Here is a 72089-nt window from a genome sequence, read left to right on the forward strand (position 1 = left end):
CCGTTTTCAAAATTTGAATTTCAAAATTTAAATTTAAGTTGAGATCAAGTCCTTTTCCTTTTTTTTCTTTTCTTTTTCTAATTGTTTCAACTTTACTTTTAATATATTTTTTGTAAATTGTAATTTTGTATCTATATTTTAAATTCAAGTGTATAGTTGTATACTTGTATTGTTGTATTTTGTAACTTGTAAGTTGTAGCTTGTAATTGTATTGTAGAAATTTACATTCAAAGTTTCAAATCAATAAAATTGTAATTCTTTATCGTTATCAATTTCTCTTTGGATCGTACTATAGAATTTAGAAGTAATAACTATAAGATTTAAAAAAAAAAAAAAAACAAACCGGAACCGAACCGGAACCAGCCCGGATGAACCGGCGGTTATTAACCGGAACCGGAACCACCGTGACCGCCGGTTAAACCGGAACCGGAACCGTCATAACCGAGCCGGTTACGGTTCAAGCATGTCATGAACCGGAACCGGCAGTGCAAACTAATTTCCCTTAATGGAGTACTAGGAATTGATCATTTCCCTTTTAACGTGTAATCTCACTGCAACAAAAATATTGGATAAAAATACTTTTTGAATGCTAGTAAGGATATTAATTTATTTTGGTATTATATTTATAAAATGTCCTTATTATTAGTATACCGATTAAAAAGAGGATACAAATAAAAGTGTCCTAATTAAGATAATTTTCCTACAACTTAGAGATGCTTTCTTTTATTATTTTTAAAAATTTTCAAATGTTAATAATCGCGTCTCAATTTTGTGTCCTTAAAAGATACTCCGTCCGTCCCACCATAAGTGATCAACTTTTCATTTTGAATTATTCTAACGGATCAATTTCTTTTTTAGCCAAAACAAAACTTCAACCCTCCCTTACTTTATTCTCTCTTTCTTATTTTATTTTCTCTTTATCATTCTTACTTTTTCCTCTCTTATAACTCTACTCTCTTCACTATAACTCAGTACATCATTTCCTTAAATCTCGTGTCCAAAAGAAAAATCAATCACTTGTAGGGAACAGAGGAAGTAAGTTTTTTTTATTGTCCATCCGTCTTATAAAACAGTCTCATTTTTATTTTCTATTTGTCTCACTAAAGATATCACATTTCCATTATTAAAAAAAGTTCAATTTCACATTAATATAATAATTATATTTTCTCTTTCTATTTAACACACAAAACAAAACCTCTTAAAATCTCATCCCACAAGTGTAACATCTTTTATGAGACAATGAGAGTAATATTTTACTAATCTTATACTTTCTCCATTCCACCACAACTAATTGATATTCATTTTATGGTTGTCTCACTAATAACGATCAAATTTATTTTTGGCAAAAGCAACTTATTTATTATTTTTTATTTTATTCTCTTTTTTAATTTATTTTTTTTCTTGATTATATTTCCTTCTATTTTATTTTTTTCCATTTATTATAATAAATATATAATTTTTTATTTTTGATATGTAAAAAAAATTCATCTGAATAGAAAAAACCTTAAAATTTATGTATCATTTAAAATTTCTATTTATATAAAACAGAAATAATATCCTATAAAAAAAAAAGCCCAATGGGGAGAATGGGCTTATATCCGATAATAGTGCGTGGAGTGTCTATGTGGGGAATCTTCACTATGATTTATTTATTCAATTATATTTCCAATGCTTACGCCCAAATCCACTGCATCTAATTCACAACAAATAATATATTAAACAAAATAGATAGATTCCCCTTCACCTTCACCCATTTCAACTCATGTGTTTTTCCCCAAAATCCCAATTCTCCTTCAATTTCTGATCAGACATGGTTTCGCCTGAGAACACCAATTGGCTCTACGATTACGGATTCGAGGATATCACTGCCCCACAAGGAAATTTCGCCGCTCCCAATTCCGGATTCTCTTGGCCCCTTCAAACCCTCACTGCCTCCACAAATGCCAGGTGCTGCTGTTTTACTCTTTTTTTCGGCCTTTGTAGCCTTTGTTATTCTTCTAATTCATATAATTTCGGCTCTTTTCGAGGTTTCTGATGTCTTCTGAAATTAGCTTCGGTGCTTTGTGGTTATCTGATTTTTTGGGATTAGGTGTTATATTCGTGTTTTCAGATCAAAGTTTTGTTTTTATTGGTGATTTTTTGTTTCATTTTCTGCTTTTTTGCGTGGCTCCTGTAATCTGTTGGGATAAGGTATATTTCTAATTTCGTTTCTTCCTTGCTTCTCTTATTTCTTTCATTGATAGTTAACTTACTTAAACTTGTTTAGAAGATATTAGAGCCTAGATCACTGAACCTTTACGACTATGAAATATGAATCGTCATCTTATGTCAACTGTGAAATGTCCTAAATTTGATTTTGTGACAGTAAATATGTGTTCCAATATGTTGGTATCTTTGCACATCACCTTCTCTAAAATCTGATAGGTGTTTATTGATGCCTTTATATGTCTTCGCACAATCAACAGCAGTCGTAGATAATTCTCATTTGCCTTTGCGATTACAATATCAAAGCCCATTATTTGAGGCTGTTATCAATTTTGTAAATTTTCAGAATGGATTTTCTTGTCACCCTTGAAAAAGTCTTCCCGTTCACCGCACATGGGGAAATCACAACATGGAGCCCACTGTAATAGTTTTCACAATCACAGATTCACAACCATCTTCTACTAATTGGCAATTGCATACACCAATGTTTCTGTCTGTTCTTTCTTGAGGGGATTAGCAGAGTCTTCTTGAAATATTTTGGGTGCTGGAGGGTTTAGAAACAGGGGGAAAAAAAAGAATGGGTTGAAATCTAAGGTTGGTGCATTGTCTCTTCCACGTTCTAGGCACTTTGTCCATTCAGTTTTATGGTTCTCTATTCGAAGAGTTGTCCAACTGATGAACAAATAATTTGAGTCAGTTAATTGGAAAAACTGTTTGTTGAATGGGAAATGTATAGGGGGCGTATTATCTTTAAGAGGCTTTAGTGGTACTCATCATTCATTCACTTTTTGGGGTAACTCTAGCTACTGTGCAGCTGTGCCAAAACTACAATTTTTTGTGCTTCCCAAATCATGGATTTACATACACTTGTTTGTTTATTTCAATAGAATTTTTGTTTTGTTATTGATAATGGTTAGAATAGATGATTTACTTTGCATTTTTTGCTAATGCATTTGGTTTTTTCCAGTTGAAGTGAATATAAGTTATTTTACTAGTCTACTTGAACAGTTAAACATCAACTGTTCTCTATACTCGTATTGGAGTATTGTCCATCAAGCCATAAATTAAGTTGGCTCAATTGGCGTAGGAATCAATGTATAAATAACTTCAACATGGTTTGTATTCATGATATGTGAATACAATAAGTTGGGTGTTTTTGTTTCTCTTTCACTTGAAGACCAACTGCATCACTTGAGAATTATTTCCTGGTGTGTGTTTCCTATTTCTGTTTTATCTACTTCTAGTACTGCTGGTACGTTTCATTATAGAATTAAATTTAAGTCATTCGTTCAAATCCAGATATGCTGTGTCTACAAAATTTTGTAATATGTCAATGAATTGAGGTTCATAGTGTTCATTCCTGGTAATCTTATTTGTATGATGCCGTTTCATAGTATTTAATTGCTTACTTTTGTGTGAATTGTCTTTATTGAAGTTCTGATGATCTAATTCAAACATGGAATTGTGGTCCTTCTTGTGTTTCTGCAAATCAACAGCCAAAAATGAAAATTGAAATGATTGATATTTGATACAAAGTACTTACTAAAAGGATGATCTGTTTGGGGACTTGGGGTATGAGTTGGAAGACTTTTTGACAGAAGATGGTATATCGTAGACCTGTTTATTAATGTCAAGGAAATTATTTTATGTGATTGTGGAATGTGGATGTGTCTTACACTACTATAATCTGTTACTGATTTATTATGGGTTTTTTTTTTATGTATTCATAGTGTTGAAATTGATGGATCATTTGGAGAATCTGACTCGCTGAAGGAAACTGGGTCCAAAAAAAGGTATAAAGCTTTCCTTGATTTGTGAGATTGATTGGTCTGAAATTTGGCCAAGCTTGTGACTTTTGAATTTCACTACTGTCCTGTACTAACTACTAATGAACTATTCTGCCAAACTATAAATCAGCTAACATTTTATGTTTTTCACAGAGCTAGAACTGAGACATGTGCTGTATCAAGCTCCAAAGCATGCAGGGAGAAACAACGAAGAGACAGGCTAAATGACAAGTAATTCTTCCCTACACTTGTTAGCCATGCTGGTTTTCTATTTGGCTTGTTTCCTCCAGTAACTTTGGTTGCCTATTCTCTAGGTTCATGGAACTAGGTGCTCTTCTCGAGCCAGGGAGGCCTCCTAAGACCGATAAAGCTGCCATCTTGGTGGATGCTGTCCGAATGGTAACTCAGTTAAGAAGTGAAGCTCAGAAGCTGAAAGACTCGAATTCGAATCTACAGGAGAAGATCAAGGAGCTCAAAGTAAGACCACATGTTTTTGGGTATGATTATCCAAGGCAGCGGCTTATCATCTAACTCGTGATATACTATTCCGTGATGATTTCTGTAGACCGAGAAGAACGAGCTTCGTGATGAAAAGCAAAGGTTAAAGGTGGAGAAGGAGAAGCTGGAGCAGCAGCTTAAGACAATGAGTGCTCCCCAACCTGGCTTTTTGCCAGCTAACCCAAGCATCCCCGCTGCATTTGCGGCCCAAAGTCAAGCTGGTGGTAACAAGTTGGTGCCAATCATCAGCTACCCTGGTGTCGCCATGTGGCAGTTCATGCCACCAGCAGCCGTTGATACGTCTCAGGATCATGTGCTGCGCCCACCGGTTGCCTAAGAAGGCAATCTGTTGACATGCTTATCGCAGTTTCATTGTTAAATTGTTGGCCTGTGCTTGACTATTACCTTTTGTTGAACCTGTTTTAACTTGGATAATGTTGGATTAGAGATTGTGATTTGTCAAACTTTCTTATCATAGTGAAGTTTATTGCTTCTCCTGATGCTGTAAATCTGTATAGATTATTATGTCTGCGTAGTTAAAAAAACAAGTACTACCATCATTTAGATGTCGTATATCCAATTGACACATGACATGCTATATAATAGTACAAATTTATGTGTGTATGTATAAGTTTTCCTCTTTGTTGCTTGTTCTATTTTGGATGTGGCCTGTGTTTTATCAATCTTGAGATAAGTCGTGTTACGGATATTGGAAATGAGCCGAGCCAAGCCAAATACTGTTGAGCTTTCTTTTCGAGCCCGAGTTGAGCGCATCCGAGATCGAGCTTTGTATTCAATATTCTTGGTTCATTAAAAACTCGATTTAAGCTCGGCCAATTTGGATAATATTCGAGCTTGTCTCGTAAACGGCTCATTTGAATCTCTGAATGCATCAAGCTTGGGTTCGACTCAAAATCTTTTTTGAAGTGCGTTTTTACAAGTTACTTCCTCCACCCGCCATTAGGAGTCCCATTCATGGGTGACACGTGTTTTAAAAAATGTTAAGAAAAGTGGGTGGAAAAAAGTTAGTGGAATAGGGGTCTCACTTGTATATATTAGTTTTAAATGAAATGTGAGTGCAATGAGTTAGTGGAAGGTGGGATCCTATTACCATTTATTGTAAAAGTGAACCGGGACTCTTATTTGCGAAGACTAAAATGGAAAAATGAGACTCATTTTTGCGGACTAAGGGAGTACCTTGGAATAACTTAAAAAGGTAGGAACTAACGGAGGGATTACCACTTTTACTTTCTTCAAGTGCCAAAACAGCTTCCAAACTCCAAATCCATTTCCGAACCATCAAGAATTGAGAATTCCACCCTAAACTAAAACGTGCAACAAATAAGTAGTTCCTCTTCATGATCTTCATTCATCAAACGTCTCTCTCAGTGCCCCATACTAATCTCAAGCACACGTAGCGCAACAATTAAAAATGAGCCACTTTAGGCCTTGATTTCGGACAAGAGACATGATTTAGGATTTTTTAGAAAACAATACATATACATCATAAATGACGATAATTTATTTGGATAAATTTATAATTTTAATTATCAAAAAATCCTAAAGAATATCTTTTCTTGTTGAAACACTAACTTCTATCTATTTTTCTACTATATATTTTTCAAGAATCAGGCGCCACTGGACCCAATTTCAGACGCATAAAATGTTGATTGTTGCACTGGTACATAGAAAATGGGGTTTGCACCTTTTTATTTTCCAACATTTACAAAATCATATATTCAGTCAAAAAGTTCCATAAATTCCACTCAATCACAATTTTTTATTATCCTATCCTTCATCCCTTGAGAGGTGTATTTGTCCATTTATCTATTTGAGAAGGACACCAAATTTGTGATTTTTTGAATGTTGTGAATTTTTAAGCTCCAAAATTCTTTGTGGTTGTGACATCCCTAACCCGAAACATGCATCATTTTACATTATTACATATTATTTTATCACTTGCATAATGGATATATATTAAAAGAGTTTTATAGAGAATAATATTAATTTAATTAAGAGAAAGAAAATGTCGAAATATGGTAGAATATAGTATATAGTTTTGATTCTTTCAAAGTTTTTAAAAGTAAATACTATAATATATAATGTGTATAATACATATATAATGCTTAAAATATTAAATAGTTAATTTAAGTATGTGTATTAGGGGTGGCAAAATGGGTAGCGGGTAATGAGTAATTCCCATCTCAACCCGCTACCCGTCGGATATCGGGTACCCACTACCCGACGATAACGGTAAACGGGGCGGGATCGGGTACTGTGTTTTAGATTTTTGCGGGTAGCAGGTATACCCACTACCCGCACGGATATACCCGTTAGTCCCGCTAATACCGTTATTATTAATGTTAGCTATATTCCATCTTTTATTACTCTCTCCGTTCAATATTAATAGAGGTGTTTCAAATAGCTAAAGTGGAGAAAACAAAGTAAATAGTTAAATAATAATAACCATATACGCCGCATTTTGAAAAATTAAAAATAAATAGTTAGAACGGAAAAAAAAATAAAGAGAGATAATAATGTAGTGATAGTGGGAATGCTTCTATTAAGTATTTATATTATTATATTTTCAAAATGAGTGAAGAAAATGAAATGCTTCTATTAAGGCGGAATAGTGGGAATACTTTATATAATCTATGAGTTCTTTTAAAACATTTTTATATTCCAACGAACATACACTTGAAAACTCACCGGAACTAGCTATAGAGTGTCCCCTCATTTTTATTCTCAATCTATTCAACGTTTACCATCAATATTCATAAAGTAAATTAGGAAAATTGACGGTTATTATGGTTTTCAAATTTTTTAATAGGATTTCGGGACGGGTACGGGTACCCGCAATGTCGGGTATGGGATACCCGACACGGGTATCGGGTAATCCCGTTATGTTACGGGGCGGGTATTGGGACAACAAATTTGGCTAAAACTGGTATGGGTACCTGACTTGTCGGGTGTGGGTACCCGCGGGTAACCCGTTTCGCCACCCCTAATGTGTATAATGCGTGTATGTGCATGGTATTATTGTGCATGAAAATATATATAGGTACGTATATGTACTTGAACATAGTGATTATTAAATTAGTATAATATTATAAATAGATAAGTACCAATGAATTTAATGGTAGATAAAATAATTTTAAACAGAATAGTAAAGGAGGAAAATGTATATATAGCAATAATAAAGAAAAGGATACAGCTACGTATACAATTGGACGTATACTAATTGGGTGTATGCGTGTTGTATGCACGTATCACCCATGCAATAATATTATTATTTACTAGTATCCTATTATTCAAAAGTATACGACATATTTTTTCACCATTGTAGCCGACTTGGAGAATTTATTATTATATATAAAGGGGGAGTTAGGTGAAAAAAAAGGAGAGGGAGGTATCGAAAAAAACGATATAGTGATTTATTATAAATGGGTAGGAAAGGAGAAAAAAAAAAGATTGAAATTTGGTTTGTATGGTTCGGGAGCTATGAATCAGAAGTAGGAATCGATGGCTTACTTAAACCATTTATCGTGTGTATTTTTCACACTTTTAATTTTACATACTTTATGTGGTTAATGGCTATGTGTTGAGTTGAAGTGAATAATTGAATTATACGATGTTATATTGATATGATATGTGTTTAGTGGTGATGATGGAGATATATGCCTGGTGCAATAAATATACATTGCTATGTGTTGAGTTGAAGTGAATAATTGGATTATACGATATTATATTGATATGATACTCCCTCTGTCCCACAAAAGATGTCACACTTGTGGGACGGCACGAGATTTTAGAAAGTTTTGTTTTGTGTGTTAAATGAAGAGAGAAAATATAATATTTATATTCATGTGAGAGAGAACTTTTTCCAAAAATGGAAATGTGACATCTTTTGTGGGACAAACTAAAAAGGAAAGTGTGACATCTTTTGTGGACGGAGGGAGTATGTGTTTAGTGGTGATGATGGAGATATATGCCTGGTGCAATAAATATACATTGCTATGTGTTGAGTTGAAGTGAACAATTGAATTATACGATGTTATATTGATATGATATGTGTTTAGTGGTGATGATGGAGATATATGCCTGATGCAATAAATATATTAATAGTATATTATATTGGAATTATGTAGTGGAATATGATATGGATATGTGATTGGTGCAATAGATATGTTTTGCATATTGTATTGGAATTAACTGAATCATTTGATTAAAGAGGATCTGTGATAGTCATGACTTGGATCTGAAATCATAGTGAACATATTGGGACCTTCGGGTTAATCATAGTGGGACCTTCGGATCAAATCATATTGGGACCTACGGGTCAAATCACAGTGAGACCTACGGGTTAAATCATAGTGGGACCTTTGGGTCAAATCATATTGGCATATTGGAAATCCCGGACAGATACCAGACTTGAACTATCACAGAATAATAAACTGAACAAAGTGGCAGTGCATATGTGTACGAAATTATTTTTAATATTTATTGATAATTGTTACATATATAGGTTCAAGAATATGTTTGATTTTTGAGCTATGGAATTAAATGTAAGGTTTATATACACTGAGTTATGGCTCATATAAACCACTAATATTTTTTAGAAATAAGATATCAATGATGCGTGGGTTGATGTGAGTTACAGTTATTATAAGGGTCGGCGGTTGATGCATTTTGGCAACCTTCTCCTCCTCATCATTGTTGCATGTAGATAAATGTGTAGTGTATAGAGTGGTGAGATGATCTACAGTTTATAATGTTTTGAAATATGTACTTGATATATAGAGGTTTTTAAAACTACATAATATGTGCGCTTTATGTACTCGAAATGTGGTTATTTGTTTTAAATTCTGAATTTATTTATAGTAAGTACATACGTCAGATAGGGTTGGGGTGTGACAGTGGTATTATCAAATCTTTTTATATTTTTTCGAAACAAATTATTTAATTATATGTAATTTATTCAATACTATGTGACAATTAACTTGATCTTACCTATTTAATTAACTGTTAGTTTATTATATTCACACAAACTGAACTTCCAGGTGATATTATCATGTTTGTTTACTTATAAACTAAATAAGTGTGACTGGTAACCAAAAATGGCTACTGTCACCTCTTTGCCCGAAAATCCTCATGAAGAACACTCCAATTTACAGGATAAAACTGTTATGAAATGTGAAATATCTTTCTAAGATGCTCAGCTGTGGGAATGCTATGTCAAACCACTGAAGTGACTCAACGATGGCGGGTGCAACGAGGGATGATGCAACCACAGAGGTGGCCAGGATGTTGAGGACCGATTAATGAGTTGTCTACTGAGTGCAATGCAGCTGTTGATCCAATCTTCTCCTGTAAACCTTCCTTAGCTATGTGCTGAAGAATGAAGAAAAGCTTAAAGATGTGTAGCTATCGCTCACCTAATCTTTGCTTAGGAAACCACTTATTCGACAAATGCTGTTTGGAGGAAAATGACTGCACACTCAGAATTTCTCATGTATTAATCACTTAAGAGCATCCTCAACACGACTCACTCAGTGGCGCGCCAAGGGGCGACGACGCCTGTTGTAGGGGGAAATCTGCGTAAACTATTTCAGAACTATTAATAGTAATATATACTCCTTCCGTCCCATAAAAATAGTCATTTTGGTTCATCCCACAATAACATCTTTCTATGTTTGGCAAGTCTTTTCTCCATTATAAGATGGTCCATTCTCCACTAACAATATTTCATATTTTCATTCACTTTTTTTTTCTATCTCTCCTACTTTACCAATTTCAAATTAAAACTCGTGTCGTCCCCAGAGTCCCTGTTTTTTAGGGGTTTTTTAATAGACCAACAAAGCTTCATTTCAAAAGCTTTATTCACTGAGAGTAACTATCGTAGCCCCGAGCCCCGAGCCCCCTTCCTCTTTTGGTCGAATAACCTTGTCTCATGCAACTTTGCTCATTCAATTATGATCTTCCTTCTCTCCCCACACAAATCCTCAAATCCTTTACATATTCCCATCGGCAACTTTGTTGTGCGCATTGCTTAAAGAGGCATAGTGCTCAATGCTGACTGCACTAGGATAACTCTCACTGCTAATGACATATGAGTGCTATCTTCCTTATTATTTTCTCTAGAATATAAACATAAGTAACCTTGTTCACCATAGTTATTTTCTTTTATGTACATTTTTTTGCCTTAATTTAAAATTTTCGGATTAAAGTGAATAAAATTGAAACATAGAAACTATCAAATCGTCTCTATAGCCTCTCTTTTTCCTTGTCCATATATACCTCCACCAACAACCGGGCCCGCCTAATTTATAAAATTCATTGTTATAAACACTAATTTCCCTAATCTTCTACCACTTTCCTCCAAGATAAATTCACTCTCGAGCCTTAATCTCAAGACTACATGCACCAAACAATCCACAATCTATCTATACAACAAAGAATCGTAAGAAAATAAAATCAACATAAAATACAAGGAGAATAACAGTAAATTAATATCATTAATTATGCATTCATTCACTAATCACAAAGATTTGAGCGATGCCTTTAATTTGCAACACGTTACGGTCTTGATTAGACACATATTAAGTTTGTGGTTTAAGATCAAATCAAGCTTATGAATGAAATAGGGAAGATAGCAATACATTGCAGAAATGAAGTATATATACATATTGCAGCAGAACTATTATTAGGGTTATAATCTGATAAATTTCCTTTACATCGGTCAGAATGTAAAATGAACAAAAGGTGCACACTTCCACAATCAATCCAAAGCATCTAGTGTTCGCTTCACTCTCTATATCCATTTTTCCACAGAATAAAAGAATATCACCACACCTGAGGAGACACAACATTAAAAATTAATCGGACCAAGCCTAGTCTCCCCTGCGATACGCAATTAATAATCCCAACCTAAGATAGATCAACATGACGGGGGCAGGGAAAAAACAAATTCAAAAAAATGGACCACTAGCACAACAAGCACAAATCTTGTCAACATACCTGGTGCTGGGCTGACAAATTAATAATACGATTCGAAACGAAACTAGTCCAGAATCATGACTATCAAACAGATTGAGGACTCCTACTTACACACAATGCTTCCAACAAGATACTTCTTTTCAGGAATGTGGAGGAATTACCTTAGTCAAACTCATCACCTTCTTCAAACTGGTTCTTCATGTTCGAGCCATCTCTATTATTTACAGATCTAAGTTGGCCCTCCTGTGCAGTGTTTGCTCTAGTATATATAGTCTCCTCTTGCTCGGTGTTAGTTGTTGGGATATCATTGTTATTTACATAGCCCCTGCTAGTTTCAGTTAATGTCTGGAGACCATCTTGTCCATTTGCATCAAGACCATTATCCGGTTCATTCCCACCTACAATGCCACAGTTAGCCATGCCATCAAGAGAACCCATAAGGCGCCTGCTGTGAATCTTTCCATTCTCAGAGGAAGTAGGACCCTGAGGCTGAAAGTGACCATTAGTGATTGCACCGGTAGTAGAAATCCTGAATATGAAGAAAGGAAAACATTAATGTAGCTTTGTTTTTTTATTAAAAATCTCAAAAAATAGAAATTAAATGCAGAAGCAATGATTCTGGCTGCAAGAAATCAGGGTCTCACCACCGGATAGAACCCAAATAAGCAAGTCATATAAATTATTTAGACAACAATATGCAAGCCCAGATACAGTAAAATTATTTGGGCACACACATTTTTAGGTTTCTAACATTACCTCTCACGTTGAAATTTAGGATTTTGAAGATAATCAAAGATTGGAACCAAGTCTTTTGACCTAGCTTCAAGCATACGAACAGGGAATCTTTCAATTTCAATTTCTCCACCATGATCGCCTTCATTTAGGCCATCATTCTGCATCGACTGAAAGTAAATCTGCTAACACATATACAAAAAAACGATATTAGCACAACCCTCACCTAATTTGGAACTTAATGAGTAGTAACTCAAATTCACAATAACAATACCCTACCTCAGATCTGGTCCATACCAGGTTCTGCTTTTGATGCATTTGAAGTTCTGCTTCAGATATATACATATGGTGTTTTTCCTCAGAAATGATATTTTCATTTATTGTTAAACCAGAAACATCAGAAAATGTGCCATTTTCATGTCTCATTATTTCCGGATATACTTTACTGCTATCTGAATTTCCATTTTCACCATAAATATCAACATTATCTCCCCGTTCCTTCCGGTTTTGTTTTTGACAAATATTCCACTTTTGCATTGCCTCAACCATCAATCTTGCATCATAATCAATACTGGATTCAGAAGTGAGACTTGCTCCAGGCAAAGCCATCACACCATCAAGAGCAGGAGAACAATGCAGAACATATTGTATCACACTGCCAGATGGAGAGAAAACAAGCAGGTGATAATTTTTCATCAAGGAACTCTGATCCCCATGCATACCAGCACCTTTGCAGTTGTGGAAAACAGATGCAACTGCCCCAGATAGTGAGCTAGACCGCCCAGTTGCAACTGCAGCAGCACCGTTTACTGTATTTCTCCAACCATTACTTCCGTTTCTTATTCGGCTGACAGCATTAAGGTTAACTGGAGGACCAGATGCACAGACGCTCTGCTGAGTCAGCACTTGCAATCCTGAATTCGGTGATCCATGAACAGCAGGCTTTGTCATCAAGCTGGATCCCCTGTTTCTTGCACTGGAATGAGAATCAGAAGACTGAAAATTAACTAAACCCCCAGATACAGATATAGCAAAAAGATGACTCGTCCCTCTTAAGGAACTGATCATAATCCACTGGCTGTCATTGCTAAAACTTATGTCCTGTATAACCTGCATAAGCAATATGAAGGTATTAGATTTTGTACCCTAAAGAAATTAACAACATTCAAGAGGGATTCATCTTACAGCATTGGTTAGACCACGTTGCAGCCTGTAAAGATGGACATGAGAAGCAGCTCCAGATGAGTCGGGCATTATACGAAAGACATTAATGTTGTGACCCTGAACTGAGGCAGTCACTAAGAGAACACCACTTGGATCAAAGCACAATGACAAAATGGGGCTTTTATGTGCCTTGAACTGGGCAATTACATCTTTGCTGACAATATCTCTGACGACAACCTGTATAATTAGACAAGCTAAAACTGTAAAAGGTGCAAGCATTGCACATCACTGCAGAAAGATACACCTAAACCAGTTCTGATGCTTAAGTAGAAACTTTGTGCGAGTATATCAATACCAAAATACAAAACAACATGCAACAATTAAATAAGTATGCTCTGTGACAAAATGCACAATAATAATTTGTAACATTTACAGTAATTTAAAGGTTTTGCTCAAGAGATTCACACTATTAAATACTATAAACTTAATACAGCATACCATCCCAACATCGTGTGCATCAGGTGAATGTCCATTAGCAACACCATTGACCTTAAGACGACCGCTGCCTGATTGAAAATTGTTGGCTTCAGGATACAGATCAGAATAGTACCTTGACAGCTTCTTATACCCCATATCCCCTAAAGTAACAATACCAGCAGCAAGTTGTTTGCTTGACTCTCGCGCAAGATGTCCAACAAGACTTCCATTCAAAGAGTGAGAAGGTAAATTTGGTGAAGGACTGACATGTTGAGGACTCACACGTCGAGCAGTAGAAATTGCAACTTGACTCCCACTGTAAGCCATCCACCGGGGTCCCACAGCAAGGGGTCCAACACCTATATTTCCAAATCCACTAGGCACTGGATTTGTAAGGATTGTATATTCTCTCTCGAGTGAAGAAGCATTAAGACAATGTATCTGTAACAAAATCATATCAGGTTCAAAACAAAGACCAAGTATAATATGACTTGCAAATTAACATACAAAATCAATCAAGTTTTGGCCGAGTAGAACACACCTGATTTGATTGTAACACAGCAACAACTCGAGAACTGCATCGCACTAAGTGGACAACAGACCGAAATCTTAAGAGATGAACGTACGACCGAGATTTGAAGGAATAGAACCAGACTACTGTTGGCATACAAGTACCATTAACTGAACCATTGCTATGTTGGACCATCCCATTACTAAGGGCTGATCCCTCAGGAACATTAATATCACCGGAAAAGGATCCATCAGCACAGATCACCAGCAAGGGACGACTGTCAGCAAATTTGTCCGCAGGTTCATTTGATGCCAAAGGTTTTGGTAAAACTTGCATAAATGAAACAGGGCCATCATGCCTTGATACTATATTACGCACATTATCTGCAGCTTCAACATCCCAGACCTGAAACCCATAACTGAAGCCCAGCAACAGAACTTGACGTGAATTGCCTTTTTCAAGCTCTAGTTTGTCAAACCCAGCCCAGGAAACCTAAAATTGGAATTGGAAATATGAAAAATAGGTTAGTTTTATCAGAAAACAATTTCAACTCCAAGACCACTGACTAACTAATCAAATCAGAACGAGTTTGAAAAGGATGTTGTGAAGTACTAACATATATTAGCCTGGAAATCCTAGCTATCATCCTAAGTAATCATGGTGACAACTCAAAACAAGATTGGGTCATCTCCCAAAAAAGTAGTGTTACTACAAGAACGACCAAGATCGGCAGGAATAACAAACTTGACAGTGGCATCCTGTTTTATTTTACTACTAAAAATTTGAAACCTTGCGAATTTTGCTGAAGCAAACTAATGAATCTGCATAAATGCTGATTTGAACAACTATAATTTATATAGTAGTGGCTCAAGAGTATAAGATCAATAAGTTACCATGACAATTTCAATTAAAGTTATTACAACAGTCAGTATTTGATCGCAAGAAATTAACCTAATTCTAAAATAAATAAAAAATGCATTGAATAAGATTCCATAAAGGACAATACGAATATCAAACCCTTGAATAAGAAGTGTAATTTCCAAAAACAGATTAACGACAAAAATTAAATAAGGGTTGAAAAAAAATTAATGTCCAATTCAGACGACGACAAAAGTTCTACCGACCCAAACAGCCGCAAAAGCAAGTCAGTCATAAATTCTTGTCTACTCAGAGGAGAACAGCAGGTTTTGGATATGCAATGAACAAAAAAGGAATTAATATAAGCAATCACACACTGATTAACATTGAAAACACCAAACTAATCAACGAGGTAAGTTTGTCGTATCTCAAGCATATCCCACCTCTTTGGCCTATTGAAAGGAAAAACATACTGACCCACGGCATGTGACTGAGCGACTAAAGCTATTGCAGTTACAAAAGTAACATCTTGTAGAAAAACATGACATGAAAATGGAAAATCGAGTAAGATTGCTGCAAGTGGAACCAGGGTATAAAGGACAGAGCAGTTGGTGCTTTTCCTTTTTTCTTTCTAATTGAGGGGAGAGGCTGTTGTTAGAGCAAAACAATAGACATCAATATTTCTATCTAACCAGGGCCATTATATCTTCAGCAATATGTTCATGAGGTTTTGCATGTAGATACTGATATATGACACAGAAAGGGATATATTCACAATTTGGAAAAATACCAATGTACGCCCAAGACAATAATCAGGACCTTTCGTTAGCAACTACATACAGAAATCGAACTGCTCTCAATCAATGTATGTATTCATGCATGCATGCTTTAACAAGTTTTTACAACAGTAGGTACAGCAGTGGCTTCATGTATGTATCTTGACCCTAAATACCAATTGTTACAGAAGCAATTTCATCAACATTAACAAAAAGGAAGCAGGCTGCAACATGCTTGCCGAAGTTACAGCTCGTCTAAAAGTTGGCACAACAAACTTCACAATCCAAGAAGCAACAATAATCAGTAAGCATGCATTCAACTACATATACAATATTTTTTCCAACATGTAAAGCCTTTGAACAAACCAAAACTGTAGAAAAACAAAAAATTCCCCAAAAGCCACACCTGATCATGGCTGGTGTCACCATCCCTCTCCACAATCGCTGAAGCTGCAGATGCAGCAGACCTCACAGTGGAGGCAACGGTGGAGGCGCCAGATGAAACAATCTTAAGGTAGCTCGAAAAGGCCCTAAACGAATTTGGAAGTATCCCGTTATTAACTCTACCCCGCGGCACCACTGATCCACCATCACCACTTTTCTGGATATCATTCCTCATCCCCAAATGAAGCAACCAACGGAAACAACCCTAAAAAACCAATCCCCACAACGACACACTGCGCTTAACCCCCTCACCACGATCATAACCTCCAAAAAACTTGCCCCTTCTTATATTGATGAAAACAAATACTCCGGCTATGATCAAAGCCCACCACCAACAGGTGTCTGCATCTTCAGCTTACAACTCAAAATCCCACCCAATAATGATGCAAATCGAAACAAAAAAAAAACAGTTCGACTACACTTGCAACACCGTATGTTTGGCTTCTTCACAATAATCACAACCACCAGAAAAAGCACAAGTTGCCAAAAATAACAGATTCTGATCGTATAAAATTCAACTGCAGCACACAACAAAATCCCTTAAAAAACTCCTTTGTTGAGTGCGCTATTTTTTTTTCTTTTCCTGTATCTATCTACCTCTATCTATGATCACAAACCCGATAGAGCAAATACTAGATAAAAATGAAAGAATTTCTATGATCAACTAATCAATATATACAAATTAGCAAGGTTTTTACAACGAATTAAATCCTTAGGGTTTCGTTGAGTCTGATATTGATATTGAGATTGAGAGAAAATAAGATGTGAATCGCTGAGAAGTAGCAGTTGTAGAGAGAGAAAGTGAGAGAGATTGAAGGCATCGGATAATGAATAGGTGTGAAGAAATAAAAAGACGACTCTCTCTCTCTCTCTCTGGCTTACGTCTCTCTCTGGAATTTAATTCTATTTTGAATTTTTTTTTATTAGGAAATTTGAAGAGTTGAGCAGAAGACAACTCCGCCGCACGTCTTCTCCTCTTCTCTCCCCACCGCTGTCAAAACCTTCTCCCGGTGAAACTCTAATTTACGGGTCGTTCCACGGGAAATGCCGTGCACCGATGGCTTCGATTGCGACACGTGGAGATTGGGACACGTGGTGCATTTCTGAAGCGAGTGGTTTGGTTGGAGAGTGGAACGGATTAGCGGTTGCGAGTTGCGCCGAATTATAGGTGGAGTAGGGGATTGAAATTGTGGTGACGTCATGAATAATAAAAATGTACAAATAAAAAATGGGCATGGGAATCCGATGAGAATGTACGCAGCATTTTCCCTTCCGGGGCAAGCATCTCGTGTCGGGCGATACATCTCGCGAGATAATTATGTTTATATCGCACAAAAAATACTCCCTCTGTTGCTAGGTAACTGGGGGAATTATTTTGTACACTGATTTAAGAAATTGATTTATTAAATATTAAAGTGGAAAAGGAAAATTAAGAGATAAAATAAAATAAGAAAGACGAAGAGAGAATGAAATAAAAGACATAATAGAGTTTTATCACAAAAGAAATAATTCAACTAATTTAGAATAAATGAAAAGGAATACAACTCAATTATCTTAAAATAAGGGAAGTACTTTCTTCATTCACGGTTCAGTGGCATAAATTTTATTTGGCTCTGGTTTTGATGAAATGGAACAATAGTATCATCTCAAGTATATTTTTTTATATAATAGTATTTCTACATTATTTCTTCTTCTTTTTTCTCTTTATTTAAGTAAAAAAATATTATATAATATTTCGTGCTAAAAATCAAATATTTTATATTTAGTGGGCATGGAGGGAGTACATTAGTTTTAAACTCCTCCGTCGTATGTTAAATATAACATTTATTTTGCACGAGATTTAATAAATTAATACTTATAAGTTTAAAAAGGGAAACTACGCACAATACTTAATTGTTGGAGGGAGTATATGTTTCATGCGGAATTATCACAAGGCGTGCTATGTACATATTAGAATGTGATTTGTCAAATGTTTGGAGTAAATTTGAATATTTAGGTAAACTAGTTAGACTTTAATGACCGACATCTTATATTCATCATAACAAGACGTCAATAAGAATTTGGTTATTTTCAATGTGAAAATAGAGTGGAATGCTTTAAATGTAATATACTTAAATTCTGGTTATAAGATAGCGTGCATGATCTTCTCTAAGTTTTGTGAGAATATTTTCCTTTTCTATTTAATCATTTGGACGTTCTAACGTGTGCCAAACAATCAAATCGAAATGTGCTTCTCTTCCTTACATAAATGATTGTGGTGCCAAATGAAATAAAAGTAATTCAAGATTCTATTCGAATCCATATGCTCACGTCTTGTTGAATGCACCTGAAATTTGGAAAATACCAATGACTGAGCGAAGATTTTAATGTTAGGATTCAAGTTACTACTAATACTTGTAGTTATTTTTGTAGATGCAATTACAGCATGAGCAGTAAATAGCATCCGGCGTGAGAGAGAAATAATTATAAAACAAATGATTGACACGTTGTACTAATTTATAGTCCTCCATGTTAATATTTTATAGTCATAACTATTCAACTGCAGTAGGACACCTTATAGCCTGCCTTATCTTTTTGACAACTACCATTATTTTGTACCTCCTCATTTTCATTTAAGATGTCACATTTTTTTGCCAGCATGAAATTTTCGGAGTTATTAGCTAAAGAGTTTAATTAGAGAGAAAAAAAGTGGGTGTAAATAAAGAAGGAAAGAAAGATGAATATTTTATTAAGAGTGAGAAAAAGTGATTGAGTATATTAATTGGAGAGAGAAAGTTACCTAAAAAGGAAAACATGTCATCTTAAGCGGGGCGGAGGGAGTTAGGCCTGCTTATTCGGCCGGTTCCGGTTCTAACCGGACCGATTAACCAGTTTTAAATTTTCATAAATCCTAGAACCGAAACCGATCGGTTCCGGTTTGGAACCGACCGGTTAAGAACCGGTCGATTCTGGTTCCGAACCGGAACTGATGTGTAATTTTAATCGGAATTTATTTATAATTTTAAATAGTTCAATACTAAAAAAAATAATAATCCAACATCTAGAAATATAACAAATAATACCTAAAAATTCAAATAAATACACAAAAAATACAAACCAACAATACAATAATATTCATATATTGATAAGAGTGATGCCAAGTGTAATAGGTCGGACTAGTTTATGTTAGCAATTTTTTAACGCAAAAATAGGAGTTCAAACTTTAGCACTTTTTTTAAAATATGAGTTTTAAAATTGAATTTCATTTTCTCTTTGTTAGGAATTGGACGCCGATTTGATCACCGAAAAACAAGCTAAACGAAGAACGAACAATACACAAACGATTTTACGTGGTTCGGTATAAACCTACGTCCACGGGAAAGCTTTGGATCTCGATTGTATTACTCACATTACACTCTACAAAGATGAACTACCAAGATTCAAGATGAAGGCTACGATTACTACACACTCAAGATAGTAATCTCTCGGTTCTCACGATGAACTCTATTTCTTTCTCTCTTTGCGTGTGTAAACTCTCTCTGCATTCAACTGGAAGTTGAAGTCGCCTTTTATACTTCCTCAGCCGAATACCTTTATGTTGCAACTAACTCTCACAGCAACAATCACATGAGTTGTCGCACACGGTGAGCTACCATGCACCTTAGCATGTACCACATGTTGCATGGCCACCACAACTTACAATCTCCACCTTGGCCATGCGACACCAACAAACCAAGATCCTCCATTTCCTCCTCACAACTCCTGTAAGCTTTGCACCCTTGTTGATAGCCTAAGAAAATGCATCTATGTGCCCTTGGCTTGAATCCAGCTTTCCTTGTTTAATGTGAGCATATGCTCTAAAGAAAAGGCTTGAGCTTAGTATAGTCAGGGAGAGCTCCATTCCACCTTGCTTATGGGATATCATACTCTATTGCAGAGGAAGGGCTTCTGTTGATTAAATAGGAAGCTGTTGCAACTGCCTCTCCCCAGAACTTCTTATCAACTCCAGAGGCTAATAACATGCACCTCACCCTCTCCATAATAGTCATATTCATCCTCTCTGCAATGTCGTTCTGTTGAGGGTTTCTTGGAGTTGTCCTATGCCTCTGAATCCCCTTCAATTTGCAGAAGTTATCAAACTCAGATGATAGGTATTCCAACCCATTGTCTGTCCTAAGTTCAGTGTAGTACCCTTTTCTCTCTCAACCATTGTATGCCATTCTCTGAAGATCTTGAAGGCCTCAGATTTTTCCTTAAGTATTTGAACCCACAACTTCCTCGAATAGTCATCAATGATACTTATGAAATATTTACCTCCATTGAATGTGGCTGGTTGGGCTGGACTCCAAATATCACTGTGAGCATACTCCAATATTGATTTTGAAGTATGTCTTCCCTTTGGAAATGGATGCTTCTTACTCTTTCCCATTATGCACTGCTCACAATTTTTCAAGTCTGCAGAATCATCAGACTTAAAGACTCTTTGCTTCACCAGAACTTTCATACTTTTCTGACCCAAGTGCCCCAACCTTGAATGCTATAGCTCAAAATCACTGACTCTCCTTTCTACACTATGGCTACTCCTAGAAACAACCTATGTATCTAGGTAATAAAGAGTCTGCTTCCTTATAGCATTCATAACTACTGCATTTCCAAGATAGATTAGCATTTGATCATCTTGGCTCCTAAAACCATATCCCTTTAACTGTAAGACTCCCAATGAGACAAGATTCCTCTTAATTTCAGGAATGAACTAACATCAGCTAGCAAAACTATAGAACCAGATGCACTTCAGCTTAATAGAGCACATTCCTTTTATAGCACAACTCTGATTATTACCAAGAACTACTGATCAAGATGAGGGCTTAAATTCTTGAAACCATTCATGATGAGAACATATATGAAAACTGCATCCAGAATCTACTATCTAACTTTCACTAATAGATCCACCCAAAACATTGAGTATATGCATATTTTGTTCATCTTGCACTAGATCAGTTGTACCTGTGTTTCCCCTTCAGTGGCATTCTGCTTCCTTTTCCATGCGAAGCAATTCCTCTTGATGTGCCCTGGTTTCTTACAATAGTGGCAACTCCTTGTCTCATTCTTTTGGGCTTTATCGGCATCATGAGAGTCCTTGTTGAAGTTTCCTCTCTGCTTCCCCTTTCCCTTCCATTTCTTGACATTCAAAACTTCATCAGTTCTAGTAGTGAGAGTGTTACTTTATCTTTGAAAATCCTTGTTTTGAGGGTCGTTTGAACTTCAAGCAACGTGATGGATTTATCCCTTCCATACAACAGAGCATCCTTCAATTGCTCATAGGAAGAAGGCAAAGCGTTGAGCAGGACAATTGCCTCATCCTCCTCCTCTAACTTTACTTCAACATTCTCCAGATCGTCCACAAACTTTGCAAACTGATCAAGCTGCTCACTTAAAGGCTTATTCTCCACAAATCTGTAATTGTAGAGCTGCTGCTTCAAATACAATCGGTTGGCTAGGGATTTCACCATGTAGAGCTCTTCGAGTTTCTTCCACACCGCACACTCAGTCTTCTCATGTGCTACTTCTCTCAAGACTTTATCATCAAGACTCAAGAAAATGGCACTCCGCACCTTCCTTAGAATTTCTTGACGCTTCCCTGTAGCCTTATCATCGTCTTCTTTCGCCACAAGCGCCTAGTCTAAACCTTGATGGATCAACAAGGATTCCATCTTGATTCTCCAGAGGCCAGAGTCCAATTTTCCGTCGAACTTCTCGGCATCGTATCGTGCCATCGACATTCCCACAGACGGTGCCAAATTGTTAGGAATTGGGCGCCGATTTGATCACCGAAAAACAAGCTAAACGAAGAACGAACAACACACAAGCGATTTTACGTGGTTCGGTATAAACCTACGTCCACGGGAAAGCTTTGGATCTCGATTGTATTACTCACACTTGTTTACACTCTACAAAGATGAACTACCAAGATTCAAGATGAAGGCTACGATTACAACACACTCAAGATAGTAATCTCTCGGCTCTCACGATGAACTCTATTTCTTTCTCTCTTTGTGTGTGTAAACTCTCTCTGCATTCAACTGGAAGTTGAAGTCGCCTTTTATACTTCCTCAGCCGAATACCTTTCTGTTGTAACTAACTCTCACTGCAACGATCACATGAGTTGTCGCACACGGTGAGCTACCATGCACCTTAGCATGTACCACATGTTGCATGGCCACCACAACTTACACTCTTTATTTCGCTAAACAAATATTCAATGGAATTTTCAATATTAATTGATCTTGTTGTGACTTTTTGGTTTATATCTGAACAGTCAATAAATTATTCACAAACAAGTTAAAATCGTATGTTAAATGAATTGTTACATAAATTTGTTATAAAGTTAAATTTCTATCATATGAAATGATATTGTATTTGTAAAAGTTATTTTGGAAATTAAAAACAAACTTAAGATGTCTTACTCGTTGTAGTTAGTTCATAAAAAATGGATTGAGGAAATAATTGTAGATTCAAAGTATCACGGTTTAATCATTTTAAATACTTTAGAAAACAGAGCTCGCAAATCTAACACTGTTTAAATCTAAAACTCACTCAATGTTTTAAATTATTTTACTTTAATTCAAAATTAATTCAATTAAATTAGATTTATTAGTATATTAAATAAAAAAGTTGGAACCGGAACCAATTTTTCCGGTTCCGGTTCCTCAATTAACCGGCCGGTTTCGGTTCCGATTCCGATTAACTGAGAACCGTTTAAGTACCCCTAATACTTATTTTTAATTTTTTTTCGTATTTGAATATAATAAAATTGTAAAATATACATTAATTTAAGACTACAATTTGAAAAACTTCGTCTCATTTAAAAAGTCAAAAGAGTACAATACGAAATAATGAAGAAAAATTTTAAATTTCAACGGTGATTACGTGACCAAATTTCTTCAATCATACCGGACATGAGACGAGCATGGTCTTAATGGTTGCGCGCATTGAGACATGTGCCGCTAGAACCTAATTGTAGCCCATTAGTAATCCTCAAATGTGGGGTGGGGTAGCCATGCCAGAGCTAGGTTCAGCTTCCTTATCGCCTCAATCAATTACTCTTGTACCTTCATCATCGACTATCATGTTACGCATTATGATAGACTTTTAGTATTTGTAATCCTTTTTCTAAAAGAAAAGACAAATCAAGAAAATTTACCTAAAACAATCTAAATCACCTTAGAAATTGAATAAGCAACCGAGCAATACAAAGAGTATATATGTTTGAAATGAAAGTGGCCCAAAATTGGCCTAAAAATGGCAAATCCATAATCTGCAAAACCCACTCGGCGAGGTGGATGTGTGTGCTTCTTATATTGGGCCAAGAATGAGATGGTATTGGTGGTTGAATTGGGTTGTAGCATCTCATGTTCGAAAGGCTATAATATGGCCATGAATGTAATGTAAGAAAAATATATTTATTACTCCGTAATTTTTATTTTTATTTTAATATAAATATAAAGAACACATTAGAGACAATACTATTATTATTATTATCAATGACGGACCCAGGTGGGGTCGGGTGGGGTCGACCGACCCCACCGGAGTCCGTCGAGAGGTGCCGGAATCTTCATTTCATGGACCTCCGACCCCACGCAGCCCTGCCTTGACCCAGTGAGGCAGATCCCCACCATGGCACTCGAATCAATTGCCCATTGCCGAAAAATAAAAAGAGATGGGGCAGAATCAGTCGGAAGAAAAGAGGAGAGAGGAAAGGGGGAGGAAGAGAGCCGCAGACAGTTTTGACGAGGAAGATAACGTTTCTTAATGTTTCAACTCTTGTTTTTTAACTTAATGGGCAGTCTAATTTTAACTTAGTGGCCTTATTTAGGTTAGTTACTACTACTACTATTAATATTATTTTATGATTATAATTTCTATTTTCAACGATAATTCACTTCTAAATTATTGATTTTAAAAAATTGTTGATAACTTGTCACATGATTATTTTACAAAAATATTTAAATACAAAATTTAAAAATAAATATTTAAGTCAAAAGATAGAAGTAAAACTAGTAGTATAATTTTGTACAACCTCTATTCAGCACTGTGAGTCCATTTTTAACATCTTGTCTATCTAGTAATAGGAGTTATATTTTCTTTTTATTATAAATAAAAAAATAAATTTTATATTGTATTAATTTATTTTATTATAAAAATAAAATATACTACTTTATAAAAGTGTGATTTAGTATTTTGAGATTTAGGCGTTGGGGATTTGAGCTTCTATAAATGAATTTTTATTTTTAATATTCTAAATCATTGTATTCATTTCGCGGAAATCTAATTTAAGGCATCCCATAATATTAAAAGTTTCTTCTTATTTTGTTACTAAGTAATATAATTTTATAAAATTTCAGTCCATACAAAACAATTTAATAAATTTTCTTAACATAATTTATTATATAAAATATTTAATATTATTATTTAAAAAAGTAGTTTTAAAAATATTATATAAGTATTAATTTTTACTCTGTTCGACCCCACGAGCTTTGTATCCTGCGTCCGTCATTGGGAGGAAGTATTTTTTTTTTTATCTAAAATAATACTCCCTCCGTTCCATAGTAATGGAGACAATTATTTTCGGCACGAGGATTAAGAAAAATTGTTTTAGGTGAGTTAAGTAAAAGGAGAATAAAGTGTAAAATGAAAAAGGTAGAGAGATGAAGAGAGAAAAAAGTAAGAGAGAGTAAAGTAGGTGTAGAAAAATGTGTTGATTTTTACTAAAAAGGAAAATGACTCTATTACTATGGAACGTACCAAAATGGCAAAATTACTCTATTACTATGGAACGGAGGAGTAGTTTTCTAAATTTGAATCTGTACCACGTATTTTTTGACTGTCTAATCCAGATTGAGTTATATGGTTATGACATTAATTCTAATTGTCATTCTAATACATCCTTATTGAGATGGAGATTTTATTTACTTTTTATCATTCTAATAGAGATTTTATTTACTTTTTGTTTGGCACGTAAAACGTTACTAATAAGTAATATGAAGATTTTCTTAATATATTAGATATAATAGGACAATGCAACATACTATATATGCCAACAAATCCCGAATTCTCTCTTAGAAAAAACCATTGAGTCTGTTTATTTTTTGTTATTAAAATTGTTAAATATATTTGGAAATAAATACTTTAATCTAAATTTTTTTGTTACTCGTACTGTTTTACAATCTTAAAATTAATAGCATAATAATTAGTTTTATTTGCGACGGTTGTGGTCTCCAAAGTGGGAGTCGACGTAGTGGCGTTTGATGTGGAACATGATTAATGTTGTGATTGCTTGATATGTTAACGACATTAATCAGTGCTAGATGGCAATTCATTGCCTCTTTGGTCTCATTGTTAGGCCTGCTTATTCAGCCGGTTCCGGTTTTAATCGGACCGGTTGACCGTTTCTAAGCGGGGCGGAGATGGCGATGGCAGCAGTGGTCGACGGGGAACTCTATACACAGAGGCGGAGTCTAGTGCTATTGCTAGGACCTAGAACGCGGTCACGACGGATTCCAAAGATTTGTCACGACCCAACTTTGCTAATTATAGCAAGGTTCGATATACCGTGACTGGGGTGGATATTAAGTACGAAAATAAGGATTTAATGGTTGAAATTTCTGTCTGTAGATATAAATGGTGAATACATGAATAGAATGGCTCACAATGACTCGAGTCGAGGGTCATACAATATACTGGCTAGTTATTAGAGTCCTTAGGGACATAAAGGATTTCACTTGCTTCAATGCACAGTGGAAGGAACTAAACGCGGTTCCATGTACGAAGACATGGACCTCCGAGAGTATTGAATGGAAATATAAGTAGGTCTGGTTGAATAGAAATACATGCAGGGCACTCAGGGGTTTTATTAAAAGACATGAGCTTACTAAAAACCATTTTTCGACTGCACAGTTTAAGTTCTTTCATTCTGTTCTTTACCATATTTGAACATATTGTGCCATAGGGATGGTGTTCTCCTACGGTCACCTTAACATTCATGTGCCGGGAAAGTGACAACTTTCCACGAGCACCGGACCAGCCAACCCTCTCGATGACACACGTACCACGTGTACACTAGTCTGAGTAGGGACTCTCCCCTTGCTGGGACCCGAATTCGATTTCTTTCTTTATTTGGCATAGCACATTCGGTATAACCAAACAGATAGGCATCATACATAAAATAAATCATTTATGGCAAGACAACATCATTTGCATAAATAAATATTATCACAAATATACTTCATATTTTTATACACACTTGTATGTAGGATAGAAAAGTTCACCTCGTATGATTCCGAACTCCGTAAACAATATTAACTCACTTGGAGTTAAATTCCATGTTGGACCTTGTCTTGTAAAAGATAATAAACTATTTTGCTTCAAGAAAATAGCAATAGCGGATGATATGCTTTTAGGATATGCATCCTATTTTCCTTCTCTCTTTCATAACTCATTCACTTTAATTAAACCCGTAGAATTAATTATTGACATTAATTAATCTCTCGATTAATTTAGTAAATCAAAGGATCATATCATGCAAACTCACTTATTTAAATTAATTCAAGAGAATTTAATCTCAAGCAATTAATTTAATTTTAATATAATTAATAAATTTTAGTCCAAATAACTGTAAAAATTTAACCCATCAAGTACTAGAAATGTTACCCATAAAATTAAAGTTTATGGCCCAAACCCATTTGATACTTTAAAAGGCCCAAAGACAAAGGAGCAAAATTATCAGTTCAAGTACATACACGAGTCAAATTTTAACGGTTAGATCAAATTTTAATCGAAGGTAGAAGACTCATAAAGCATCATTCCTACCAAAGGAGATCAAATTTTAACGGTTAGATCTTCCAGAATTTATTTCAGAAGTGGTTGTGGTCTTCTGCAGTACCAACGTTGGTTTTGTACACGATCGGAGGTTCAAACATGTTCGATCGTTCTGAAATTTTAAAGGAAGGTAAACAACTCTCCTAACTTCAATTTTATCGAAGGCGACTAAATTTGAACGGTTAGATTTTCTGTTACAAATTTCCGAAGATGCTTATTTCAAAGACAAAGCATTTAGGAGTTTTTCCTACTTTTTATGTGATTCCAAGACTTTACACAAGTAGCACGTAACTTAGGCCCAACATAAAAATAAATGAATTTGCACATGAATTTGATGATTGATTATCTGGGAGCATGCTTGGTTGTGATTCTGAGTTCTATATGAATTCATGCTAACATGACGTGCTTGATAAAACTTGAAAAGATTTAACTTGTGGTTTGGGAATCATTACCTCAAAAGAACGATAAAAGATTTATTTAAAAGTGCTCCTGCATGAAATTTTCCTTCTTGAAGAAAGTTCGGTAGCATTGAGCGTACACACGACCAGGTCCGGATTTCGGTGGGATCACTACAACCCTCAAGAGGTTCATTGGCATATACGAGAACCAAATGTGCATTGCTAAGAGTGGCCGCAGCGAAGCCGACATAAAAGCGTTGTCGATGCAATTGTACAATACTGAAGGCAACCCAAAGTTCACCTACTGGGAAAAATTCCTCGTTCTGCGGGACTCCCCGAAATTCAGAGCCCATCTGTGAGGAAGAGATTGCTCCTGGACCGAAGCGTACTAGACTCGGCAGGGCCGGCAACTACAGCAGTAGTAGTGGTCACGTCCCTTCGACCTCAACACCGATGTTTTGGAGGAGCCCCACTCGTCACTCTCCCGGTGCCCACGTCCACAGGGGAAGCAGTCCTCAATCCGAGACGCTAGAACAACACCCTGGAGGTGCAGATGATGAAGCAACTTCAGGATACTTTGTCCTTGTATGAGAGCTCGGCCGACCCGCCCACCAAGCGGATGTACTACGACCTCATACTGAGGCTGAGGTCGAGGTTGGGGTGGGAGGAAGCGGCGGCGGCAGGAGCTGAGGGCGGCGACGGTGACGGCGTTGGCGATGGCGATGGCGATGCAGTGGGTGAAGAAGAAGCGGCGGATTCTGATGACGCCACCGAGTAGGCGGCGGTGGCGGTGTGTTTATTCGGTGTTTTTTTATTGTTTTTTTAGTGTGTTTAAAAAATTTCGATTGTATAATTTTACCTCTTTCTATAATACAACGAAGATTTGGTTTTAATTTTTGTTTTTATTAAATTATGCATCTTTTTATAATTATTATAGTCCGATAATTTTTATTTTAGTTAAATTAAAATACCTCAAAAAATGAAAAAAAAAATTAATATTTGGTGGCTTGGACTTGTCCACTATAGTGTGAACAAGTTTTTTGGTGGCCGGGCCAAGTTTTGTGGCTTGGCCCAGGGCCACGGGCTTAACTATAGTGGACACTCTAAATGTCAATAGTGTAAATTATGTTCTTAAATGTCAAATTATACTCTATTCGTCCGTCACTAGAGTCTCATTTGAGTTTGTCACGGATTTTAAGAAATACAAAGGAAAGTGGATGAAAAAAGATAGACCTATTTTTAATTATATATTAGTGGAATGTGAGACCCATTTTTAATCATATATTAGCTTTATAATAAAATTTGAGAAGAATGTGAAGGGGTTGGCAGCGGAAGCGCATGCATAAATCAATTATATAATAATCAGATCTATTTAGCGGATTATTTAGACAAATTCTATTCGCGTAATCATCTCACGTATCATGCTCATAACTCAAATAATCACATGCTTTAAATTAAATGAAATCTAAAACATGCTGTTCTAGGGTTTAGCCATTATACCTTGATGATTCTCCAAAGAATCGAAGATAGCTAGCGCCTTCTCCTCGTGAAGATCTTTAGTACAAAACCACGGATCTTCTGACTGGTTCCCGGACTGTGAACTGATATCAGGGTGGGCTGATCTCACCAGCGCACTAGGACTTAAATAGAGAAGACAGAAATCCTTTCCCACGGAGGAGAAAAATTCGACCTCTACTAGGAATAGAGAGGGCCGAAAATTTTGAGAGAAAAACAAGTGTATTTTCTGTCTCCTTTATTCTCCTATTTATAATAAGTCACATATTGGGCCCAGACAGGGATCTATGGAAGGCTTTGGATATGGGCTCCCCCAATTAGCTTTTTACTAATTAAATTAAACCCAATTTAATATAAGCTTAAGATTGGAATATTACGAGCAGCCACTACAGAAGTAATACTGCACTCCCCATCCAAATCCGAAATTACAAGTACTTCGGGTTTCCAATACTTTATATTTACTTCCCGCACTTAAGATAGAAACATCCATTAATTAATTATTTTCTGCTATGGACTTAATTAATTAATATCTTATTTATTCCAAGAGAGGACTCAGCAAGAAAATCTTATTTATTATTCATACAGTAATTAAACTCCAACTAGCTAGGTTCCGAATAATAAAACCTTATTTCAAGCTTCTCTTGAGGATGTTATCAAACGAGACTCACCTCGCGCACGATTCAACATAATAGCAATCCTAGCACCGCTAGATACTAATCACCACTACCCAATATACCAGGCTTATTGGGTTACGAAAAACCCGCACCATTTGGTAAGTCAAAGTAGTGCATAATCAATACCGTATGCTCAATGCTAACGTACATTGATTGAGAAATAATTTACGAGACCTCGTCTTTCAGTAGATAGCATAAAGACTGTCTCGATGTTAGATCCATTCAGTGCTATACCACACCAACGTCATCTTATTTCAGTAAGGCTTAGAAATAATCGGACTGACATTGCAACCTTTCACGATAGGTAGTCTAAGCCTATCTAGGTTGTGAAATAATTCTTTTTCTTTGTTTAGAACTGACCGTGTTACCTTAAAGTGGACGACGCCCACAACCGATCTACTAAAACAAAGACTTAGACTTTGTTAAATTACTTATACATTTAAATATGCAATAAACATCCATTAAATGTAAAATATAACAACATTATGACAAAAATAATCTGTTTATTCATTTGGAAAATAAAATAAGAGTTTTAACAGTATTCAATCACTCGAAAGGTGATTTCTAGTATACAAACTCTAACAATCTCCCACTTATACTCAAAACAGCTTTCGAGTATACAAAAAAATGTGCACTACGTCTAATTCTCCCACTTATACTGAAAGCGAGTTGAGGTCTTGAGCGAGTCGAACTCCCATTCCTTCTACATGGCGTTCGAACGGTTTGACCGCCAATGCCTTAGTGAAGGGATCTGCCAGGTTGTTCTCTGACGCAATCTTGACCACTTGTATGTCTCCTCTCTGCACTATATCTCTGATGATATGATACTTCCTCTCAATGTGTTTGCTCGCTTTGTGAGCTCTTGGTTCCTTCGAATTAGCCACAGCACCAGAATTGTCACAATAAATGGTGATGCTCTTGGGCAGATTCGTAACCACACCTAAGTCCATAAGAAAGTTCTTGAGCCATACAGCCTCCTTTGCAGCCTCCGAAGCGGCCACATATTCGGCTTCCATGGTAGAGTCTGCAATGCATTTCTGCTTTACACTCTTTCAAATCACGGCTCCACCTCCTAAGGTAAACACATAGGCAGAAGTAGATTTCCTCGAGTCATGATCAGCTTGAAAGTCTGAATCAGTATATCCCAAAGGGCATAGCTCGCCTGCTTTGTAAACTAGAACATAGTCCTTAGTCCGTTTAAGGTACTTGAGTATGTTCTTTACTGCAGTCCAATGTCCTTGGCCAGGATTTGATTGATATCTTGCTACCATGCCAACAGCAAAGCAAATATCGGGTCTTGTACAAAGCATAGCATACATGAGACTACCAACAGCCGAGGCATATGGTATCTTTCTCATCTCTGCTATCTCAGATGCTGTCTTAGGACACATCTCTTGAGATAAATGGATGCCATGTCTAAAAGGTAAGAAACCTTTCTTGGCATCTTGCATGCTAAAGCGACTAAGTACAGTGTCGATGTAGGGTTCTTGGGATAAGCACAACATTCTTTTCTCACGATCCCTAAGGACTTTGATGCCTAGAATGTGTCCCGCGTCTCCCATATCCTTCATCTCGAACTGGTTCGACAACCAAGTTCGTACTGATGACAACATCTTTTTATTGTTTCCAATTAGAAGAATGTCATCTACATATAAAACTAAGAACACCACATTCCCTTTTTCTACCTTCTTGTACACGCAGCTCTCGTTAGGGTATTTCTCGAATCCAAACTTATTAACAGTTTGATCGAAGCACTGATTCCATGATCTAGATGCTTGCTTGAGGCCATAAATGGCTTTCTTAAGCTTCCAAACCATGTGCTCTTTGCCCTTGACGGCATAACCCTCGGGTTGTTCCATGTAGATGGTCTCCTCAAGACTGCCGTTCAAGAACGCAGTCTTAACGTGCATCTGCCATACATCCCAATCCATGTAAGCTGCAATAGACAATAGTATCCGGATCGATTTGAGCATGGCCACTGGGGAGAAGGTCTCGTCGTAATCGACACCTTCCTTTTGGGTATACCCCTTAGCCACTAGTCTTGCCTTGAAGACTTTAACTCGTCCATCGGGTCCACGTTTACGTTTGTATATCCATTTGCTCCCAATGGCAGTACAGCCTTCGGGTAGGACGGACAAATCATAGACGTCTTTGTCTATCATAGATTGTAGTTCCGAATCCATTGCTTTCACCCATTCGCAATGATCGATATCCGCCTGCGCTCTGCAAAATTCCAGGGATCTGGTACACTACTGTCCGAGGAGTGATCCATAGATTCTCCCAAACCAATGTACCTTTCGGGCTCATGAGAGACCCTCCCACTGCGGCGCGGCACTACAATGTTAGGTGTAGTAGTTGAAGGTTCGGGAATTGGTTGTACTAATGGTACTTGTTCTTGGTTAATGGAACTTGTGACTGAAGTGAGCTCATCAAGAGCTACCTCACTGCTGGGTTTATGATTCATAACAAAGTCTTCCTCTAAGAATGTCGCGTGAGTACTCACAATGACTTTCTTGTCTCGGAGACTATAGAATTCATAAGCTTTCGAACCTTTGGGGTACCCTATAAACAAACATACCTCTGTCCTTGAGCCCAGCTTAGTTGGATCCTTTTCCAAAACATGAGCTGGACACCCCCATATCTTGAGATGTTCTAGATTGGGCTTACGCCCAGTCCACAACTCATATGGAGTAGCAGGAACAGATTTTGACGGTAAATTGTCTAAGATATGACTTGCGGAAAGCAAGGCATGTCCCCAAAACGAAATAGGCAGTCGTGCATAACTCATCATCGATCGGACCATATTTAACAAGGTCCTATTCCTTCTTTCAGCTACGCCATTCTGCTGAGGTGTGCCCGGCGCAGTCGTTTGGGATTCAATTCCCTCTACTGATAAGTAGTCCAAAAACTCGGCACTGAGGTATTCGCCTCCACGATCAGATCGCAGGCTCTTGATACGTTTTCCATGATGCGTCTCAGCATAAGCCTTAATCTCCTTGAACTTGTCAAAAGCTTCAGACTTAAAGCGCATCAAATAAACATATCCAACTTTCGAGTAATCATCAATAAAAGTGATGAAATAGCGAAAGCCGCCTCTTGCCTCGGTTGATATTGGTCCACACACATCAGTATGAACGAGTTCTAGTGCTTCCTTGGCCCTATTTCCTTTCACTCTAAAAGGTCTCTTGGTCATCTTGCCTTCCAAACAGGATTCGCACGTGGAAAATGATTCAGTATCTAGCCCTTTAAGAAGGTCTTGATCCACAAGTGTTTGAATCCTCCTTTGGTTGGCATGACCAAGTCTAAGGTGCCATAAGTACGTTTCGTTCATTGAACTTGAAGGTTCTTTTCTTTTCTTTGAAATTTTCGATGCATTATTGAGTTCTAATTTGCGATCATTATATTGTGTAGATACGATTGTGTACAGATTGTTTTCCATGATACCACGACAGATATAAGAACCATCTTTCTTAATAACACAACTGTCATTAAAAGAAATCGAATATCCATCAAAAACCAATTTAGAAACTGAAATTAAATTTCTTCTAAAAGAAGGTATCAACAAAACATTCTTCATAATCAAAAATCTATCACTACTAAAACGCAAATAAACGTCTCCCACTGCAACGGCCGCCACTTTAGTAGCGTCGCCCAGCTGAACTTCGATCTCTCCATCATATAGCCGTCTTGGGACCTGCATTAAGTCAGGATCAAAACAAATATGATCAGTAGCTCCAGTGTCAATAACCCAAGTATGAGAAGAAGTCGAAGCCAAACATGACTCAACAACTAAAGCTTGGTGCATACCTGTAGCCTTGCTCCTTTTAGGGCAATCTGGCTTCCAATGCCCCTTCTCTCCACACTTGAAACACTTTCCGGTTTGCTTCTTTCCCGACCTCCTCTTTTTCTTTCCCTTAGCATCTTTAGGTGCGACCTGGTTTGTCACTTTCTTCTTTCCTGCGCCAGGCCTAGGGCCAGAGGAACGATGTGACGAACTAACCATCGCAGCCTTAGCTTGGTTCATGAGATCTTCTGCCGACTGAAGTTCAGTCAACAACTCTGCCAAGGTGTAATTCCTTTTGTTCATCTCAAAGTTGAGCTTGAACTGCTGGAAGCTAGGGGGCAAACTCTGAAGGATAATAGTAACTTGGGACTCGGCAACAATGACGCCTCCCAAAACCTCAATTTGATTGAGGCGGCTCATCATCTCGAGGACATGGTCTCTCACAGACGAGCCTTCCTTCATAGACTTGCACATGATACTCCGAAAGGCTTGAGACTTAGCCGTTCGATTCTGAGTACCAAAAATATTCGTGAGATTTTCCATAATCTCGGTGGCAGTTGCCATGGCGGCATGCTGATGTCTAAGCACTGTTGACATGGAGGCCAACATATAACACTTAGCCATCTCATTCGCCTTGTGCCACCGTCTATGGGCATCTCGCGCAGCCTGCACGGCATTAGCCGCCGGCACTGGGGGCCGAGGAGTAGTGAGCACAAATTTGTACTCATCAGCCGTGAGAACGATGTCCAAATTTTGTTTCCATTCTATGTAATTTTGGCCCTCGAGTTTGTTTTCTTTAAGAATTGCAGAAAGAGGATTGAGTGACATTTTGACGATTTAGGTTGCACTACAAAACAGAATATTTACTATTTGTCATAAACTTATGTGAAGAAATTGAGCAGATTAAACCATAAAACTTTTCAAATTCTCACAACTGTAAAATTAAAATTTTGTACCCTCAAGCAGAGGTCAATACGCATTAAAATTTTAACATTTTTACTGGTCACAACACCGACGAATAGTCCAGAGACCGCAGCACGACATGGCCGCCAAATGTTTCCTAAGCACGACCATCAGATTTAGCATTACAGAACCTCGTTTCTACAACACACTCCCATAACAATGCTCGTGCGTTGATAACAAGACCAAGCTATCTCATAAATTCTGTTTGAACTTCTGAAACTTGTAATTTCTTAGGATTATTGTCCCCACAGCATGGGTGGCGATAATATTAGAAACCACTTTCTAGTCCATACTATTTACAAATGAGAAGTCCACCTATACGAACTCGCTATTTCTTAGGATTATTGTCCCCACAGCATGGGTGGCGATAATATTAGAAATCAGCTTCATAAGTTGTGGACCAATCGATGGAGACCATATACAAACATAGTTCGTAATTATCGCTTAGATATTTAAGTTATGGTTTTTCATTAATTATCCTTAGCCTTAGTGCAGATTAAAGGCTTAATTAAATTCTGTTGGTATTTAATTGACTGGATAATTAAATCTTTTATAATCTTTTAAACATCTTATTAAAGGATAATATATTAATTACTAAAGATTAATCCATATTCATGTCTTCTATAAGATTTATCTAAAATAATTAATTATTTATATCTTTTACGGACATGAATAAATAATCTTAAATTAATTCCTTATTAAGATTGGGAAGAGAATATATTTTACTATTTAATGAAATCCTACATATCTATCCTAATAGGGATTCTAGATATATAATATAATTTAGGAAACTATTTAATTATTCTTATCTACATCATCTAGGATATAAAATATTCATAGATATAGAAAATAATCAAAATATTCCTAAAATCTAGGGAAATCTTCCCAAAATATTTTATTTCAATTAAATAATAATATTTTAATGATATCTATTAATTTAGGAATTAAATAATCATTAAAAAAAATAATAAGATTTCATCGATATCTCGTCGCACGAGGTTCGCACGCACGACGAACAACGAAATCACACCGGGGTGGATCCGCCGGGACGGCGACTTCGCCGCCCAGCCACCGCCGGCAGCCCGCGCTAAGCGCGGCTGCTCCCGCTATTCCCACTGCGGCGCGAAAGCGCCGCTTTCTCCTTCCGTCGACGTCCGCCACAGAGCGGCTAACGCCGCGCCTTACCGGCGGACTCCCGCCGTCGCCTGCGACATGCTGCCGGGTTGCAGCGGCCACCGCACAAGGCAGAGCCACTCCCAATCGGCGTCGCGCAACTTGGGTCGAACTAGGGCTAGGGTTAGGTTAGGGTTAGGGTTTCTTGGCCGGAAGGATTACCGCCGCTGCTCTTGAACGAGCAGCGGCTACCGTCTACCTCCGCGACCGTCGATCGCCGCGTGAATGGAGGAGCAGCCGTCGCGTTCTTGCCGGCGGCGCGGACAAGCCCACGCTCGTGTTCGCGTCGCCGCATGATCGCATTCTAGCTCCTTTTCGATCGGCCCGTGAGTGCTCGGAGACTGTCGGTCCGGTGGTCACGCCGGCGGCGCACACGAGGCCACTCTCGCCCGTGCGTCGCCGGTCGATCACCCTTCATTCTCCCACTCGCTCGACAACCCTAATTGGATCGCGTGTCGCGCGATTCGTCTCGGCGCAAGCGCCGATGAATCGCACGTCTCTAGCGTTCCAAAAATTTGAGTTCTTTGTTTCGATAGTTCTTGGGTTCATCATGCATAATAAAATTACAACTAAAAACAAGAACATGCTTCGAAAACAAAAACGCATGCATACATGAATTTCGCGAAATTTAAATCCAAATAATCAGAGCCAAAGACTGGCTCTGATACCAATTGAAGGGGTTGGCAGTGGAAGCGCATGCATAAATCAATTACATAATAATCAGATCTATTTAGCGGATTATTTAGACAAATTCTATTCGCGTAATCATCTCACGTATCATGCTCATAACTCAAATAATCACATGCTTTAAATTAAATGAAATCTAAAACATGTTGTTCTAGGGTTTAGCCATTATACCTTGATGATTCTCCAAAGAATCGAAGATAGCTAGCGCCTTCTCCTCGTGAAGATCTTTAGTACAAAACCACGGATCTTCTGACTGGTTCCCGGACTGTGAACTGATATCAGGGTGGGCTGATCTCACCAGCGCACTAGGACTTAAATAGAGAAGACAGAAATCCTTTCACACGGAGGAGAAAAATTCGACCTCTACTAGGAATAGAGAGGGCCGAAAATTTTGAGAGAAAAACAAGTGTATTTTCTGTCTCCTTTATTCTCCTATTTATAATAAGTCACATATTGGGCCCAGACAGGGATCTATGGAAGGCTTTGGATATGGGCTCCCCCAATTAGCTTTTTACTAATTAAATTAAACCCAATTTAATATAAGCTTAAGATTGGAATATTACGAGCAGCCACTACAGAAGTAATACTGCACTCCCCATCCAAATCCGAAATTACAAGTACTTCGGGTTTCCAATACTTTATATTTACTTCCCGCACTTAAGATAGAAACATCCATTAATTAATTATTGTCTGCTATGGACTTAATTAATTAATATCTTATTTATTCCAAGAGAGGACTCAGCAAGAAAATCTTATTTATTATTCATAGAGTAATTAAACTCCAAGTAGCTAGGTTCCGAATAATAAAACCTTATTTCAAGCTTCTCTTGAGGATGTTATCAAACGAGACTCACCTCGCGCACGATTCAACATAATAGCAATCCTAGCACCGCTAGATACTAATCACCACTACCCAATATACCAGGCTTATTGGGTTACGAAAAACCCGCACCATTTGGTAAGTCAAAGTAGTGCATAATCAATACCGTATGCTCAATGCTAACGTACATTGATTGAGAAATAATTTACGAGACCTCGTCTTTTAGTAGATAGCATAAAGACTGTCTCGATGTTAGATCCATTCAGTGCTATACCACACCAACGTCATCTTATTTCAGTAAGGCTTAGAATAATCGGACTGACATTGCAACCTTTCACGATAGGTAGTCTAAGCCTATCTAGGTTGTGAAATAATTCTTTTTCTTTGTTTAGAACTGACCGTGTTACCTTAAAGTGGACGACGCCCACAACCGGTCTACTAAAACAAAGACTTAGACTTTGTTAAATTACTTATACATTTAAATATGCAATAAACATCCATTAAATGTAAAATATAACAACATTATGACAAAAATAATCTGTTTATTCATTTGGAAAATAAAATAAGAGTTTTAACAGTATTCAATCACTCGAAAGGTGATTTCTAGTATACAAACTCTAACAGAATGAATTAGTGGAAAGTGGAGTCAACCTGCCATTTATGGTATAAAAGTGAACAGTGACTCTTAATGGCGAACTAACTAACATGGTCGACCGAGACTTCTAATAGTGGGCGGAGGGAGTACATTTTATGCTGAAACTCAAGAATGAAATAAATTATTACTTGGCTCCTAATGGAGGATGGAGGGAGTACATTTTAGGCTGAAATTATATTTTAGGTTGAAATTCAAGGAATGAAATAAAATATTGCTTATGAAACTAAATCTTTTCTATTACTTGGAGGACTTGAAAATTACCATGTCAATTTTTTTTAAAGCATGTATATACACCTCATAACCTAATTCATTCAGACACCACCACTCCTCGGGGAGCCTCCAAGACTCATCCCTCTCTACTCCAACCCTAATTTCTTCATTCCATGTTTTACACATAAAGTTCTCCCATCTTTTAGTCCATCATCATCATTCTTGGAGATTGGAGCAATGTAAGAGAAGACTGAAGACCTTATTCAATCATATGGGTTTAGTACTTTAATTTGTAGTTTTTGTTACTTGTCTATGATAGCTAAACTCTAAGAATTTCATGGATTTGATAGTAGTACTTATGTTTATTTATTTCATTTTTTATTATTCTAATACTTTATTTATCTGTTCAATTTTGTATATAATGCTTCAAGTTGAGTGACACATAATCTTGTTGATTTATTGGTATGTGGAGAATAGAGAAAGGATCCATATGTTAAATTAGGACTGATGACACTATAGTTAATATCCTCATAAGGTTAATCCTAAGGGCGTGGGTTTTTTAAGGGTCTAAATAATCTTTTAGGAGTTATTAGCTAAGATTGACAACCTTAATGGTATTGTCCAGTCAACGGCAGTAATTGGATGACTCGCCCTACTAAATTAATAAACTAAATTGTAAAATCAATATCCTCGTAATTCCATTATTCGCCTTATTTTTATTATTCATTTTGTTTATTTAATTATTTCTGGCTAAGTTTATAAATCTCAAACTAAAACTTTTGTGTCTACAGATAGTATATGATGCTTATAGCTAGGTGTAATCTTATTCTTTTTGTTTATAATGACTTTAGTTATATTAAATCTACTTTGTATACTTGCATATATTTTTAATGTTAATAAATTGTGGATCATTTGTTTGAGTGAAACAATTTATTGAGCTTTGTAATGAGAATGACAAACATCACCCAAACTAAACATTAGCTTTTACTCCGTAGTGTGATTAATTTTTTGAACAATTTTCTATTCTAAATTCTTGGTTTTAAGGTTTATCCTTAAATTTAATAATTAGGTACATTACTAGCATTTTTAGATTATTTTCATAATATTAGGAATAATAATGTCAATGCAATCAAGAATGATTTTTCAGAACCTCTAATTAATTGAAAACGTAATTTACTAAATATAAATGTTTGACGAAAAAATAGTTTCCCTACTATTTATATGAAATAAATAATTGTCCCTACTATTTATATGAAATAAATAACTGAAAAGGGTATGGATCACCACAACCCTTTCAACACTCTCATAATAGGAGCAAAGCAGGTGACCTTGACAGGTGCATTCGATTTCTCAACCCGTTTTCGTGTATTCGATTCCTTAGTCCGTTTATGTGCATTCAATTTCTCAACCCGTTTCCGTGTTTTCGATTCTCTAGCCCATTTTTGTGCATTTGATTTCTCAACCCGTTTCCATGTATTCGATTCCTTAGCCCATTTCTGTGCCCGCGATTCCTCAACCCGTTTTTGACTGACAAAATTGACCCGATCGCCATTTCTCAACACGTGTATGTCATTGATCTCAACTCTTTTTTCGTCCAAGACTCTAACGAAGATAGCACCATATATCTTCACACCAATCTGCTTCAACTCCATGAAGCTACAAGGGAGCACTAGGAGCTTCCCCGCAACATCTCCCTTCTCCAAGCAGGTGATCGTGATCGTGATCCAATCATTCGATTCCTTAGCCCATTTATCACTGTCTCTTAACATACCAATGCCACTGATCCCATTTCCTTCTTCGTTCAAGACTTTCGTTTCCTCAGCAAAAACGATCAGATCGCCATTTCTCACCACACGAATGTCATCAATCTCAGCTCCATTATCGAGCAAGACTCTAGAGAAAGAAGCACCATATATCTGCATCCCAACATGCTTTAGTTCCTCGAAGCTACTCGGGAGTACCAAGCGCTTCCTTAAAGCATGAACTTCTCTATTCCATGAATGCAAACAAGTGATTGTGATGATCTCTACCACATCGTTTCTTCAATTTAAAAAACATAAAATAAAACAATTACACTATTTGAAAATTTTAAAAACATTATACATACCACAATGAATTAATTAAATTCATCTGACCTGAGTGAGACAAATTACCTAAGTAAACAAGAACTCATACCTGTAAATATGACCCGATGCAAGTACTCCCTCCGTCCTCCAATATGTGTCTCTATTGACTCAACAAGAATTTTAAGAAATATAAAGAAACTGAGTTAGAAAAAATTAGTGGCTTCTGAGTCCCATTTATTCTCCCCGTCCCATTGAAGATGATCCACTTTAATTTTTAGTTTGTCCAATCCAAGATGATCCATTACTACTTTTATTCTCTTACTTTATTCTCTCTACTAACACAAAAATAAACTGCATAGAATCTTGTACCGCTCAAAAAGAGGTTATCGTCATTGAGACACTGGGATTATATATTAGTATTATAATCAAATAATGAGTTGGTAAAATATGTGGTCCACTTTCAAAAGTATTCAAAATTAAATAAGAAAGAATAGACCAAAATGAAAAAACTATCACACATAATGATAAACAAAGAAAGTAAATTAGTTTCATTAGGCAAACTCATTTAATTAATTAATAATCTTGTTATCAAGATTATAAACAAGAAATCAAATGAACAAGAAAAGCAAGAGAGTGGACGAACCTATAGAAGCCATCATAAGGTAATGAAGAAGAAGGAGGAGAAGGAATGGAAGAGAGCTGCTTTGTTTCGGCATTGCGACGGGCAGAGAGGGCTCCGGCTGCGGCTGCTGCAGACATGGCCATTGTTTATGTAGAAATATGGTTGCATTTTTTTTAAATGAGGAGTATATAATATTATGCGATGGAATCGGCCCAACCTTAGCGATTAAGAAACGGTGAGAAATGGTCAAGAAGTGATAAGATGCTGAATTGTAGGCTTAACTCCTAATTACTATTTTATTAGTTTATGGTTAGGATTTAATAGATTTCAAAGTATGTGATTAGTTAGGATTGAATAAATTATTTTATGTCCTTAATTAGGATATGATAGAAAAGCAAGCTGTTTACAGATGTGGAAGTGGACATAGTGGATGGTGGAAATTTTCAAATTATCTAACCGACCTAGTAAGTGTTTTACTTTTGAATTTTATATCACCTTTCTTGTTTTTATTTCCAATGGAGTGGACATGAAGCTATAATTTGTTTTGTATTAAGACAGATGAGCTGCAACATTTTTCTGGCATGGTGGCAACGCTAGAGGAAGCGGTTTTGGATTCAAAGGCTAAATGCTCTTCTTTGGAGCATATAGAGAGAGTATTAATGTGGTTTACTAAAAATCTAAGGACATTTGGATATGTCTCATCCTAAGACTTGAGCAATCAAATTTATCTTAATCCAATTAAAGTTAATTTTGAAAATATTAATCTAGTCGACATTTTTCACAAATTTTACATACGGAAGATCTATTGAGATCAATATTGATTTACCTTTTAAATCCAAATTACCAAATCTGAGCTCCCTGTCGTACTACAATAATGTATCTTGGAATAAGACTATTATTGGAACTAGACATTATTAATATTCTATTCTTGGAACTCTAATATTCATCAACCAATGGAACTCTAACCCTTCCCCTCAAATTAACGGGACTTCCAATACTTAACTTACTGCCTTTATTAGAATATATGCAAGTTGATCTATAGATTGAACAAATGGGAACTCAATAATTCCTTCCTTGGTTGATGAAGTGTCTGTCCACTTCAACGTGTTTTGTTCGATCATTCTGAATTGGATTTTCTGCAATGCTAATCGCGGCATCGTTATCACACAATAATCACATATTTTTTGTGATAAAAACTCAATTCCTCTATCAATCTTCTAAGCCACAATATCTATGTCAAACCATTTTCAGATTAAATTCCGCCTTTGCACTTTATAATGCTACGACCTTCTATTTCTTGCTCTTCTAAGTGACTAAATTTTCTCCAACAAATGTAAAGTACCTAGAATTGGATTTACTATCTCCTGGTTTCCAGCCCGGTCGACATTTGTATAACCATTAATCTCCAAATGTTCATTCTTCTTGAACATAATTCCATGATCAAAGGTTTCTTTGAGGTGGCGGACAACTAACAATGTTGCTTCAAGGGGATCCTTATGGGGTCAGTGCATAAACTGATCACACACTTACTGCAGATGCGGTATAGTGTGTGACAAGTAGAATAATATTCTTACTAACCTTTGAAACCTCCCTCGGTCGACAAGTAGAATAATAGGTTGTCAAAATTCTGTCGCCAGATTCTGTCATCAGATATCGAATGGAGAGATGTCAGGATGACACTTTGTTCCACAGGTTGATTTGTGTTTAAGACCTGCTCGGCGACATAAGTAGTTAGCTTGGGTTTACCTTCATTAGGGTAATGATCATGGGGCATAGGCATCCAACTTAGCATGTCAACATTTGATACCTCATTTAATTCCTCCCCCCTCGACTGGTAAGCCAGTGTTGTAAAAGAATTCTGCTTCTAGGAAATTACAGTTCATTGTGGTAATAATATCTATCGGTTTTTTTGGATCGTAACATATATATCCCTTTTGACTGATCCCACACCCAATGAAAACCCATTTAATCACACAATGGGCTAGTTTCATTTGTTCTTGTTTTGGAACATGAACAAACACGGAGTATCCAAAGTAAAGCTGGAGGGACACTGGTTGATAAAATTTGAAGTAGGGTTTTGAGATTAAGGATTCAAGTAGGGAAATGATTTATGAGGTATACTGACGTAGCAATTGCTTCGGGCTTAAAATATTTTGGGACTTTTGAATAAAAAATAAGTGCCCTAGTCATTTCTAAAATAATTCAATTTTTGCGTTCAGCTACCCATTCTGTTCGGGCATGTAGGCACAAGAAGTTTGGTGAATCAGACACAAAAATCTTTTCATTTTTGTGTTAACAAACTCCCGCCATTATTGAAGGATTTTAATTTTTGTTTGAAACTTGGTAAGAATAATTGCATAAAATTCAAAAAAAAATAGAGAAGATATGAGATTTGTTTTTCAAAAAATAAACCCATGTCATACGAGTGCAATCATCAATGAATGAGAAAAAGTATTTCAAACCGTTCACTCCAGGAATTGGACAAGGACCCCACGTATCTGAATGTATCAAAGAAAAAACTAAGTCAACTCTAGTGTTGCTGAGTTTAAAATATTTTCTGTGGCTCTTAGCCAAAACGCAGGTTTCACACTCAAAAACAATTTTTTTCATAAGATGTGGAAATAGAAGTTTTAAATAACTAGAAGACGAATGCCCTAACCGCCTATGCCATAACTATGTTTCCTGTTCTAAAGATCCATGAGCCAACATCGCTCTGCCAGTTTGAGCTATCTCATCCACATAGTATAACCCACGGCATTCGGTGCCAAGCCCAATAATCGTCCCCTTCCGGATATCCTGAAGAAAACAAAATTTAGAATGCATTAGAAGAGTGCAATTGAGTTCTCGTATTACCTGACTAATAGATAATTTTAATGTTAATTGTAGGGGATATATGAACAGTGTCAGCCCTCTCGAATAGGGAAAAATCACCGCTCGCAATTTCAACATATGTTCATTTTGCTCCAAATAATTCACCAAAGTTTGACCCATCGCAGATCACCTGCCGCCTGACGTCGCCGGTCTGCCGTTCTTAGTTAGGATTTGTGCGGGTCTACCAATGTCGCCCTCGGCTACTTGGCTGCCCATCGGGGCAGAAAATTGTTCTTCCCCTTCGTCTCTCCCAATCACATACTTTCCAGGTTCCTGTAAACATGTCTCCTTTGTATGTTTCGTCATTATGCAGTGACTGCTAAATAGCTTGGATTATTCAACCTGAGGTCGATTGGAGAAGGAATCGTGCGAGGGCTGACCTCGGTCTCTTGGTGGCAGCGGTCGTCTGTTGTGGCTCCGTTAAAGTGGCGGTGGTCCGCCAGTTCGGCCTTCGAATCCCACCCTAATTACCGAATCAAGGGTTTGGGGTGGGGGCTTCCAAATTTCAATACATGTTTCTTCTTGTTTTGCAATTCCAAAAGCGTCTTCTGCCAAGGGCTCATGGCTTTGTTTTAGGAGCTCTCGTCGGAGAGCATCGTATTTGTCATCCAAATCAGATAGAACTTGGTACAACCTTTTGATTTATGTCTCTTTTGTTTATGTATTGACTCTCTTCTCGCAACTGATACGCTCGTATTTTTCACTGTTTTAAGGCCATTATTTGGTCTGTTTTTAGTATCAAAATCACATTACATGTCCATTATTTGCATATTTTATACATTTTGGTATTTTGACGTGTTTTGTGAGAAATATGCATATTTGAGCCGAAAAAGGGATTCAAAACACAAAGCCTGAAAATCTGGAGTTCAGACGGCGACCGACGACCACCACAACGTGTACGGCGACCGCTGGCGCCCGACAGCCAGTAGCTTGTAGCGGCCCGCCTCGGAAAATGGTACTAGAAAAGGAGTCTCTCCCGGAGGCCCGCCACTGAAGAGGCAGAGACTCTGGATTGATGCGTGGCGACCGCCGGAGATCATGCGGCGGCCCGCCGTGAAAAGCGGCGAATCCAACTTGACCTAGATTTGGCTCCAAGATTTACCATATTTTGCAGATCCTTTCCTTCTATGATGAGGAGCTATTTTTCCCTATAAATAAGACATCAAACTTCATCAAACCAGAGCCTCTTTTTGCAACATAATTTCCAGAGATTAAAAGCTAGAGTATTTCATTATGCAAGGAGTTGAAGAAGGATTCAAGATCATCAAGAACGACAAGGATTCAACCTACGGGTTTTATTTGATTTAGTTTTATGTTCCAATTGTTTTCCCTTCAATCTATGTGTTTAGATTATTACGTCATGTGTAACTAAATTCATAGGATTCTAGGGATGTGTTAGTAATGACTTTGGTTATACAATTCCTATTTTCTATTTAATATTCGTTTTATTTTTACTTTGTTTCTTCCCTAAGTTAATCTTGACGCTTTACGTTTGAGTGACACATTCTGTGCTGATATAATATAACTTGCTTCATAACTGTGAGAGAGTTCTATCGAGTTAGGTCCACTTAGTAGACACTACAATTAGCTTCCTTTAAAATGGTATTGAGAGTGAGGACTTTTCAAGGGTCTTAGGAGCTTTTCCGAGTTACGTGTTAGGATTGACAACCCTAATGTTAGTAATCAACGTTTGCATCGCATGAGCATAAGCTAGGTGACTCGTCCTATCAAAATAATAATTGTGCTATGGTATTGTAGTTCGGAATTTGTATAACCATAATTGTGAACGCACATCCCTGGAATTTCCTTATCTTTATATTTTATCTTTGTGATTTATCTGCAACTAGTTGTTTATTGCTTGCAATTGTTTTCCGTTTTCAAAGTTTTCAAAACTCTTTCGGTTTTCCAAATAGTAATTGAGTTCTAGTACAATCCGTGTTTGTTTTCTCTGTGTTCGATATCCGGTACTGACCTTTAGCTATACTGTTGTTACTCTGTATAATTGCAGGTATTAATAGTGCTAAAAAATATTGCATCGGCAACATGTGTCGGGGCAGGGCTTTCGGGCGTTACATTCGACCTACAAAATTTCTGGAGGTTGCCCAAATATTTTTCTAGGGACTCATTCCCTTGTTTGAGTTAGTTGGATCTTATCTTGAGATCGTAGAATTAGACAGGGTCGGCTCTGCACCTGAATGTTGTTGCGAGGCTCCGTGATGCACTTTTTATTAGCATTAAATAAAACCTACAAGTATACAGAGTATATATAGTATAGCTAATGGTCTATATTGGATATCGAACACATGGAAAACAATCACAGATTGGCTATTAAATAAATAGGAATTGTGATACAATTATTATTTAGATGCTTATTTAGTTAGATAAATTAGGGATTTGCATATCTTTTCCATATATTTATTATCTTCTCCATCAAGTTAGGTTATTAGTATTATAAAATAGGAACTATTGTTATCTTTTGGAATCAATCAATGAAATAACATATTTTGCTCTACTTGTTTTATCGTTTATTTTCTTTCTGCAAACCCTAGTTCGGATTTGATCCCGGCGCATGCCCGCGATGTCCACTTTTATCTCTCGGCCGCCGACCTCTCGTTGTCGTCGGAATTTTGTTAAGGGATTGCACCCTTAACAATTCCCTTAATAATAGGTGCTTTCATTTCGTGATCTCACCTTCCCATCCATAAACTTTGCGATGTCAAATCTGGATATGGTTTGCACATCAGAATTGCCCAATTTCGAGATCTATCAAGTATCAAGTATTGACTGTGATTACCGGATTAGAGATGCGGCCGGACAGGACCAATCGCCGCTTTGACATACTCTGTGCGCAGTCGCAGTCGGATCTCGACCCGGCATTTGTGCCACTGGAAAACAGGCCCATGAGTCCACCAGATTACATCATACCTCGCGCCAGCACTACCGTGACTACTCAGCACATGATGTCGAGACACATGGCCCACTCGCCATCTGTGTTTATACAACCGGACCATCCGAACCCTGCCCTAAACTGGCAGTCATCGTCTACATTCCAGCAGTCGTTCATTGCACAGCAAAGACAGAGCATTTGCTGGAACCCACCGAGCAGTCGGATGCTTCCGGAGTTCCCTCCATACGATCAACCACCAACATGCCCAAACTCTTGTTGGGATCTGCCGGGTGGTCATGTGCCCTATCACTAACATGGGCAGTCGTGGTTGCAACCGAAGTACCTAAATCCACGATCCGATTTCGTTACGTTGGTCCACTACGGCTCTCCTGCATGAGAAAACAAGTAGTCGGCCCCGAACCCAAATTTTGGGTGGTGTCCGCCGCCCCAAAACCAACAGTGGCAGTAGAACCACCAACCAACATGGTGGGACCCACCCAGTTAGCAGCAGTTATGGGGTCTTACAGCTTACGATCAGCCTGCAGTTGCTGCTGCCCCGCCTAACAGCGACAATTTCCAATGTCTCTTGTGTAAAGTTGTGGCATCTATGGTGCAAGTAGATGAAGATGGTTCAACTCTTTTATTGGGGATGAATCATGGAGCTAAACCCAGAGAACTCGGTCCTTTAGAATTTAACCTTGCACCCGAGGATCAATGTGAAGAGTTGTCAAGGCTACCACCTGCGAGACTCGAGACACGAGACAAGACTTTCAATTTGGAGGAGAAACTGAAACGTGTTGTTGTCCCACCACCATCGTCGTTGCCCGTGGCTATCCCGAACTCAATAAAAAAGGTAACCTCAAATCCGGGCCCTAATCGTTTCTACCTCGAATCATTGGAATTTGCTTTCCAACCAGGATATTATTTCTGAAACTCAATTCCACAAGAAAAGTGTACTCCGTCGAGAGTACATTTGAAGAAAATGTCAAACATTTGGAGAAAGATAGCGAGGGTTCTCATCGTGTGGAGAGGAAGAGGCATCGGTAAACAATTAAGATGAGTATGCTTCTACCAAGGAAGTGAAGAAGATGGTCACATCACTCAATGTTGCTCAGGAGGTGCATATTGAGATGCGGACATGGCTTAAATCCATTATGAATGTAGATGTTGTTACTTCAATAAATATCATCTATGGAAGAGCTGTGGATAGTAGCAACTACAAGGACTTGGCTTCACATCCCAATTTGGATGGTTTCCTTGTGGGTAGTGCTTCTCTTAAGCAGAAATTTGGTTACGAGAAAAATTCGAGACTCCTCGCTCTCGATTACGAAAGGAGAAATTCACTTGTTCTGTGCCCATTTGATCCCGGAGGGGATGCCTCGCCAAAGCTTCTTCTTTCAACTCTCTCTTTGTTGCTTCATGATTCCCACCTTGAGGATAAGGTGGATTTCAACCGTGGAGGAGTTGATACGATTATTATTTAGATGCTTATTTAGTTAGATAAATTAGGGATTTGCATATCTTTTCCATATATTTATTAGCTTCTTCATCAAGTTAGGTTATTAGTATCATAAATAGGAACTATTGTTATCTTTTGGAATCAATAAATGAAATAACATATTTTGCTCTACTTGTTTTATCGTTTATTTTCTTTCTGCAAACCCTAGCTTGGATTTAATCCCGGGGCAAGCCCACGACATCCACTTTTATCTCTCCGCCGCCGACCTCTCGTCGTCAGTGAAATCTTGTTAAGGGATTGCACCCTTAACAAACTGTATACACCAAAGTCGTTACTAACACATCCTTAGAATTCTATAAACTTAGTTACACATAATTGAATAAAAACATAGAAAGAATAAGAATTATTACAATAGAATCCAAAGGTTGAATCTTGTAGTCTTGATCTTCTCTTGAATCCACTCTTCAAACTCCTTAAGCAATGACAAATAGTGGAAGGGACTCTCATATATTATGATGTGGAAAATATGCAGAAAAAGGTTCATTTCTATGCGTCGCGTTTTCCCAGCGGTCGCTGGAAATCATTCTTTAGCTTATGTATCCCAAATAGCGGTCGCTGCTCTTTGTTCAGCGGTCGCTGGCAATCATTTTTCACAAAACACGTGAAAATACCAAAATATAAAAATAATGCAAATAATAGACATGTAATGCAACTTTGACACTCAAAACGGACCAAATAATGGTCTTAAAGCAGTGCAAAATCCGAGAGTATCACTCTGCCATAACGCCTTGGTAGTTTGATGTTGAGTGAATTGTTGTACTCCCTCCGTCTGCCATTAGGAGTCCCATTTTTTGGGTCTCACATGTATATATTAGTTTTAAGAAATGTTAAAAAAAGTGGGTGAAAAAAGTTAGTTGAATAAGGGTCTCACATGTATATATTAGTTTTAAATGAAACGTGAGTGGAATGAGTTAGTGGAAGGTGGGACACTTTTACCATTTTTATGGTAAAAGTGTCACGGGACTCTTATTCACGGACGGACTAAAATGAAAAAACGGGACTCCTATTCATGGACGGAGGGAGTATAATGAGTTTTGGCTCCATGTTTTGGATGAGTGAACATGGTGAAGTTGTCAGCTTGTCATTTCTTGAACTTTGGGTCGGTGGTTTTGGGAGGCTTCTGATCTCCCTCGAGGTGGGACCAAACAAGAAAGTTTTTTCCGTCTAACTTGAATTCCACTGATACCGATTCAACATATTTGGCATTTTGTATTTGGTTTGGTTGGTACTCACTTGGTCTTGGTTGTTTTTCAGTCTTGAGAATGTGTGGTGGTAGGGGCTGATTTTTTCCTTGGTTTAGTCAAGGGTTTGAGGGGGTGTGGAACTATGATGAGAACTTCTTTGAGTTCTCAAAAACAAATCAGGATCGAAATCTTGCTCGTGATAATGAGAGGATTGCAATCTTGTTGGACTTGAGTGTCCTAACTTGATGGAATGGGCGTCGTGTTCCCACTACCCCAAATATCAAGTCAAAGAAATTTATAAGTTCTCTTTTTTGAAAATCCTTCCTGCATACTGTTGGTTAGTATAAGGCAAGTTGGGATGTCGAACCCACATAGAACAGTAACTCAAACATAAGAGGATTGATCACAGGAGGCGGTTGGTTGTGCAGGCACGCTTTATCTTTTGGATTAGTTGCTAACTAAATACTCTAGGTCGGAACTTAATTAAAGGTAAACAACTTGGACAAGTAAATTAACTAGGCATGCAACATATAAAAAAGCAATAACACTTATATTTAGAGAAAGTGGTGAACTAATCTAGGAAATCAGATAAAAGTTGGGCAGGTATATGTGAGTGGACATGCTAAACAGTATGCAACGATGGCAGAAAGTAGACATGTAGTCACATACATTTGCAGACATTGAAAGAAAATAAAGAACAATTAAACTAATCTATCACAGAAAAAAGAGATGGAATTCTTGCATTGTACCATGAGGTACAAAGGAGTAAAATTCAGAAAAGAAAGGTAAAGGGGGAAAAGAAAGGTACGCTCGGAATTTAGGGAAACAACGGCTAATGATGTCCTTAGCATATGCATAAGTTAAGAAAAACCAAATTAACACCTTGGAAAACGCAAATAAAAGCAAATAAATATTCAAACATATAATTTAACTAAAAATGAAGAACAAAGCAGCAATATCTTCGTCCCATAAGCAATGCAACTTAATAGCCAACTAACCAAACGAAAGCACCTAGTCCAAGCAATCTAGCGCAAAGAAAATATAAACTAATCTACCCATGCATTTCAAACACGATATAAATGTTGAAACAGAAACTAATTGACCAAACCTTTAGCATTTAAAACTAAAATTTGTCATCACAAAAAAGCATTTAAGATCTCTAACTAGAAAGTATCGTAAATCACATAGCACGAAACATAGCAAAGCTTGTAACATGGACGCAAGTTTGAATGAGTTTGCAAAAGCTTGTAACTTGAAATCTTGAGATCGAACTTGAAAACGTAGAGAAAGCTTGTAGATTAACTAAGAAAGCGAGTAACAAAACTTGTAAATCTAACTAGGAAAGCATATTGAAGGTTCAAAGCATGTAAAGGGAAACTAAAATAGAGGCTAAAAGTCTTCTTTCAAGAGCATAAGTCCCTCTACTAAGAGCATAAATTAGAGGTAAGGCCTGGATCACGTGCGATGCACATGTGGTAGAGAGCATAGTCTTCGAGAAGTCCACCCGTTTAATTTGCAGTTGGAATCATTTGCTAGATTGAGTTTATGCCCCATGTCGGCCAACTTTCTTGGCTGAGCACTTGGGAACCACTTGATCATCCTTCATCAGCATGCAAAACCCTTCAATCTTCTTCTTTGTTCCGAATCGTTCTCTCTATGCGGTGCATTTACGTATCCTTCCCTTTTCGCACCAAAACATTACACCTAAACATGCAAATAACATCATTAAAGAGCAAAAAAGAACTAGAATCCGTGGATTGAAAATGATACCCAACACCTATGTATTTGTAAGGGTGTTGGGGATTCTTGAGATACTACAACAAAATGTGTCTTGGAACAAGACTATTGGAACTAGACATTATTAATGTTCTATTCTTGATTTTCTAATGTTCATCAACAAACACTCGTTGACACTCTGACAGATACACAGTATCTAAGAGCATTCAAAGTGCCGCATAAAACTTCTCACCCAATCTCTTGTTTATAGCTCAAGCTTCGCCTCTCATCTTCTCAACTCTTCTTCTCTTTGACGGTTACCACTTCCGGTTGAAGTTTGTTACTCCACGTGACATGTCTCTCTCCCTTGCTCCTTTTCTTCATCTTCTCTTCGAGCTATAACAGGAATATCGGATGGTGACAGAGCTGGCAGAGGTTTGAAGCTCATGCTTTGAGTGAGAGCCTTCATGGTTGCTAACTCCTTTTCAACGGAAATACACATTTGACGAGTAACATTTATCTTCCATTTTACTCCTTCCGTTCCATAGTAGTAGAGTCGTTTTGCCATTTTGGTACGTTCCATAATAGTAGAGTCATTTCTTTTTTTTAGTAAAAGTCCATATTTCTTCACACTTACTTTGTCCTCTCTTACTTTATTCTCTCTTCATCTCTATACATTTTTCCTTTTCTATTTCATTCTTTCTTTACTTAACTTACTTAACACAATTTTTCTTAATCTTGGTACCGAAAAGAAATAACTCTACTACTATGGAACATAAGAGAGGAGTACAATTTAGACATCAGAAGACTAAACGCAGCAAGTACAAGGACCTATCAATCAAGAAACGCAATTTATAAATATGCACTCGTGCAGATTTATTATTTCATTATACTACTCTAGATTCTACTTTTCTGTGGTTAAATACACTGGAAATTTAGAAGAATACAAAGGACTACATGTTTACAATTGGTGTGCCTGGTTACTCTGTTTTTGGCTTCTACACTAAATAATAGACTTCGCCTTTGTTGCCACGAGTGCCTTCTTTTTCTTTGTCCCTTTCTTTCTAACGAACTCTGCTTTCCCATACGTTTCTTGGCACGCTTTGATGACACAGCCGACATGGGCATCAGATTGTGGTATCTTGTTCAGTAGTTTCTCTGCCGACTTTGTATCACCTGAAGCCAAAAGAGCCTGATACATCCTGCACAAAGTTGAACAACATGTTGGAATGAGAGGGTGCAGTTTTCATGCTCTTTACAACTGAATAGCCTAACCCGGACCTATCATCTCCCGAAACATACCCCAACCTTTCATGGTGCTAACACAGATGTTGCAGTTTGCAACATTGCAGATTGCCTTAACAATAACATGATGAAAGTTTTGTGTCTACTCGTACATTCTTTTTAACAACGGAGATATTAATACGACTCACTGACTAAATGACATGACAAGTACCAATACATAAACCCATATCTAAAGGGGGAGCCCTAAAGAAGGCTCTTTAGAGTCAAATTCTTTCATGGAAAAATATTGATTGATAATAATCTGAGAGTCACCACACTTGGGCGAATCGCAATCTTTCTGCACCCACAACTTAGAAAACCTTCTCCAAATCATATAACATGATACAGACACAAGTTTTACATCTCCAATGAAATTTTAAAAAGGAATCATTAATCTGTTTGAGTGGAGCTAAAACTACAAACTTTTTGAAAGTTCTCATTAAGGAAATAAACAACAAGGTGCCTTGAAAAAGCATTTTAGATAAATGCAACAGCGAGAAAAAAAGAACGAGAAGAGAATATCCAGTTGTCAGGCAAATAAGATTTTAAAGTAACAATTAAAATCAACTTAATCAAACCATAACCCGGAAAATTTTGAAAAGTCGAGAACTTAAAGAAGCCACGCAATTTTACCTTACGAAGCTGAGAACATTGTATGGCAGGCCAGCCCTCTCATATTCTTTCCAGATTAAGAAGGAACTCTTTGTATCTTTTGCACTAGTGCAAGCACTGAGGAGAAAATCCAGACTTTTCCGTGAAGGGCGAACACAAACTTCTTCCTTGACAGCTTCAAGCAAATTGAGACCAAACTGCATCTCTGTTGGTTCATGCTCCGCGTATAGACAAAAGACCTACTCCATAATAAAGCTAAATAGTATAAGGCTACATGCAATTCAGAAAGAGGTTAACCTTTAAGAAATGAGGAAACTTCTGGAATTGATTACCTTAGCCAGAAATTTTGCTTTTCAGGATTCCTCTTTTAGTTTATATTTTTTTTTGGTTACCTTTTATTTCCTAAAGGACCATTTACTATGAGTGATATGATAGATACATAAAACATAGGTTTGAGTATTTGAAGGATAAGATGGTCAAATAAATTAAAACTCATCAATCCATCAAAAAATAAATGGTAGATTAACTTGGATTAAGTTTATCTATTCATCGTATTACTCAAAGCAAACACCCTTAAGTGTTATTCGCCATGTAAGCCTATCTTCAAGTACAAAAGGTCTCCCAGTGGTTATGGGAACAACTTCTATCAAATATGAACTGATGCATGAATTTCTAATATATCCTTAGGCAACATCAATGTTTTATTTTTGTTCTTTTTGGTAATATTATATCTATTGATTTCTCCTATACAAAAGTTCGAGCAATGTATGAGTAGCACCAAGCAAGGTATGTAGTCGTATTAGTTCCGTGTCAGATAAAACAATACCTCATCAAACAGAACTTCCAGCGCAACTTCAGCATCAATGAACTTATCCTTTAGTTGCTTCAGCAAATCAACAGTGGATCTAAAACAAGCAAAAGCAACTATAATAAAAAAAAGTTCCCAGGAAAAAATAAGAGTTAATCGCATCTTACTGGCTTACAATAATTTTAAAATCTTCACAACAAAAACCAAACCATATTATTTTTCCAATTTATAAGACCGATCAATCATATTGAATCTAACATGGCTATAGGAGAATAATCCTGGACTAGCCGGCCGGTCAAATTGGATCTAACATGGCCACTTGGAATGCAGTTTTATATTTGCATATAATATCATGAATTTACAAATGATTCTGATTTTAAACATGACTTTTCTACTAATTGTATATAATCACATTGAGTACACAAAATTTGGTAATTATGAATGATCAACAGATCATAACATAACATCAAAAAACTAAACATCATAAAATCAAATATTCACAATTTTTAACTGGTGTCGCAGTTGGAAAAATTTGTAAAATTGAGAATATAATACAGAACCAATTTAAAAGTCATGTTGAAAACCAAAATAGCGTGCAAACTTCATGATATTTTATGCAATTTATGAGACTGTTAAATGAAGTGGCTGGTGGGCTTGTTCACGTGTATTTTTCCAATTGCCATGCCAGCTTTAACTTCGACCAACTTCAATGTTGTAAATTGCACAAATTATAAAGATCAATTTTGGCGCAAGAAATTAAAAGTCATGTTTTAAACTTGAAAAGTTGTGAAAGTCATGTGTGTAATTGCAATTGACCAAAAGCAATAAATATATGAAAACAATCAATTAGACAATGAGGACCTCAAATTCTCTTGTCGAACACAATGTGAAATGACCCTGAAGCAGGCATCAACCCAATGGGGCGAATCATTCAATTCCTCGAGTAACTCCAACACTTTGTTCACCTGTCCTTCAGACTGATAATGTTCCTGTAAGAGATCAGAAGCATTTATTTCCAAGCATTCATCATTATATGGCTGTTTATCCAAACATGCAGAACTAACTTACAATGAGACATTTAATTGCTCTGGGATCTAAATCACAATTGTCTCCCTTCATTTTTTCATATAACTCAAGGGCATCAGATAACTTCCCGTTTGAAGCAAGAGCTCCAACAAGCACACTGTTGATTACTTTCAAGTATTTTGCTGGTATATTATTGCCCGATGCAACCTGTATGTATGTCAATGATATTACATTATAGCAACAAAAGGTTCACTCTTGTACTGATTGCACAGAGCTGAGAGCCCGGACACTTCTCAATTATTGATTCATTTTGAAGGCAAAGAGCAACGTCTACAGGAAAGATCTCATCTCGAAAGCTCAAACAGAGATTTGAGGAGATAATGCGTACCTCTCTAGCATATTCGAAATTTCCATAGGATGCATATGCATTTATAAGGGCCATGAAAACCTGCTTTGTTGGTGTGATTCCTGATTTACTCATCTCATCATAATACTACAATGAGGTCAACACAGAAAAAATCAGGACAGGACTCTTCGAGATCTGTAAATCATGCTAATAAGAGCAGGGTATATGTCGATAATAGATGCATTTCCCAACAAAAAACCACATAAATCAGAGCATTCACAGTTGTAAATCATGCTAATAACAGCAAGAGTTACATTCAATATATAGACAAATTTCCCAAAGAACCCAAAGAAAGGGCCACTCAAACCAGAGTTGGCTTTGTGTTGGTAGATTTTTCTTTGAACACACTAAATAAAAATAAAGTTTTCATTGACAAAGGAGGTGCTTGGTATGATGAAATGGATTGTGATTCTTGTGAAGAGAAGTGGAATAAAGGTGGGAGTGGAATGGATAATCGCATGGATTGATAAAGGAATGACTATGCCTAATCCAGTGGGAATGATGACTCCTAATAAAGAGTTATACCAAGCAAAGGAATGGAACAAAGGTAGGAGTCACTGTTCTATTCCCTCTTCCATTCCAACATACCAAGCACCTCCTAAATTCATAAATTCATGCACGGTCGCTAAACATATTGGGACTTCTAGTACAGCTCACTTGATAGAATATTAGAATGTAAGAGATGCCACTCTAATGGATTACCCCATAGTCAAAACTAAAAACTAGAAATTAAATGCATGACATAGGAAACACTTCCAATTTAAAAACATCCAACATGCTACAACTCTTGTCAAACAGAGCCTAGGAGTAAAGCCATATAATTTCAACACGGAAGAAATGCAATAGTATTTGATCTGAAGAACTGAAGTTCCAGAATTCCAGTATCCAACCCTTAGTTTACAAGGGGCCATGAGCAAGGAATTTCTATCCCAATAGAGTGTAGCTTATTGCTATACCAGTCAACAAGAACAAACAAAAGCTATAGACAACCTTAGCTATATCTTTCTCATGCTGTGTGTTGGCAATGAGATAGCTGTAAGTAATAGCATCAGGTTTCACGCCTGCATCTTCCATTTGTTTGAGAACATTATGGGCACTTTGAACATTTTTCTGCAAGACCCAGCAAACAGAGAATGTTAATAAAAACGTTTACAATAAGAAGCAGACACCACCATCACTAACAGCTAGCTATACATAAATAAAACTCCATATAGGCACTCCATATTTTTTTGTGGATTAGAATTTATGTAAGAAACTGAACTCACATGCAATTTCACAAGTCATCTTGTGTAGGTTCATGAAAAACATCAGTACCTAGCATTCTACAAATAGTTACCTAATATGAGGCAGAAAAATTACAACATATTTATAATCTAGCAACTTCTTCTAAATCTTCATCTGGCCCTAACCACTGAACTAAGAATTGTAAAAACAAGCAAAAATTTTAGTATATAGTTCACAATCACGTTCTTGACCTTTGTAGCCAACCTAGGAGAACTTTAACGTAAATAACTCTTTAGTATGTGATGTCCCAAGGTCTGTATACCATAATCGAATTGGGCCATTCACCACCTTAAAAGACCTCATGAGGGGGAGGGTTATCCACACCAATGTATATGAGACATGATCATCACCGAGTCAATGTGGGACGAGATTTAGAGGTTTAACATGCATGTTTTTGAGAAAACTTCGACACCACATTGCAAGAATAAGAACAAATTGTTAGTGCAATCAAGAACTTGAGCTACCTCACGGAAATATCCAGCTAGTATCACGTTGTACATGCCAGTTGTTGGTGTTGAGTCCTTTTTACAATCATCGATCAGTCCATATGCTCCTTCAAACTGCGGTAAAATGAAAAGTTAAAACATGTAGCTCATGCTACAAATTAGGTTGATATCCTAAACCATGGACTAACATCTTTCATCTTCACACATAGAAGTATCATTCTCCTGAATGTCTCATTTTTTCGTTCCAGATTATGGTTAGATATCCTCGAATATATCTGATGGACCTGGGAATTGAAAGAAACCATATCAAATACTGAATATCATCACAAACCAAGAAGTCCAAGTTAACATGATACACATGTGCAACATATTACACAACTAACACAAGGAAAAGGGGGAGTTTCATGATTATCAAAATTAGTATGATTCCTGAATGAGTCCTTGATCAGGGAAATGTTCATCATACTCTTCCCCACATCATCAAACTTAAGACTTTTCATGAAAAATTGGCGATCAACTTTTACAGGACGTCCTTTTATTATAATATTTTGATTACATGTAAGAACATTCGTAGATTGTACTTCATGAAATTGATAAATCAATGTAGTTAAAATAGACCCCACCAAAAATACTTTGATGTTGGGATTAAGAAGTTGAAAATGAGATAATTGACATTGATTTAGGGATCTGGCCCACAAGGCCAGTTATATGATGTTACACTATAGACCTCAGTCAGCTCATTTTCTTTCAAACGATTGATAGTGCAACATAACCACAGTTATCCAATAAGCTAAGATACCTCATTTACGCCATGCTATCATACATATACCTCATATGATATCAAACTGATACATATATGTAGTTTGTATGTTACATCTTCCAGAAACAATAATCTCTTGATCACTTCCAGTTCAAGCCTTAAGGTTCATATGATCTCTCCCTTTACAAGCCAAATGCTACATCTAATACTAATAACACCACATATGGCATAATGTCAATAATGTTAATACACTACAAGATAAAAACACTGATATATACATAAATTCTGAGAATAATTACTTCTTATCATCATAAGCTTCATTTTAAATTGAACATGATAGAAACAATGTCTTAGCAGTTAAACCAAAATCCAAATTAAATGGGCTCCAATTTTTCAAGGTTCTTGATCAAAATTTAGAATCAACTGTGGTGGCACCGAATTCAGTGAAGGGTGAAAACAAGGATGTGCAGAATGGCATTTCATGTACTGACATGAGTGGATTTCTCTGTGTAAAACCTAGTTCAAATATTTTTAAAAATCTTTGACATACCAGCTCATCATGGTATGAACAGAATCTGATCAAAGAAATCTTAAGATAAATTGAAAATATATACAATAATGGGAACCAACTGAATTTGATATTAAAAACATCATTTGTAGAAAGTGGTAGCCAGATCAGTTTAAATTTGACTTACGATCTTATTTGAGTTAACAGTCGATGACTCAAACAATGGGGTGATTGGTAGTGTAATAGAATCTGGAAACTTCTCTTCATAATTTACAAAGTGAACTATAGGAGTTATTAGCTTCTAACAAGATACACTTTTGCAGTATGCTTATATGTCAGATACTCAGACTAAACTTCCACTTTGCAGTATTTGCATGTTTTACTCTCTCATTACCACCAAAACAAAAAACAAATGCTAGGAAACGTTTGATGCTGAATCAACCAAAGTAGTAATTGGCTTTGCCGGACTAATTGCAATGCACTCATATACAGCAGATACTCCTTTCAACTTTATCCAAACATTTGAGGCTGAACTAACCAAAGTAGTAGTTAGCTTTGCAGGACTAATTAAAGACTCATACAGCATATACTCCTTTCAGCTTTATCCAATGTCTTCTTCTTGTTGCTGTTATTTATGTTTTTCGTACATCAATATTTGCATGATCTTACTTCCTCCGTCTTCCATTATGTGTCCCAGGTTTCCATTTTGGTTCGTCCCATATTAATTGTCCCACTTCATTTTTACCATTTTTGAGTTAAAGTGGAGAGAGTAAAGTAAGAGATAATGAAGTACTCCCTCTGCCCCCATTAAATATGAAACATTTGTTTTTCAAGGGTTGTTTTGTGAGTTAATGAAGAGAGCGTAAAGTAATAGAAGTATAAAAAGTAGAGAAGATGTTGTTTCTATTTTAGGAAACGTTTTATTTATAATGAGATAACCCAAAAAATGAAAACGTTTCGTTTTTAATGAGACAGAGAGATAAGAAAGAGAGAATTAAGAGATAGGGAATGAAGTAGCAGAGGATTAAAGTTTTGTTTAAATCTAAAAAAGGAAATCGATCACTTGTGGTGGTACAATTCGAAATGAAAAGTTGATCACTTGTGGTGGGACGGAGGGAGTATATAAATGCAGGACCCACATTCCACCAATTTTTTCAACCCACTTTCTATACATTTCTTAAAGCTCGTGCCGTCAAAGTGGGACACATATTGGGGGGCTAGAGGGAGTATGTTGTATATAAAACTTATCATACTAACATAATAATAATAGTAGGCCAATTTGGTAACTAACTTAGTACCATATATAGCTTCTTTGAGAAGTATCTCTACCTCATAAATTCAATGATTCCAACCAAATAGCAAAGAATCTACTCCCTCTATTCCCGTTGAGTCATTTTTCCATTACGGGAAGTTCCCTCATAATTGAGTCATTTCCATATATAGCAACTTTTTTCTCTTTCTTACTTTACTCTCTCTACTTTATTCACTTTCTACTTTATTCTCTTTCTTACTTTTTTATCAATTTATTTAACACACTCATCATCCATTTTATAAACTCCGTGCCGAAAAGTTTCGCCTCAACTATGAGGGAACGGAGGGAGTATGTCATACACAATTAAACAAAATAGTGCATGAAATAGATCAATAGAGATGTAAATGGAATCATGTGTATATATAAAGAATTTGGGTTCCCCTGAAAGAGCAAGAGCAGATGAAGAGTACAGAAGTGAGCATATCCAGATACTTAACATCTACAGGACCAGGATCTAAGTGCGTACTTGTTGAGATTCTGAAATACATAAGACATGAAGTTTGATGCTTTTAACTCTTCATTAAATAATAAATTATGAATCATTATCATGATTTGGTGCAAGGATTATATTTAAGAGAAAATTTACATACCAGGTTAAATTCACAGCTACGATCACAAGCATCTAATATAGAATGAATTGTGTCCAATGATAAAGAAACACCATATCCAAGTGCCTCGTCAACTACATCAAGCGCCTCGTGTACCTGAAAATCATTTATAGTACATCATACAAGTTAAAAAAGTATAACATCGACATTAGGACAAAATCAAGAATAAGCATGGCCAAGTTAAGTTTGAGTTTATTTCCTGGTAGAGAACCGTATAATTGAAATAACTTTCGAGTCATACACACCTTAAAAAACTTGCAACTATATGCAATAAGCTTTTCATATTGCACTGAAGTAGGCAACACCCCAATCTTAGTATGCAAAGCTCGGAACTTTCTGATGATACTTTCAACCTTTAACAACAAACAGAAGGCAACTTAGACAATAGAAAAAAATAAAATTTCAGTATGATATCCCAGACCACACTCACAAGGTGTATCACAGCCAATTAAACTACAGTAAACCAAACCATATCCCCCATACCAACAAGAGGATGATGATCTGTATAATGGGGCACAAACTACCACATGAAGCACCAGAATAACTACACTAAATTGTGAAACGATTATCCGTTATGTTCCCATGTGCTTTGAAGAAAAATTCTCTACAGCGAACCAAGCAAGTTCTCAATCAATTTTTTGTAGTTTGGCTTATTCAAAATAAATAAGGTGGCATGGCAGACATGCAACCATCGGAGATGGTCTAGGTTCATGTGTGCACCTTCAAATGATAGAGAGAATATTTTAAAGTTTATCTTTAGAATCAAGTGAAACAAAAATATGCAAGCTCTCGTAGTAAGACCCTCAAACTTTGTGAAGATGTGAAGAGTTTGACATTTGATACTTCACACAATAGTTCCTTAAGATGTCTCCAAATCATGTACACTTGAGGGCTTTACCGGTAGCATTCATGAAAAGTTGCTCACCGCTAAGTTAGGCATGCTGATTGTGTATTCAAGGATGAGATTTGATATGTTTTCAGCTCCGATGTCTGCACTTGACCAAAAACTCCACAATTACAATAATCCGGGAGGCTAAAGCGCCAAGAGAACACCTCAAGTACAGGACAAACATAATATATTCACTGAATAATAGTGATACAATACTACCTAAAGAGTAGGAACTAGGAAAAGACATATTTTACACAATAGATACGAGTGTACACCCTAATAGCTAGTTTCTTCAAACCACTAGGAAATTAGAGATTACATAATGCTCACTACTACCTTCGTCTTTGAAAAATAGAAACTTTTGAAATGGCTTAGGTTTAATGCACAATTGGTAAAATAAGAAAGAAGAATTGGTAGAGTAAAAGAGATAGGGGGAGAAAAACGAGTAAAGTAAGAAAGATTAAGAGAAAAGTGGAAATAGAGTTAGTGGAATGTGGGGTCCACTTCCTAAAATAGAAAGTTTAGAAAGTTTATATTTTTAAGGGACAGCCCAAAATGGAAATAGTTTCTATTTTTAAGAGATGGGGGTAGTACATCCTACTCCTACCAAATATGATATTGATAAAAGTCATCTAGTCAAAAATATCATGACTAATCTCATACTGCGCACAAAAGAAGCCCTTAATTGCAAAATTTTCGAGCTAAATGAAGACAGACTCCAGATAAAGATGGAATTCCAGAGTTAGAGTTTGAAAAATGTTATGCATTCTTAAACAAATTGGTCATAAATATTTCCTAATTGAAACCTCAATCTGCAGTATACTAACCACTTCCTTTCAGCACTGACAGAAATCTTTCTGCAAAAGGTTCCAGCAAAAACTTCCCCAAACCCCTGAAGATGCACTCTGAAACTGCAACTGATGTAACTTTAGATATGTCAAGAGTTTCCAATAGCATGAGAAACTCTTCTTTCCGGTCGCTTTCATACAATGCCAGCAACAAACCCTCTGGAAGATAATTGCAGCACTGCAGTTAGATATACATTAATATGGACAAGACCTTCACCAAAATTCCAATCAACACATAGACAACGGGCATCAGTTGGTTCCATTTCAGAATACCAACTCTGAATATGCATATACCAGCACATATTAAGAAAGTAAAAGAAAGCAAAGAAGCCATCAGAAGTGTCAAACCTCAAGAAGCAATAAATCTTAAAAGTGTATGTCTGTCAGGAAATAATCATAAGAATTAATCAAAATACAAACATATAAACAAAAGATGACAAATTGTGAAAGAAAATCAGTAATGAATGGATGGTCATCAGGAGATGGGGAAAAGATCATAAGGCTTAAAGACAGAACAAAACACACAGATATTGTTTGTATGCTTTGAAGGAGAAGAAACAAAGAGCAATGAGACATATATGTGTGTAGGTATCTCAACCTCCCGAATATAGTAATGTTTAATGGACTGGTCAAATGCCAATAGAATATAGGTTTGGACAGACAATGCACACCCTCAACTTTCAATTAAGGGGTGAAACCATTTCACAGAGCAGGAGAAGATCATGTATTAGCCATACATACTAAAGAAAAAAGACTGTCCCAAACTCAGAGATTGTGAAGAGCATGACCTTCACGTTACATTCCCCATTAATAATTAAGAACAAAAAAGTCAGACGAAGTATAAAAGGATAAAGGGAGAAACTACGCACTCTGTACTGTAAAGACTGAAGAAGCTTACCTCGGCGATAATAATTCTCATCACGTTCAGTTGCAATGGAAAGGCAAAGTTGTTGAAGTGTATAAACATCATCAACTCTCACCCGTAGTAGCATTTCATAATAAGTTAAGCGCGGAAGTGAATTGGGATTGTCTTCTCTAATTAGTTCGTGGAAGAAAAAGAACTCATCTGACATCTCAAAATCAATTAGATACATCAGGAACTGGCCATACGTTTTTTCTTCTATCCGAAAACCTGACTCTCTAACCCTTAAGAATAATTGATAGGCCTTATAAATCTCACGTAATGAAACATCTTCATCTGTGGTTTCTCTTGCCGTCTGTATGCATATCTTGATTAGCATATTTAATTCATCCAGGCCATTTTCTCGTCCTAACTTCCCAAACAAGGCAACAGTTTGATCTGACCCCAGTTTTGTGGCACACATTTTGACCAGGCGTTGGTAGCCAGGATCTTGTCCGTCCTTAAACACCCACTTCTGCTTCTTAACATGTGAGATTTCTTTCCTCCACTCTGAAGCGCAGTGGTTTGACAGATTATCCAACCATGGCATCACCGTAACACTTTTGACTTGCAGATACTCTTGGTCCTCATCATCATCCCAATTCAAGTCCATTTCATCTGCAGCCAAAAGAAATTTCAGCTTTCTGGCTAACACCAGAGGGAAATGAAATCTCTTAAGCTGATAAAATCGCCCCGTACTAGTAAAAGATGGTCCTCGGGAGTAAATGAAGTTAATAGAAGGACAAAAACATATTTCATGGAGTACAAAAAAAAACATCAAGTTGGAAAGGGGTAAACAGATGGCGCACATTTACATTTACATTTACATATCCATAGTCAGTATTAAGAGAAACCACCTGAAGTGCATTGTATATGACTAAAACTGAAAACCAACATCCTTACCATACAATACGCTGGATGCATGTGAAGCCAGTTGGTCCGCAGATTCATCTATGGCAAAAAAATAAAATATAGAAATTAGGTAAAAATAAAAATTGATGAATTGGCATAAAATAGTGCATATTACCGTCTTTATCTACGCAATCCGAGGTCAAGCTACCACAGACAATAGAGCCGAGAGAGGAATTGGGAACAGGTGAAGACGAAGAAGAAGAAGAAGAAGAAGGCGTATTAGGAAGTGGTGAAGAAGGCGGCGCTTTGAATTTGGCGAGAAGAAGGCGTTGGTGTGATTCATGTTTGGTGTTGTGAGAGGAGGGTTTGACGGATGAGATGTAGCCTTTGAGGCGAACGTCATCGGAGGAGGAGGGAGAAGATAAGTGTGCACGTCTCTTCCTCCTGGCGGCGGAGGTTTTAGTGCGGCTAAATGTTAGGGCGGCGGCGGCGGAGCGGAAGAGAGAGGCTAGGTTTTGAGTCCTTTGTAAAGTGCCATTCATTGCAGATTGAGCAGGCAGAGATGGACATGCCTGAGACAGTGAGACTGGATTTTGTTTCCCTCACTTTCTTTTGAATCATCTCTTAAACTATAACTGGAAATCCATGTGGGAACGAACTCACTCTTCTCACCAATTCACTCACCTCTCTATTGTACTCCATATTAAATCATTCAAATTTTATGCACCCAAATTTTAGCCGGATGCTCTTATGTTTAAAATTTTCATAGGTCTAATTAGGTTAATAACTAAAAAATATTATAATTAAACTAATAACTATCTTAAATTGATAACTAACAAATGTCAACACAAGGACATTTGTATATCAACAAAATTTAGTTTTGACATAGGCATGTCTTGTGTTGATATGTATATTTACATGTCAACGGAAGACATACGTATGTCAACTACATTTAGTCAACATACAAATGTCTTCGTATTAACATCTATAACTAAGATTGTTGAAATAATTGTCAGTTGGAGTATCAATTTAGTGCAAAATGTTCGAGATTTAAAATGTCAATACGTGATGTAGAATTATTACAATACCAAAATATGTATTCCCTCCGTCCCTTTATAGCTGAGTCGTATTTCTTTTGCTTTGGGGCAGTATGATGATATAGAGAAAAAAAAAAGTTAGGAAAATAAACTTCGAATCTTATTCAATTTAAATGTGCCATTAAACAAGTTGTTAGAAGGTTGACATTTTCCTTGTTTCGAAGCTGGAAAAGAAGTTAGGAATATACCTTGGATTCTATTTCTACTCAAATCTAGTGTAGCAATGTTATGGTTCACACATTGCTTTAAATAGGGGAGCTGGGAAGACTAAACCTTATTGGATGGCCATGTTTGGTTGGCGGGAAAGTAAAGTTGGCAAGGAAAATGATTCCTGGGAAAATGAATCCCGGAAATATGATTCCTAGTAACTTTACTTTCCTGTATTTAGAAAATATCAAGATTTTAAATTTATATTTAATCTAAACACCAAACTAAAAATATACTTATTATTTTTTTATTTATAAAAAAGAATAATATTATAAATTTTTTAATAAATTATTAATTATAAATAATAATTATTATATTATTATACTTATTATTATGATGGATAGTTTAAACATGGAGTATCCATCATAATATATAATAATATAATTATAATTATAGTTACTTGCAGTATTATACTCATTTATTATAAAAATAAATATAATAATTATTATATTATAATTATAAATTTATGGATATTATAATTGAATAAATTTTATAAATTAAAATTGCACTATGAATTTATTGATTAATTATTAATTTATAAAATATAATAATTATTATTTATTATACAATTTATATTATATAATTATATTTTATTTATTAATTATTAATTACTATTATGAATTAATATAAAATATAGTTATAATTATGATAATTTTAATAATAGTTATTTATTATTGTGAAATTAAGTACTATGATTTATAATTTTAAATTATTTTTAAAATATTGTAATTAATAATAATAATAATAATAATAATAACAATAATAATAAAACTACACTATATTGTTTTAAAATGTAAGAATCCTAAAACTGGAAAAAAGAATATCTAAGAAAAGTTAGGATTCAGAATCCTGGAAAGTTGTACTAACTTTCCTTGTTCTCGGATTATGATTACTTTCCCAGTTTGATTAAAAACCGAAACAAACACAAGAATTTAAAATTTAAGGAATCAGATTACTTTCCCAAACAGAATCATGGCAACCAAACATGGCCTATTGGATTTTTGTCTATTTGAAATGTGGAAGCATAAATATTTCTTAGGCCATCAGTAACTCAATCTTATCCCTCTCTCTCCCGAAACAATAGTCTTCTTTCTTCATTTTGGTTTGTCACATAAATGATAAAATTAGTACACTTTCATTTTTTTTTTAAGTTTCTCTCTCATTTGAGATGGATTATTCTTCACTAACAACACTTCAATAACTTTTTATTTATATTTTTTTCATACTTCCCCGATTTCTCATAACCTTACCGTCGTGAAAGTCCCTCATACTACATAATTTAAAAATTCTAAACCTACATTATGAACAATAAAATGAACTTCAATGCTGAAATGTATTGGTGTATGATCAAATTTCTTCAATAAGATTTTGGTGGAAGCTTGTTGGTCGCGTAGAGAAACATGTCGATTTAGAACTTCTCGAAATTGTTTGATGTTGTACTTATAGATGAAATTGAGTAGAAAAACAAAATATGAAAAACAAAATATGAGAAACATTTTCACATTCTATCTACTTAGTCCATTTTAAAATAATGTTCAACTTTGAAAATAGTTGTTCTCAAAAACTTATTACAAAATTGAATAAAAAAGTCATAGTAATTTACGGCTTTTCCTATGTAGATGGTCCTGCTCGTGTCGTATTTTTTTCTGTAGAAATCGTATATTTGCGATATCGCATCGTATCTAACTATCCAAGCTTATACAAGTGGTTAATGTGTTTCAATTTATTTCAAAATTAAATGGTTCCTTATATTTCAGAATTTCGTACAACATTTAGTTAAAAAGCAAATAATGAAACGAGTGTTTTTATCATAGAATAACAAGCATATTCTGGTATAATAAAACATAGTACATCCTAATATCACATTTGTTGTTTTTGGATTTTTCGTTCTATTACACAAGGGAGATAAAGCCATTAGTAGTAATGGTTTATATAAACTTCAATCATAACTTATTATAGCTATGATAATTAACTTCTCTAACATCTACCGTCGCTGCATGATTGTTTAGAAATTGCATTATATTTTATCACGAGATAGACCACTCCAATAACTAATAAGCAACATGGTATTAAGATCAAAACCAAATAAATCATCAACATTGCTAGTTTGTGTGATGCCAATGCCTAAAATATAAAGCCCTATTTATAGATTTCAATTTAAAGAATACTACGTACGAGTTAAAACTAATGAAAAACAAAATTAACGAGTGCAATATATATAGGACTTGTTGAGTTCAATATTTTAAGATATAATGGTTGAATTTATCACATATAATGATTATTTTTATTATAATAGTAACATTTTTGTTTTGGTGTCTGGTGCTCACATTTTATACGGTTTCATTAATGCGAATCATACATGGTTCATACTTCATAGTAATATATTCAATTTATTTGATATATTCTGTAGTGATTGTGAATAATAACATGTTAGCACACTTTTGACAAGATAGAAAAATTATATAGATCAGATAAGGATAAATACAACTTATGATAAAAAAAATTATATTGAAATAAAATCAGGATAAATACATCTTATATTTGAGTTTATAGCTATGTAAAATTATGTGTGGGTCGGAAATCGTATTATCCATAATTATGATACGTGTATCAAGAACAAACACAAATTCTCCCATTAGTGCGAGATTTTCATGCGCGTGCCAATGTGCCATTCATTCTCATCAATTAGTAGGATTTATACTAGTAGTATTTATTACTCCTTCCGTGTCCTTGAAAATTTGTCACTTATTTTTATTTTCGTTTGTTCTAAAAAAAAATTCACCTTTCACTTTTTCCATTTTTGATAGTAGACCTCATATTCGACTAACTCATTTTCACTCAAATTTTATTAATATAAAACTAATATAAAAGTAAGACTTACGTATCACTAACTTTTTAATCCACTTTCTATTATATTTTTTAAAATTCATGTCAGGTTAGGTGGTGACAAATTATTAAGGACGGAGGGAGTATATTTATTAAATATTGATTACGATGATTATTTTATTAACTAAATGTACTAAATGCACGGTGCAATTAAGACTTAATTGATTAATTAAATGTGATATATTTTTAAGTTTAGGAAAAGGAAAATCGTGGAGTTTGATTTCTCATTTAACACGATTGGTTTAATATATTATTATTAGAGGGGTTGGCGAAACTGAGTACGTCGCGGGTATCTACACTCGATTTCGGCCAGATGTATTGTCCCGATTATCTTCCAGCACTATGTTGGGTAATCCTGATACATAAGTCGGGTATCCCACACCATACGCCGCCTCGACCCGAACCTACAATTATTTTTTTTAAATCTAATTTTTGCTGTGATTTGTAGTATATTTTATTTTATAACTTGCACACTTTCAAATTCCAATTCCAAACTTATGTGATCATTTAACATAATTTTATCAAATATAATATGCATAAAATTTGAGAATAAGGATTTATATTTTCCAGAAAAATGAAATATCCGCTTTATATTTCATGTTTCCACATGTAAATCCGTAATCCAAATTCAAAATATATACAATGTAAATCCAAATATCCAAAATTCAAATAGGCAAATATGATAGAAACCACTACTAAAAAATGGCTTGCTATTACATTAAATTGTCACATTTTATTCAAGGGTGAACTACGCAAATGATTCATAGACAATGCAATTTTGCACAAAAACCAAATCGAAGTTTATATAACTGTAAATTACTGATGATAATAATAATATATTATTAATTTATATGTTACTTTGTAGTATAAAAGTATTGATAAAATGTTTAACTACCGTAAAATAGCAATTCGTCAATTATGATATTAGTAGTATATTGAAGCACTAATTTCTTGAAAAAATAGAAAATTAAAAAAGTGCATAAAACAATTAAAAATAGTGATGGCAATTTTCCCACTAAAATACATAGGAATTAGAAATAGTGCTGGCGCTTACACCTTCTCGTCGGCACTTAATCTGAAGTTTAAACCCTATCTCTCTCTCAAGACTCTACACCTTCTCGTCGGGAAAAATATAGTAGAAGCATTAGATTACTCAGCAAAGGCGATGAATGTTCCGGTATTTTTATCATCCTTGCCCTAATTACAAATTGTTTTCTCTTTAATTCTCTACATTTTGTTGTGTAATTGAATATTTGAATCGTTCAATTCGTATATGAAATTTGTAGACTCAACAAGAAGACACACTATAGTCTTCCATTTCACTTCAGTATTTTATTGTTGTATACAAAGATCTAAAAGTTGTCTATGCTTATTTTATCACTCTAATATTTGCAGTTATTGTTTCTAAAGGATGAAGGCAACGTTGTTGATCAACAAAGGTTGACAATACCTAAAGGTAAAAAAGACAATTGGATAAAACATGCCCATACTCAACAATTGGTTTTATTTGATATTTGGTGAGTAAATACATAATTAATACAACCGCCAAGGATGGACGGCTCAGGGTGATTGGCGCACAGCGGAACAATAATTTTGGGAGCAACAGCGGCTAGAAGACGTGCATCGCCGTCAACAAATTGAAGAGCTTCAGAGGATGGCCGCCGAGGCTCGACAAGAGCGCCAAACGATGAGTGGCGATATCGTCTATCTTATTAGCGCATTCGACGACCTCAATGCCCGTTTCCCCCCTCCTCCTCAAGATTGAAGAAGTCAAGCTCAATGACTATAAATGAGCATTTGTATCATACTTTTGGATGTTTCAAGACAATTTCTTTTCATGTTTTCGACAATTTTTGTTACAGTTAAGTGTTTTCGGTGTTAGTTTTAATTTTTGTGTTTTGAAAATTTTCGCAGGTTCTGACCTCTCCGCGGCGACCGCCGCATGTGCTGCGGCAGTTTGCCACATACTCGTTGGAACATTTTGATGTCGCGTGGCGACCGCCGGACAGCCCGCGGCGGGCCGCCACCTGGGCGTATTTCTCCGGCGTAATTTTTTCAAAGATCTTCAACTTTCGCCCGGTCAGGCCTCAAAGCGAGAATTTTCTAGGTACGTTTTTTTTCAGTAGTCCACTCACGTCCCTACCAACTCTGCAAACTTATTTTACACTTTGTTGTACATAAGTTTGGGGGGATGAAGTGGTGGACCGTGAGTTTAGGATTTTTCTTTTTGCTTTAAGTTTTTGTTTTTGTTTTCAATAACCCCGTAGGTGAATTTTGTGTTCTAAAAAATGTTTTCTTGAATCCATGTCGTGAACTTAACATGAAGAACTTAGACGCATGCTTAGGGACACACTTTAGATTGAGTTGCCGATGATATTACATTCCATCTATGTTTAAGTGTGGCTTAACGTTTTGATTTGATGGTTTGGTGAAAAGGTGCATAATTAGTGAATTGCTTGTTCGCATTGAATCATGCTTATACCTTGTGAGGATTTGAGCCTATTATTTCATTCGTGTGATTTATCTGCATTCATGTATTTGTTTGTAAAACTTGCTCCTAGTCTTGCCTAAGTTTACATAGTGTTTAAGTTGATTTAGGAGGATGATTGGTCATCTTTTCTTAGCCTACTTTTATCCAAAATTTTGACCCTCTCAAAAATTCAAAATTTTTCCCTTTGGAGCCAAGTTTGAGCCTTTAAGCCTTTTCTTTGGAAGCCAAAATAATGGGGACAATTCCTTGGGTTAGTTAGTTTTTGCTATCTTATTTGTAAAGAAATTGGAGAGATAAGGGGAAAGTATAAAAGTAGTGTGCTTAATGTATAGAAAGTACAAGTTGTGAAATTGAGAAAGAATGCAAACATGTGCTTGGTCTTAGAAAAAGAAAGAAAGGATGTGTAAGAAAAAAAATATATATATATATGAAAGGTTGAAATAAAATATAGAAAGAAAATCAAAGGATTGAAAAGTGAGTTGGAGGAGATAAATGAAGTGTTAAAAGTGCCTTGGGTTTAGAAAAGTGGAGTTATCTTTACTCTACTTGGGATATTTTTATTTTTAGTCACTTTTTAGCCAAATATTCCTCACCTACCAAAGAGCCTACATTATAACCAAAGATAAAGACCTTTCGGACTTTTGAAGCTTAATCACATTTAGTAGAAGAGGGAGTAGACTTTGAGCAAGCCTATGGTAAACTTTGCATGATGTATGATTTGAGTGCTTATGTACACATTACCCTTATACACTTTGAGAGTGAGAGAACACTTCCCATCTTTGGAAGTTTGTCACATGCGAGGGCTTGAATTCAAGGTGTTCCACGAGTTAGTAATGAAAGTGCACTAATAAGCCTTACTTGATTTGATTGCGTTAATACATGTTTAAATTGTTCTTCCATCTTTTGAGGCAATTATGATGTCTAGTCCTTGTGCATTCCGTGCGTCTTTTGGTGTCTTTATTGTTTTGTTCGAGGACAAACAAAAATGTAAGTTTGGGGGAGTTGATACGCTCGGATTTGGTCCGTTTTTTATGTCAAAGTCACTCTACACGTCCATTATTTGCATATTTTGTCTATTTTGGTATTTTGACGTGTTTTGTGAGAAATGTGCATAATTGAGCCAAAAAAGGGAGCCAAAACGCCAAGTTTGGGAATCTGGAGTCAGACGGCGACCGGCGACCGCCGCGGATGTGTGCGGCGACCGCCGGCGCCCGGCGGGCAGATCAATGCAGCGGTCCACCTCGGAAAATTGTGCTTGGAAGAGAAGTCTCGTCTGGTGACCGCCGGAAGATTTGCGGCGGTCCGCCGCCGAGGGAACGGACTCTCTGGACTCCAACGCGGCGACCGCCGACAATGGTGCGGCGGCCCGCCGGAGAAAGGCGGCGAATCCGAGAAGCCCTAGATTTGCGCTCAGTTTTACCATATTTTGGAGATTTTTTCCTTCTACAACATGGCATGGCTTTCCCCTATAAATAAAGCCTCAAGCTTCATCAAAAAGAGAGAACTTCTAATTGCAAAATACTTCATAGAGATCAAGGCTTAGAGTCCTTCACTGGTGCAAGGAGTTGGAGCAAGATTTCAAGAACATCAAGAACGACAAGGATTCAACCCACGGGTTTTATTTGCTTTAGTTTTATGTTCAAATTGTCTTCCCTTCAATCTATGTTTTTAGCTTATTCAATTATGTGTAACTAAACTCATAGGATTCTAGGGATGTGTTAGTAACGACTTTGGTTATACAAGTTCCGTTTTCTATTTAATATCCGTTTTGTTTTTACTTTGTTTCTTCCCTAAGTTAATCTTGATGCTTCATGATTG

At 36.3% G+C, this 72089-nt stretch overlaps 4 protein-coding genes across 6 annotated transcripts; 1 reads left to right on the plus strand and 3 right to left on the minus strand.

Moving 5' to 3' along the window:
* The first annotated feature begins 1690 nt into the window (after nucleotides 1-1690).
* Nucleotides 1691-4985, plus strand: LOC125214581 (transcription factor ILR3-like). The gene is made up of 5 exons (XM_048115665.2): nucleotides 1691-1947; nucleotides 3936-3998; nucleotides 4146-4223; nucleotides 4307-4469; nucleotides 4558-4985. Exons 1-5 carry the CDS (start codon nucleotides 1811-1813, stop codon nucleotides 4825-4827), a joined length of 711 nt encoding a protein of 236 aa, XP_047971622.1. The 5' UTR covers nucleotides 1691-1810; the 3' UTR covers nucleotides 4828-4985.
* Nucleotides 4986-11126: 6141 nt separating this feature from the next.
* LOC125213168 (autophagy-related protein 18f-like) lies at nucleotides 11127-17297 on the minus strand. 2 transcript variants are annotated; one of them, XM_048113550.2, is made up of 8 exons: nucleotides 16411-17297; nucleotides 14401-14862; nucleotides 13881-14300; nucleotides 13404-13619; nucleotides 12498-13328; nucleotides 12243-12403; nucleotides 11648-12015; nucleotides 11127-11342 (listed from the first exon to the last, which is right to left on the minus strand). In XM_048113550.2, exons 1-7 carry the CDS (start codon nucleotides 16621-16623, stop codon nucleotides 11649-11651), a joined length of 2670 nt encoding a protein of 889 aa, XP_047969507.1. In that variant the 5' UTR covers nucleotides 16624-17297; the 3' UTR covers nucleotides 11127-11342; nucleotide 11648. The 2 variants fall into 2 exon arrangements, with proteins under 2 accessions (XP_047969507.1, XP_047969508.1); XM_048113551.2 differs by having other exon boundaries at nucleotides 12243-12400; nucleotides 16411-17295.
* Nucleotides 17298-39370: 22073 nt separating this feature from the next.
* LOC125216128 (uncharacterized) lies at nucleotides 39371-41039 on the minus strand. 2 transcript variants are annotated; one of them, XM_048117758.2, is made up of 3 exons: nucleotides 40891-41039; nucleotides 40357-40407; nucleotides 39371-40170 (listed from the first exon to the last, which is right to left on the minus strand). In XM_048117758.2, exons 1-3 carry the CDS (start codon nucleotides 41010-41012, stop codon nucleotides 39462-39464), a joined length of 882 nt encoding a protein of 293 aa, XP_047973715.1. In that variant the 5' UTR covers nucleotides 41013-41039; the 3' UTR covers nucleotides 39371-39461. The 2 variants fall into 2 exon arrangements, with proteins under 2 accessions (XP_047973715.1, XP_047973713.1); XM_048117756.2 differs by having other exon boundaries at nucleotides 39371-40221.
* A 10839-nt stretch (nucleotides 41040-51878) lies between these two features.
* On the minus strand, nucleotides 51879-64297 carry LOC125213933 (Tetratricopeptide repeat (TPR)-like superfamily protein). Its single transcript, XM_048114732.2, has 16 exons — nucleotides 63766-64297; nucleotides 63642-63689; nucleotides 62736-63356; nucleotides 61817-61996; nucleotides 61026-61090; nucleotides 60346-60453; nucleotides 60083-60196; nucleotides 57101-57196; nucleotides 56931-57026; nucleotides 56173-56292; nucleotides 55165-55269; nucleotides 54819-54983; nucleotides 54612-54739; nucleotides 53769-53847; nucleotides 52964-53181; nucleotides 51879-52248 (listed from the first exon to the last, which is right to left on the minus strand). Exons 1-16 carry the CDS (start codon nucleotides 64130-64132, stop codon nucleotides 52050-52052), a joined length of 2709 nt encoding a protein of 902 aa, XP_047970689.1. The 5' UTR covers nucleotides 64133-64297; the 3' UTR covers nucleotides 51879-52049.
* Between the last annotated feature and the right edge of the window lie 7792 nt (nucleotides 64298-72089).

This window comes from Salvia hispanica, chromosome 3 (assembly GCF_029641045.1).
Source record: "Salvia hispanica isolate PSC_SH4W2 chromosome 3, Shi_PSC_v1, whole genome shotgun sequence".
NCBI lineage: Eukaryota > Viridiplantae > Streptophyta > Magnoliopsida > Lamiales > Lamiaceae > Salvia > Salvia hispanica.

Excerpts from the sequence above, each read along its gene's own strand:
- LOC125213168 (XM_048113550.2), bottom strand. The coding sequence starts at position 16,623 with ATGAGGAATGATATCCAGAAAAGTGGTGATGGTGGATCAGTGGTGCCG. Across the intron at positions 12,404-12,497 it reads TGGTATGGACCAGATCTGAG|CAGATTTACTTTCAGTCGAT; the intron begins GTAGGGTATTGT and ends TATATGTGTTAG. Across the intron at positions 12,016-12,242 it reads CCTAAATTTCAACGTGAGAG|GATTTCTACTACCGGTGCAA; the intron begins GTAATGTTAGAA and ends CTTCATATTCAG.
- LOC125213933 (XM_048114732.2), bottom strand. The coding sequence starts at position 64,132 with ATGAATGGCACTTTACAAAGGACTCAAAACCTAGCCTCTCTCTTCCGC. Across the intron at positions 61,091-61,816 it reads GTCAGTGCTGAAAGGAAGTG|ACATCGGAGCTGAAAACATA; the intron begins GTTAGTATACTG and ends GGTCAAGTGCAG. Across the intron at positions 60,454-61,025 it reads TCAGCATGCCTAACTTAGCG|GTTGAAAGTATCATCAGAAA; the intron begins GTGAGCAACTTT and ends TTGTTGTTAAAG.
- LOC125214581 (XM_048115665.2), top strand. The coding sequence starts at position 1,811 with ATGGTTTCGCCTGAGAACACCAATTGGCTCTACGATTACGGATTCGAG. Across the intron at positions 3,999-4,145 it reads GAAACTGGGTCCAAAAAAAG|AGCTAGAACTGAGACATGTG; the intron begins GTATAAAGCTTT and ends TGTTTTTCACAG. Across the intron at positions 4,470-4,557 it reads AGAAGATCAAGGAGCTCAAA|ACCGAGAAGAACGAGCTTCG; the intron begins GTAAGACCACAT and ends TGATTTCTGTAG.
- LOC125216128 (XM_048117756.2), bottom strand. The coding sequence starts at position 41,012 with ATGGCCATGTCTGCAGCAGCCGCAGCCGGAGCCCTCTCTGCCCGTCGC. Across the intron at positions 40,408-40,890 it reads CCTTATGATGGCTTCTATAG|AGACACATATTGGAGGACGG; the intron begins GTTCGTCCACTC and ends TTGAGTCAATAG. Across the intron at positions 40,222-40,356 it reads GCATCGGGTCATATTTACAG|AAACGATGTGGTAGAGATCA; the intron begins GTATGAGTTCTT and ends TTTAAATTGAAG.